General features: G+C 42.7%; 5 protein-coding genes across 8 annotated transcripts in view; all 5 read left to right on the top strand.

The window, feature by feature from the left end:
• The first annotated feature begins 1,509 nt into the window (after positions 1–1,509).
• Positions 1,510–11,095, top strand: LOC310779321. 2 transcript variants are annotated; one of them, XM_083639858.1, is made up of 8 exons: positions 1,510–1,641; positions 4,942–5,059; positions 6,907–6,946; positions 7,071–7,234; positions 7,328–7,548; positions 8,508–8,628; positions 8,705–8,811; positions 9,553–11,095. In XM_083639858.1, the coding sequence occupies exons 4-8, from the start codon at positions 7,172–7,174 to the stop codon at positions 9,770–9,772; spliced, it is 732 nt and encodes a 243-aa protein (XP_083495984.1). In that variant the 5' UTR covers positions 1,510–1,641; positions 4,942–5,059; positions 6,907–6,946; positions 7,071–7,171; the 3' UTR covers positions 9,773–11,095. The 2 variants fall into 2 exon arrangements, with proteins under 2 accessions (XP_083495984.1, XP_083495983.1); XM_083639857.1 differs by lacking the exons at positions 1,510–1,641; positions 4,942–5,059 and having other exon boundaries at positions 5,758–6,946.
• A 9,199-nt stretch (positions 11,096–20,294) lies between these two features.
• LOC310779320 (uncharacterized protein) lies at positions 20,295–26,628 on the top strand. The gene is made up of 6 exons (XM_083639856.1): positions 20,295–22,437; positions 22,561–22,724; positions 22,817–23,037; positions 23,992–24,112; positions 24,189–24,295; positions 25,078–26,628. The coding sequence occupies exons 1-6, from the start codon at positions 20,454–20,456 to the stop codon at positions 25,295–25,297; spliced, it is 2,817 nt and encodes a 938-aa protein (XP_083495982.1). The 5' UTR covers positions 20,295–20,453; the 3' UTR covers positions 25,298–26,628.
• Positions 26,629–29,509: 2,881 nt separating this feature from the next.
• Positions 29,510–35,355, top strand: LOC310779212 (serine/threonine-protein kinase/endoribonuclease IRE1-like). Its single transcript, XM_083639720.1, has 6 exons — positions 29,510–30,742; positions 30,848–31,014; positions 31,734–31,966; positions 32,892–33,012; positions 33,089–33,195; positions 33,865–35,355. The coding sequence occupies exons 1-6, from the start codon at positions 29,602–29,604 to the stop codon at positions 34,010–34,012; spliced, it is 1,917 nt and encodes a 638-aa protein (XP_083495846.1). The 5' UTR covers positions 29,510–29,601; the 3' UTR covers positions 34,013–35,355.
• Positions 35,356–37,380: 2,025 nt separating this feature from the next.
• Positions 37,381–56,040, top strand: ccdc149a (coiled-coil domain containing 149a; the record flags this gene model as incomplete). The annotated part of the gene is made up of 12 exons (XM_083640103.1): positions 37,381–37,510; positions 40,998–41,159; positions 41,598–41,636; positions 42,836–42,943; positions 43,156–43,272; positions 45,631–45,803; positions 47,066–47,138; positions 47,311–47,395; positions 48,623–48,767; positions 49,373–49,449; positions 54,103–54,207; positions 55,478–56,040. Exons 1-12 carry the CDS (start codon positions 37,448–37,450, stop codon positions 56,038–56,040), a joined length of 1,710 nt encoding a protein of 569 aa, XP_083496229.1. The 5' UTR covers positions 37,381–37,447.
• Positions 56,041–68,578: 12,538 nt separating this feature from the next.
• dhx15 (DEAH (Asp-Glu-Ala-His) box helicase 15) overlaps positions 68,579–71,812 on the top strand; it is a 38,129-nt gene continuing 34,895 nt past the window's right edge. Inside the window, exons 1-2 of one of the 3 annotated variants that reach the window (XM_083639831.1) lie at positions 68,579–68,785; positions 70,999–71,320. In XM_083639831.1, the coding sequence (XP_083495957.1) occupies positions 68,781–68,785; positions 70,999–71,320 (327 nt within the window). In that variant the 5' untranslated portion in view covers positions 68,579–68,780. Of the gene's footprint in view, positions 68,786–68,834; positions 68,974–70,998; positions 71,321–71,812 lie in introns of those variants that run through there. The other 2 variants (XM_083639832.1, XM_083639830.1) reach the window with 2 other exon arrangements.

The following is a 71,812-nucleotide window of genomic DNA, read 5'->3' as shown; positions in this document are numbered from 1 at the left end:
ACCCAATTGAGTAATTACATTATTGTTGTTGTTGTTGTTGTTGTTGTTGTTGTTGTTGTTGCTGTTGCTGCTGCTGCTGCTGTTGTTGTTGTTGCCGTTATATATTTTCACTCCCCCTCTCTCTCTCTCTCTCTCTCTCTCTCTCTCTCACACTCACTCACTCACTCACTCACTGATGGACATTTCCCATCAGGTCTAAGCCAGTAGAGCAATTGTAAAAAAAAAAAAAAAGACAACAAAACCATGTTTTACAACATTTACAATGTGTTTTTTTTAAACAGTATTTATTTAGACAGTATGCTAGTGCTTGGGCCAGTTTCACTCTCGCTGCTCTCTGTCTCTCTCTCTGTGGCCGACCACGTGTTCCCGCCCACCAATGGTGTAACTTGATCACAGAGATTCTCATCTGTAGATCTGGCGCTGCTAGTCGCGGACCAGCTAAAATATAAGGGGAATTGACCTATGGATGAATAGACTGAATGTGCAATAATAAACTAATTATCTCTGAGGAACCAACATCGTATAGGAGGAAGCCCAACTGTTTCAAGTTGGGAGGTGGCTGACCTAGCTGCCAGCAGCTGTAGTCAGAGAAAAGACACCAGGATTTGAACTCCAGAAGCTAGAGCAGTTGCTTTTCCCATAACCTGAGGCCTGTCTAGGTGGGTGGAATTTTTCTCAGGACCATGACTGGAGAAAACCACTTTTGGTTTGTTCTTTTGATTCATTAACCCACCTCTCTGTGTCTATGGTTAGTCCAATCCAGCCTCCAGTGTCCCTGGGCTGTGCCCTCATGTGCCAGCCTCATCACCTGAATGTTGAATGTCATTGTGAACCAAAATATGTTGCATATCAACATATCTAGATAGGTGTATGTCAACGCCTAGACCTGTAGTGGTTGTGTAAATAATGATAGTCTGCTAAGGAAATGGCAAAGGGTGTTGTGGTCAGGGTGACAGATGGGTGTATTGTAAGTTTTCCTTGGACACTGTGTTTGCATCCCAGTGTTTCCAAAGTCTTAATTTCAACCGTGAGTCACATTTGACACTTTTATTTAGCCCTAACCCAAACCAAGTTGTTTTAGTTGCCTAACCCAAACCAAGTTGTTTTAGTTGCCTAACCATAATAAGCAAGTTGTTTTATTTGCATGTTTTGAAATTAACTGGAAACTCGGCGACATTTTCAAATTAACCGACGTTTTCAAATTTACATTGGAAAATGTTGGTTAATTTGTAATGTTGATGTGCAACGTGTTGCAATCTTCAGATGCCTCTCCATGACTCACCATAACTCTCGCTGCCCAACCTCAACCAGTCCAACCAGTAACTTGGCAGAACAGAATCTAATGATGAGAGGGACAGACAAGCGAGGACAATATACTTTGATATGGTAAGTTTAACATAATAGAACAGGGCACACACTCGTCAGGCAAAACAGACACACCTACAATAAAAGCACATACTGTATAATACACTACTAGAGCACATAGCATACACACATCAGGCATGAGCACTTGATGGAGGTAACTGGGTGCACAGGAAACCTGCGTACACAGGGTACTGTATAGGTGTGTCCAGGAAGTGACAGGCACAGGTAGGAGCACGCAGAGCTCTCATCAGACCCACATCACACAGGCTCGCACTGGTAGGTCTTTTTCTTGCTTAACTTTATTGGTATCAATCAATTGAGGTCAGATAAAAAACAACTATTGGTCTGCATATAGGGTTTTACTTCTGCTTGTACCTTTACTTGGAAGTGGACATTTGAAAACACTTTTATCGTAGGCTACAGTATGTGAATATGTGGTAGGTAGGTCTATAAACCCAGACTACCAAACTCATCTCCAGAAGTCATCAGACAATTGGTTCAAGTGGGATCAGATGTTCAGAACGGAAAAATAAAGGAAGAGTCACAGTCCCATTCTCTTCAATAGGATTACCAACATTTTCGTGGATATAAGAAAAGTATTGTATCAGTCAATTACAGTATATATCAATAATATCAGTCAATTGTATCAGTTCCAACATATTCATAACATGTGTCCAGCCTCTTCTTAGTGAGCCTAGTGTGAAACCAAGTCACTGCCTCAGTTGTCTGCAATGCATGTATTAATCCTATATATTTTCACACCACCAGCAAAGGTCAGTAACTAACTTTTTTTTCTGAAAGATCTGATAACTTTGACTGAAGGCAGTGTTGGGCAAGTTACTTTCAAAATGTAATATACTACATATTACTAGTTACTTTCATTTGAAAGTAATAAGTTACTTTACAATATTACTTTCTATGTAGAGTAACTCCTTACTTATTTCACTACTTTTGCATTACTTTTACCAAAACAACAGCAGCAGCAGAATGACATCGCCGCCCCAGAACCATCCCGAAAAATAATTTCAACTGCCTTGAAGTCAGTGTAAACAATCCAAAATTTGAAATGTTATTATTTTCCTTTGTTATTGTCATCTATAGTGGTTATTTGCATAAAAACACACAGTTTGATTAGGAAATTATTGTATCTTTTTTAAATATGTGCTTTGATTTAATGAAACGTAACTCAATAACTTGAGTTACTTGACAAAGTAACTGGTATAATATTACTGAAATCCTATAAGTAATAAGTTATATTACTGAGTTACTGCTAAAAGTAATATATTACATGTAATATGTTACTTTTGTAATGAGTTACCACCAACACTGACTCAAGGTTATTAGACCTTTCAGAGAAAAAATGTAGGAAGTTTAATTTGAGGAAGTTGTGATTGGGCTTCCAAGTGAATGTATGAAAAATCCAGAAATGGGTTGTGGGGGAAAAGTAGCCAAGCCTAAAGGTTTTATTGAGTTTATAAGTTGTATTGAGTTTATAAGTGTTATGAGTTTATATGCTTGTATTGACTTATAAATCAAGAAAATCTAATTAGAATAGAAAATCCTCTATCCTAATCAAAGCAGGGATTGGTTTTTGTATTAACATTTAAACTGAGAAACAATAATGCTGCCTGTCAGTTCAGGGATGTGACATCCCAACCATACAGTAGCTTACAATATGAATGATGTGAAAATATATAATCAGGCCTTACAGTACCAACACATGATCATCCTCGATAGCTCACTCTCCTTCAAATCTCACATCAATAATAATCACCCGGTCTGCCTATTTCCACCTACGCAACATCAATCGTCTCCGCCCTTCCCTCACCCCCCACACCACCGCTATTCTTGTGCACAGCCTTGTCACTTCCCGCATCGACTACTGTAACTCCCTCCTCTTTGGTCTCCCTCAGAAATCCCTCCATAAGCTCCAACTGGTCCAGAACTCAGCCGCCCGCATCATCTCCAAAACCCCCTCCTTCCATCACATTACCCCTGTCCTACAGCAACTTCATTGGCTCCCAGTTAAATTCCGCATAGACTTTAAAATCCTCCTGCACACATTCAAAGCCATCCACAACCTCGCCCTCCTTATCTGTCTGACCTCCTCCACACTGCCACCTCTACCCGCTCCCTCAGATCCTCCTCCTCCATCCATCTCTCTGTCCCTTCTGCCCGGCTCTCCACCATGGGGAGCAGAGCTTTCAGCTGCTCTGCTCCCAAACTCTGGAACTCACTCCCTTCTGACATTCGTAACATTGACACCCTCCCCCTGTTCAAATCCAGCCTCAAAACTCATCTCTTCAAAGTAGCATATTCCCTGTAATTTCCATGGTGTTTTCTTTGTTTACTGTTTAGTTTCTTTGTTTTTGTTCTATCTTATTTCCCTTCCACTCTTTTATATTTTATACTGTTTGCTTACTTGTTGCTCTGCATCTGATTTTACCCTGTAAAGTGTCCTTGGGTGACCTGAAAGGCGCTTTTAAATAAAATGCATTATTATTATTTATTATTACATGATTGTATGTGCTGCCTCAGTCATAATGTTTGAGAGGAAATCAGATTGAAACATTGTGTTTGCCCAACACTCATGTACAGGTAAGTCACATGCTTTACAAGAATCTCAGAAGCACCGCTGCTGCTAAAGGAAATGGTTTGAAGAGGTACTGCAGCCCATGTCCTCACAGTAACATGGAGTGCAGGATAGAGGGTATTTTATGCTTCTGTCCCTCTTCTGTAACCCGTTTTTGTCAAGAATTGGTTTACATTTCGATGCTATGTAACCACCAAACCCACCAACACAACCACCTCCCATCCTCTCCTCTTGATAGAGACCCTGAAACAACATCTGTGACAGTTTTATACCAATATAGGCTACACAGTAGACAGTGGGCACAGATGACAGAATTATTGTTATTAGCTATATGCTGATGTTTGTGCTATTCTGCTTCTTCAGAGACAGGTCTTGAACAAATTACATTTTCTCCTGATCTGTCTGAAAAATATCATTTTATTGTCAGAATGTTCAGAAGATATGTGGCTTCAGACAATGGGCCCAATATTTACTTTGATGACTATGGGAGTCATAATCTGAGATCATGTTCACTCCTCTCATTGCCTCCAAGAGATCCAGGACCTGCCGCAAGTCTCCAAAGTGGGCGCGGCCATGGAGAACCGTGGGCAAAAGCCCAAACAAGTTAATTTCGTCTAACTTAAATCAACAGTGATTAATTATTGTTTATATGAAAAGACTAGTTTTTGTTTGTCATACCTGCAGTCTTCTTCACGTGATGTTACTGTGACGTGTCCTATGGCTGGTTTATGTAGGTTTGGCCATCCCACCTGACAACCCACGTGAGACAAATACAGGAAGTAGCTCAAAGATGGGGTGGCTCACTTTGATATCCCATTGTCTCTGGTTCAAATAGACTTTCCGTTATGCAGAGATAAACTTCAGCAGACATCATGTTGCTGTTTGATCACAGAAAATGATTAGCTGTCAGTACAGTATATAACTGAATTTAAAAAGCCACCAAATGTTACACTAACCTCATAATTAATTTTGTCGCCCCACAGTTATTCTGAACTGAAGAAATGGATTCCCCCCCACAGTTACAACAACAAGTGGCTGCTACAGTTCTCCTACAGTTACAGGCTACAACCATCCAGAGAGAAACACATCCTATAATACAGTGTATGATTGACAATAAACTCAGTAAACGCAACAAACTCATCAAGCTCAAGGAAGCTTTCAAGGACAACAATGACATCAATGGACTTTACCCATGCATAGCGGTGAATGATTACATTTCCCCTTTGATGGCTGCTGTGGTATATTACAATGAGAATATTTGTGATTTCCTGCTACAACAGGGTGCAAATCCAAACCAGACGTCTCAAAAGGGGTTTACAGCTTTGCATTATGCCTCATCTTCCCAAACTGATCGAACAGCTGGTTCTGTGAGGAAATTGCTTAAAGCAAAAGCTAATCCAAATGGAGGGGATAATCGCACCGTAGCTACACCACTACAAAATGCTGCCATCCATGACAGAGAAGATGTCATGAAAAAGCTAATATGTGCTGGTGCAAATGTAACAATCTTTTCTCCGCAACACCCTCAACATCGAGAAGCCAATAAAAGAATATGCAAAGCGGTAAATGACCTTGCATCAAAGGGTCACGAAGTATGTTCCAAAATAAAACATTTTGTTGATCTGGCCATTGCAATACCAGAGAAAAAACCTGATGATGTTTTCAAAATGTGTGACGGTCACATGCTGCAGGAGCATCCTCTGACCCATCTGACCATATATGAAGTAGTCTTTAGTATTACTGGGCCAGGTGCTGAAGAGTACCATCAGAGAAGTATTAAATTGCTGAAGGACACAGGAAATCTGAACTCCTACATTGAGGATGCAGTCAAACGCTTTCCGAACATTCCAGAAAAGTTCACATCTTTAGTTGTTCGAAGTCTACGATCAGTTTTCTGCACAATGAGCGAGATACCAAATGAGATATCGCTGGGTATGATCCCCCACCTGCTGGAAAGACTTTCCTCAAGTCACACTCCTGATGTACTGAAAGCTATTCTGGAAACAATTTACGTGATTACACAGAAAACAGAAGTCGAAAATGGCTGGGATCAGATATTCCTTGACAAATTATGCACAGCAATTGTTCCTTTTGTGCAGAAACAACATTGCTCTGATGTAAGAGTCTATGCATATGGCATACTTGCCAACATGCTTTCATTTGAACATGCAGCTGACATCTTTACAGAAAAGGGAATAACTTCAGTGCCTGAGGATATACTGACATCTGTAGACATGCAAAGTAATAACAACCTGAAGGAAATCATTAGAGGATTGCGAAATCATTTCAACAAACCAAACTCAGAATGTGAAGATTCTACACCAACCAGTAAAGTCTTACCAGGATCCAAGAAAAAGGCAAAAAAGCCAGAGGAGCCAAATGATGAAGTTTGCTCTGCTGCAACTGACCCAACAGCACTTTCAGTTTCAGATTCTGTTCAAAGTTCAAATGTTGAGCCTCTCCTCCCCAACACTGGGAAATCATTAAAGTCACAGGAATGGCTTAAAATCAGTGAAAGGTGGAGGGATACATTAGAGAAGCTTGCTAACACTGGTGACAGTAAAGTAACCAGAGTTGGAAGCATCATGTATGTGAAAGATGCAGAATTCCGCATAGCAAAGGGAAGTGATGGGACTGAAGTCTTCTTGGGGTTGAGAAGTGACGGCACTGAAGTCGCAGTTAAGAGAATGTCTAAATCCAACTATCAGGTATTGAAGAACGAGGAAGGATTTTTACGACTTCCAGAGCTTGATGATACGACCATCGTACGATATGTTGACTTTGCAGACGATGAGAACTTTGGTTACCTTATTCTTCAGCTATGTGAATACACCCTAGAAGAATATATCAGACGTGAATTTCCAGAAGACAATCTCTCTGAAATGAGGAGAGAACTTGTGCATCAGGTTCTCCATAGTTTAAGTGTGCTTCACGGTCAAAATCCTCAGATTCTCCACCGGGATCTCAAACCCCAGAATGTCTTGATTGGTAAGAAATTAGTAAACATGCAATTCACTGTCTGAAATTTAAAAAGTACGGTATACACAAATATTGGATTTTATTTTTTATCAATATATAACATAATTTACTGTCTATGCCATTTGTCCTGCAGATGTTAAGAGGAGGGCCAGATTATCTGATTTTGGCATAAGCCGACGAATACCTGAAGGACAAAAGACTTTACACACAAGAAGTGCAGGAACAAGATGCTGGATGGCCAAAGAGACATTGACAGAAGACACTGATATACCATACAAGTCAAGTACTGATATACAGGTGAGTTAGTTTTTCCCTCTGATTGAGCCATTTAATTGATGACTGGGTGAAAAATTATTCTGTAATTAATAAATTCTTGTGTCAATTCTTAAGGTGGCAGGGATGTTGATTTATTACATCCTCTCTGGAGGACACCATCCATTTGGCAAAGCCTATGAATGTGAGTACAACATTCACAAAGGGATCTCCTGTCTGGAGCATGTTCAAGATGTGGTTTCAAAGGATCTCGTTGAGGACATGATCAATGGAGATCCAAAGAAGAGACCTACTGTGGAGGAATGTTTGGCTCATCCCTTCTTCTGGCCCAATGAAAGGTGAGAGAACGGAAGGACATTTTCCATCACACCTATAGAGAGCCAAAGTGAACGTCACTTCCTGCTTCAGCACTGTGCCAGAGATTTTCATCTGCCATTTATTTTCCCATAGACATTTCGTAAAATGCTTATAAAATAGTTTTACCTGTTCAAAAGAAATGGTTCTGATATATTCAGAGTGAAATGTTCCATGGTCTCTCCCGATTATAGCTGAACCATTTGGTTTGACAAAGTAAAACTATTTTTTATAAGCATTTTACGAAATGTCTATGGGAAAATAAATGGCGGATGAAAATCTCTGGTACAGTGCTGAAGCAGGAAGTGCCACTCACTTTGCCTCTCTATTGATTCTGACAAAACCCTATAATTTGTTTCATTACTCTGCTTGCTAGCATGCATGGCTGTTCAATGCAGTTCTGTAGGGCCAATGGACAGACACTTGAAAAATAACCTCCAAAACTACCCAAAGCATGTCTGTTCAACACATTGATTGCTTGCTCTATGCAAATGAAAAATAATTCAGTCAAGCCTTTCTCATAAAATGTTGATGCTACCTTGGCTGTCGGGGGAGGAGGGTGTTCCATCCTCATAGGCGCGCTCCCCCACTTCTCCAGATAGCACTACACCTCTGCCCGAATGTCCCTGAGTGAGGGATACTGAAATGCACTGACTGAAATACAGGGGAGGGGCTGCAGCTGCAAGGGGTGGAGGGAGTGGGGTGCAACAGGGTGGGTGCTACTGACTACTTTCCTTGTAAGAGTTGGTAACACTGGGTCAGCTATATACTGTACTAGGTTTTACACCTAGTCTTGTTTTCATGTAGGACGTGTTTCCATGGCTTAATGACAATAACATTTTTGGATAATACGACATGACAATATTCCAGCGTTCTGTTTTATATTACGGTATGTTCATGCTGGGAATCATTTAGCCTAAAGTAGCCTACAACTCCTTTTCAGGAGAGTCGAATACTTGAGAAAGATTGGTAATCAGACGGAGGTGGCGAAATATGAAGACGCTGACCAGACACTAATCTGTGAACTGGACCAAAATGGATTCTTCAGTCAGTGGAAAACCAAGGTAACAGAGACATCAATATTGCAGCAATTCTATTTCCCTGGAAGCAACTTTATGAGTGATTTTGTTGGTTTTCCAGTTGCCTCCAGAGTTAGTCCAGAAGGTGGATGCCAAGAAGAAGAAGAAGAGCTACCATGACAACACACTGGGATTACTGCGCTTCATACGCAACCTCCTTGAGCACTAGTAAGTTAGATTGAGGTTAAATCTAGGAATTCAGATTGCCATGCAACTTTTAAAACCTCGCTGACTGACGTAAACTGTTGCATGTAACGGACCTTTTTCACAAGACAGTTCTGAAAGAGCAGTATTTGACAGCAGTATTTTCACACATATTTTCAACATCATAGTCATTCTAAAGACCAAAGAAGACTCTTGCACCAGAGGACCTTCTCTTTGGAGTGGTCTCCTCGAGGGGCTCAGGCAGGCAGAATTGGTGTCATCTTTTAAATACCCTGCTTAAAGGGATAGTTAATTTTTTTAAGCCTAGGAATATTTGTTACTTACTGTACATGATGATGTTGCTTGGTAGAGTTCTTTCTCAGCACAATCCATGCTGTTCCACATAGCTCTGAAAAGTTGGGCAAAAACAAATGCAAGGTCAATGGGGGTCAAGATTTCATCCACAGTGCACACAAAGTATAAATTTCATCATCATCATTTTCATCGTCATCATCATCATCATCATCATCATCATTATTATTGTTATTATTATTATTAATTGGTTTAGCAATATTTGACAGATAAATTACACCATAAACAAGAGTCAGAACAGAGATGCAGAAAATACTGTTAACTATTGCAGTAGACATGTACTTTACTTCATAATTAAAATCTGTCTCTAAATATCCAAGAAGCTCCTTTTTTCTCTTTTAGGGATTGGTGAATTGAATGTTCATTACTTGGTATTTCTGTCTCTGTTTGCAGTGCTGAGGATGCAGCCAACATTGATCTGATGTTGATATTTCCTGATCTCTTCGGATGTGTTTACACGTTTGCCAAAAAACACGACTGGAATTCAAGGCCAGCCCTGAAAAGAATGTTCAAAAAAGAAGACATCACCACTGGTGCTGTAATGAAGCCAGCAAACCCTGAGGGAAGTCTCAGTGCCCCGGTTCAAGAGTCTGGACTCAGTGACCTGAAGTGATCAGGTGAACTCGATGCACTTTAAGAAATTAGTCTGTAATTGTGTAACAATTTAATATGTCCCACTGTAAGAGTCCAATAAGTGCAGGAAAACAGGACAGGAGTCAGGACATTTTATGATATTATTGGTCCAGTTATTACATTATTGGATTTTATTACATTTTTGATCAAGTGCACATTTTATTACATTTTCAGGAAATTATTACATGATTGTGTGCTACATCACCTCCTACATGTTTTTGGACTTGTGTGTGCATGCAGCCAAAATGGTACACATGTTTTTACAGTCTATAGACCACACTCAGTCCCCTGTCCCTACTGTGGTAATGGACAAAGTATGTTGCCTTGTGCACTGGGGCACTGTGTTCTGATGGGCCTATACTACCATGCCCCCTTCTGGCAGTGATAAAGTATCACACCCCTTTGCTTTGCCCCCCGTTTTTATTTTATTTTATTTACATACAGGGAATTATAGTAGCTGGGAGCCTAGAGTGTAGTTGTTTAGTGGAATTTACTGTAGTTGTTTGAAGTAAAATATCAAGCAGTAGTTTGTTGTTTGAGGAAGTTAGATAGATATTGAAGACTGGTTATAGCTGAAACCTTCTTAGACAGAAATGTGAATGGAGACTCCTTTTTATTCCAGAGGTGAATGGTACAGTCAGGCCTTGTTCTTCCATTGAGTGGAAAAGACCTGTGTTTAGCTAACATCAGTAAACAGTAAACAGTAAAACAGTAAACAGCAGCTAGTGGAACACTGGTAATATTTTTATCATTTGTTTTCAAGCTAATACAAAAACACCCCTCTCAATAAAGAAACGGCTTCTGGTGTCTTTAAAAACCCAATAGTGCGACCTTGACTATTGGTCTGTCATTGAAACAGTTGAATTTGATGGGAGATATCATAGTGTGTCCAAACATGCAGGAAACAAAGAAGTTTATGTACATTTATCAAGCTTTTCCTTTCTTTCATACAGTTCTTTTAAAATGCTGAGTGTTGATATACAAGCTACAAAGTGTACATATAACGAGGACTGAAATGCCACTACCTGTTTGTCTATCACACAAAAATCTGAACAGATCTTTGCACTTATCTTAAATATATTACTGCAGCTTGCAAGAGCATGACATTCAAAACGGAATGTTCACCAACTTCTTTTTAGATACAACTAACAAACTGAGAAGTCTCAAGACAAATTGCTTCTACTCATACTAAATCAATGGTAGAAATCGTAGAAAAAGAAATTAATATGCAAGCTTTATCACATGCAGATTATTTTTTATGATTGTTCTAAGCATACTAAATGTTATTCTAAAAAAAATACTGTACGCTTAATCTGTTGAATATTAAAATAAATGTGTACAAATATGTGTGTTTCATTGTGAACCAGGGTTTGTTTTAGGGTTGGTACTGCATCATGAAATGAAACAATAAACACATCATCCCCCCCATATACAGATGTGACTATGCGTCTGTAACCTCGCGTCACCAGGCTCTTTCTCTGGGAGAAAGAGCCTGGTCTCCATTTACAAGGGATTTTGTCACTCGGCCTGTTTCCGGCCTAGACCCCGCCCTAGACAGGAAACAAGCAGCGGAAACAGAAGAAGAAAATCAAACAACAAAACAAAAGATGGACGTACCAAACAAAGTTTTTGAACAAGTTCGCGGGTTCACAATATCACATATTTTAAGCCAATACAGAAGCTTTTTGTTATCAGGCTCTAGCTAACGTAACCCCCCCCCCCCCCAAAAAAAATCAATTAAGGCCGGCGGTGAAGAAAAATTTGCCTTTTTTGCATGTTTGAATCTGTTTTAGCCATATTTAGTGGAATAGCTCATTTTAAACACACCAATGTTATTGACTATTGATTGAATTGCTCTCACACTCAGGCCTGGCCTGGCCTGGCATGCAAATTTCTTTTTTTTCTTTTTTTTTTTGATGGGGGCCCAATGACGAGTGGGCCCAGGGGGGGGGCGCACCCTCTGCCCCGGTGTACGCTCCGCTACTGGTGCCCAGACTAATGTGTATGCAATTATAATTTGCTGCTCACCCTCACAGTCTCGGCTCAATAAGAGAGGCGTTGATTATGCGGATGAAGAATGTATTGATTAATTCCATTCTACAACAAGATGATATAATTAAAATGAAAAAAGTTTGGTCAATAAAGTCTTTGGCGCTCAGACTCTTTGTAATGGAAGGGGACCAGCCCTGAGCAGCAGCAAGATAGATCTCCCAATGGAGTCCAGACACTGGTGATGGTGATGGCTGGTGACTCCTAAGACTGATGAAGCTGATGAATCTGTGAAGACTGAGCAGAGACGGGGGGGGGGGGGGGGGGTTGAGCAGACTAAAGTGGATAGTGATGGAGAGAAACGTTTAAAGCGAGATGATTGGCTACCAATGGGTCGCTGTACTATTGGATAGATGTGACCAGCTGATGTGACCAGCTGATATCTCAATTGACACCCTGCCCACGAAATGACCGCGAAGAAACTATGAGTGAGCAAGATGTAGATGCAGATGTGAGTAGCAGGATGGTATGAAACAACCCATTGGGTCTATTCCAAGTTTTGCCATGATACAGGGTTGCATGAGAAGTAAAACTACAGCATAAGCATGCAAAAGATAGTCTTCCAGACTGAACCTTCGCTAAGCTCCATAGAAACTGTTGTTCACACCTGCCAGCCAGCCTGTACAACACAATGCCATGTCTTTGTATATTGGGGGCCCTAAGCAGGTGGGGGCCCTAAGCAGCCACTTAGTTTGCTTATGCCTAGGGCCGGCCCTGGCGCCGAGTCAGGAAGTGACAGGCACAGGAAGAGGGAGCACCCAGAGCTCTCATCAGACCCACATCACACAGACTCGCACTGGTAGGTCTTTTTCTAGCTTAACTTTGTTGGTATTAATTACATTTGAGCTCAGATACAATGAATGGAAAACACAAAACAGCTTGGTCTGCATACATCTGCTTATAGCTCTTAAAACACTTTAATGGCAGGCTAATGTTATGTAAACATGTGGTCGGCTCAAGTGGGAGCAGAAAAGTTCAGAAGTGAACGTTGAAGGAAGAGCCATTAGTCCCATTCTGTTCTACAGTATATTGATTAGTGACATTTACATGCATGTAGGAAAAGGTAGAGGGGTTTCACTACATGTGGATGACAGGAGCCAATTGGGAAAGTGAGAGAAATATTAAATATGTGGTAAAATAAAATAAAAAAGCATTCAAAATATTATACTGAGTGTAGAAAGATGGTCTTGTAAGCTTTGGTGTAAGTCATGTTAGATGTTATGGAACAATATACTTTTCATTTCATTTGAAAACTTTGATGATGATGTCAAGTTACAGACAAGTTAAAATTTGAAAGTAAATACACAGACAATACACAGATGAGAATGAAGAAAAGTCAGTTACAACAGACATTGAGGCAGGGAGGTTTGTGATCATGGTTTTTTCCATAGGTTAGTAGAGTATTGATTTTTAGCATGTGTTGAAGATCATTCCAAGAATATGCAAATACAAGAGAAGTAGAGATGAACTAGAATATTACTTCTGCCACATTTTAATCTATCTTATATACATAAAATTTAGTCTGTTTGTTTCAAGTTCTGTGTTTGGCCACAGCTATATGCCGTTTTATGTGCGATCTGGCTGAAACTTTCAGGGTGTGTAACGGGCACCCGTGCGGGTGACCTGACAGAGCCGGATTTTTTAATTAGGCTAATTAGCTAATGATGTGATGTCATCAGTGATGATGTCAAAAGTTATGTCATAAGGTTGTGCACACACACAAGGAGGCATTGTGACAAGACTGATCAGTGATGTCACACACACACACACAAGGAGGCATTGTGACGTCAATGATGCAATGGTGCATGCTCCCTAGTCCGATACCTCACGAGTCCGACACCTCACGAGTCCGAAAAAAGAGGCATTGGACAGGGGATCATGTCTATGTTCCCCGGCTTCTATGTTCCCCGGGTTCTATATTCCCCGTTTTTCACTAACCCTAAACCTAACCTCCCCCAGACCCTAACCCAAAACCTAACCTCTCCCACCCCCACGCCTAAACCTAACCTCCCCCAGACCCTAACCCAAAACCTAACCTCTCCCACCCCCACGCCTAAACCTAACCTCCCCCAGACCCTAACCCAAAACCATGAGGTGTCGTCGGACTCGTGAGGTATCGGACTAGGGAGCAGTCCCCGATGCAATAACATTTAGTGAGCAACATACACACACACAAGCACGCCAATAGGGCAGGCGAGGCCGAGATACGGGCGAGATGCCTAGTTATGTAAATTCTTCTACACCAGCAATGTTACCAGCAATGTTATTGCAGCCAATGTATTTTAATTCTAAAGAGGTGGTAGATTAAAGTGACATGGCCGCGCCCACTTTGGAGACTTGCGGCCTGGGTCTCTTGGAGTCAATGAGAGGAGTGAACATGATCTCAGATTATGACTCCCATAGTCATCAAAGTAAATATTGGGCCCATTGTCTGAAGCCACATATCTTCTGAACATTCTGACAATAAAATTATATTTTTCAGACAGATCAGGAGAAAATGTAATTTGTTCAAGACCTGTCTCTGAAGAAGCAGAATAGCACAAACATCAGCATATAGCTAATAACAATAATTCTGTCATCTGTGCCCACTATACTGTGTAGCCTACATTGGTATAAAACTGTCTCAGATGTTGTTTCAGGGTCTCTATCAAGAGGAGAGGATGGGAGGTGGTTGTGTTGGTGGGTTTGGTGGTTACATAGCATCGAAATGTAAACCCATTCTTGACAAAAACGGGTATAAAATACCCTCTATCCTGCACTCCATGTTACTGTGAGGACATGGGCTGCAGTACCTCTTCAAGCCATTTCCTTTAGCAGCAGTGGTGCTTCTGAGATTCTTGTAAAACATGTGACTTACCAGTAAATGAGTGTTGGGCAACAATGTTTCAATCTGATTTCCTCTCAAACATTATGACTGAGGCAGCACATACAATCATGTGTTGGTACTGTAAGGCCTGATTATATATTTTCACATCATTCTTATTGTAAGCTACTGTATGGTGGTGGTGGATGTCACATCCCTGAACTGACAGGCAGCATTATTGTTTCTCAGTTTAAATGTTAATACAAAAACCAATCCCTGCTTTGGTTAGGATAGAGGATTTTCTATTCTAATTAGCTTTTGTTTTTAGTTATAAGTCAAAACAAGCATATAAACTCATAACACTTATACACTCAATAAAACGTTTAAACTCAATAAAACCTATAGGCTTGGCTACTTATGCCGCACAACCCATTTCTGGATTTTTCATACATTCACTTGGAAGCCCAATCACAACTTCCTCAAATTAAACTTCCTACATTTTTTCTCTGAAAGGTCTAATAACCTTGAGTCAAGGTTATCAGATCTTTCAGAGAAAAAAAGTTAGTTACTGACCTTTGCTGGTGGTGTGAAAATATATAGGATTAATACATGCATTGCAGACAACTGAGGCACTGGCTTGGTTTCACACTAGGCTCACTAAGAAGAGGCTGGACACATGTTATGAATATGTTGGAACTGATACAATTGACTGATATTATTGATATATAATTGACTGATACAATACTTTTCTTATATCCACAAAAATGCTGGTAATCCTATTGAAGAGAATGGGACTGTGACTCTTCCTTTATTTTTCAGTTCTGAACATATCTGATCCCACTTGAATCAATTGTCTGATGACTTCTGGAGATGAGTTTAGTAGTCTGGGTTTATAGACCTACCTACCACATATTCACATACTGTAGCCTACGATAAAAGTGTTTTTAAAATGTCCACTTCCAAGTAAAGGTACAAGCAGAAGTAAAACCCTATATGTAGACCAATAGTTGTTTTCCATTCCTTTTATCTGAGTTCAATTGATTGATACCAATAAAGTTAAGCAAGAAAAAGACCTACCAGTGCGAGCCTGTGTGATGTGGGTCTGATGAGAGCTCTGCGTGCTCCTACCTGTGCCTGTCACTTCCTGGACACACCTATACAGTACCCTGTGTACGCAGGTTTCCTGTGCACCCAGTTACCTCCATCAAGTGCTCATGCCTGATGTGTGTATGCTATGTGCTCTATTAGTGTATTATACAGTATGTGCTTTTATTGTAGGTGTGTCTGTTTTGCCTCACGAGTGTGTGCTCTAGTGTCACGGTGTGCTTTTATTGAAGGTGCCATTTTCTACTAATCTACTTTATCTAATCTAATCTACTAATCTACTTTATGTTGTGTTGTCTCTCTTGAGTCACTTGTGTAGTATATTTAATATTTGTGACACATGCATTTTATTTTATTTTAATTTGAGGCTCCCTTCTACATCTGGCTACGGACAGCAGATGGAAACTAGCCATCCAGGCTAACTCTGGCTCACTTACAGTTTTGCTTTTGATTATGTGCACTGTCCCTGAAGAATGAACTAATTATAATATATGTGTGTGTGTGTGTGTGTGTGTGTGTGTGTGTGTGTGTGTGTGTGTGTGTGTGTGTGTGTGTGTATATATATATATATATATATATATATCTCACAAATATCCTCATCATAATATATCACAGCAGCAATCAAAGGTGTAATGTCATCATACACCTCTTGGCATGGGTAAAGTCCATTGATGTCATTGTGCTTGAAAACTTCTTTGAGCTTACTGAGTTTGTTGCGTTTACTGAGTTTGTTGTCACTTATAATCTGTATTATAGGATGCGTTTCTCTCTTGATGGCTGTAGCCTTTAACTGTTGGAAGAATGTCTCAGCTATTTGTTTTTTTAACTGTGGGGGGAAATCCATTTCTTCAGGTCAGAATAACTGTGGGGTGACAAAATTAATTATGAGGTTAGTGTAACATTTGGTTAAAGGCTACAGCCATCAAGAGAGAAACGCATCCTATAATACAGATTATAATTGACAACAAACTCAGTAAACGCAACAAACTCAGTAAGCTCAAAGAAGTTTTCAAGCACAATGACATCAATGGACTTTACCCATGCCAAGAGGTGTATGATGACATTACACCTTTGATTGCTGCTGTGATATATTATGATGAGGATATTTGTGAGATATATATATATATATATATATATATATATATATATACACACACACACACACACACACACACACACACACACACACACACACACACACACACACACACACACACACACACACACACACACACACACACACACACACACACACACATATATATTATAATTAGTTCATTCTTCAGGGACAGTGCACATAATCAAAAGCAAAACTGTAAGTGAGCCAGAGTTAGCCTGGATGGCTAGTTTCCATCTGCTGTCCGTAGCCAGATGTAGAAGGGAGCCTCAAATTAAAATAAAATAAAATGCATGTGTCACAAATATTAAATATACTACACAAGTGACTCAAGAGAGACAACACAACATAAAGTAGATTAGTAGATTAGATTAGATAAAGTAGATTAGTAGAAAATGGCACCTTCAATAAAAGCACATACCGTGACACTAGAGCACACACTCGTGAGGCAAAACAGACACACCTACAATAAAAGCACATACTGTATAATACACTACTAGAGCACATAGCATACACACATCAGGCATGAGCACTTGATGGAGGTAACTGGGTGCACAGGAAACCTGCGTACACAGGGTACTGTATAGGTGTGTCCAGGAAGTGACAGGCACAGGTAGGAGCACGCAGAGCTCTCATCAGACCCACATCACACAGGCTCGCACTGGTAGGTCTTTTTCTTGCTTAACTTTATTGGTATCAATCAATTGAGCTCAGATAAAAGGAATGGAAAACAACTATTGGTCTGCATATTGGGTTTTACTTCTGCTTGTACCTTTACTTGGAAGTGGACATTTTAAAAACACTTTTATCGTAGGCTACAGTATGTGAATATGTGGTAGGTAGGTCTATAAACCCAGACTACCAAACTCATCTCCAGAAGTCATCAGACAATTGGTTCAAGTGGGATCAGATATGTTCAGAACTGAAAAATAAAGGAAGAGTCACAGTCCCATTCTCTTCAATATGATTACCAACATTTTCGTGGATATAAGAAAAGTATTGTATCAGTCAATTATATATCAATAATATCAGTCAATTGTATCAGTTCCAACATATTCATAACATGTGTCCAGCCTCTTCTTAGTGAGCCTAGTGTGAAACCAAGCCAGTGCCTCAGTTGTCTGCAATGCATGTATTAATCCTATATATTTTCACACCACCAGCAAAGGTCAGTAACTAACTTTTTTGCTCTGAAAGATCTGATAACCTTGACTCAAGGTTATTAGACCTTTCAGAGAAAAAATGTAGGAAGTTTAATTTGAGGAAGTTGTGATTGGGCTTCCAAGGGAATGTATGAAAAATCCAGAAATGGGTTGTGGGGCATAAGTAGCCAAGCCTATAGGTTTTATTGAGTTTATACGTTTTATTGAGTTTATAAGTGTTATGAGTTTATATGCTTGTATTGACTTATAACTCAAAAAAGAATAGAAAATCCTCTATCCTAACCAAAGCAGGGATTGGTTTTTGTATTAACATTTAAACTGAGAAACAATGCTGCCTGTCAGTTCAGGGATGTGACATCCACCACCATACAGTAGCTTACAATAAGAATAATGTGAAAATAATCAGGCCTTACAGTACCAACACATGATTGTATGTGCTGCCTCAGTCATAATGTTTGAGAGGAAATCAGATTGAAACATTGTGTTTGCCCAACACTCATTTACTGGTAAGTCACATGTTTTACAAGAATCTCAGACGCACCGCTGCTGCTAAAGGAAATGGTTTGAAGAGGTACTGCAGCCCATGTCCTCACAGTAACATGGAGTGCAGGATAGAGGGTATTTTATGCTTCTGTCCCTCTTCTGTAACCCGTTTTTGTCAAGAATTGGTTTACATTTGCTATGTAACCACCAAACCCACCAACACAACCACCTCCCATCCTCTCCTCTTGATAGAGACCCTGAAATAACATTTGAGACAGTTTTATACCAATATAGGCTACACAGTAGACAGTGGGCACAGATGACAGAATTATTGTTATTAGCTATATGCTGATGTTTGTGCTATTCTGCTTCCTCGAGATACAGCACCACAGGCTCCGCCAATTGTAAGAAATGGTACTAGGAGGCCCTGAAGTGTTGTGTGAGAGAGAGAGAGCCTGGTGATGCGGGGTTAGTGCTGATCATGAAATAGAGATTGTGAGTTCCCAAACTCCACACAAACCAAACATAAACACAAAGCTGCCCCTTGTTCGCTCAATATAGTTGTAAGTTAACTAAGATATTCCATTAAAAATAAAAATAAATTCCAATGACAGAAATACTGTACATCAATGAACTTCACAGGTAGCTTTAGCTAATCGCTCCCTGCTAACATGCATTCCTGTTACTAAATCTCGTGAGAGTGTGTTGCTGAGACAGAGACAGGTCTTGACTTGAACAAATTAAATTTTCTCCTGATCTGTCTGAAAAATATAATTTTAGTGTCAGAATGTTCAGAAGATATGTGGCTTCAGACAATGGGCCCAATATTTACTTTGATGACTATGGGAGTCATAATCTGAGATCACTCCTCTCATTGACTCCAAGAGACCCAGGACCTGCCGCAAGTCTCCAAAGTGGGCGCGGCCATGGAGAACCGTGGGCAAAAGTCCAAACAAGTTCATTTCGTCGAACTTAAATGAACAGTGATGAATTATTGTTCATATGAAAAGACTAGTTTTTGTTTGTCGTACCTGACAGTTTCGACTGTCTTCCTGCAGTCTTCTCTTCTTAACGTGATGTTACTGTGACGTGTCCTATGGCTGGTTTATGTAGGTTTGGCCATCCCACCTGACAACCCACGTGAGACAAATACAGGAAGTAGCTCAAAGATGGGGTGTCTCACTTTGATATCCCATTGTCTCTGGTTCAAATAGACTTTCCGTTATGCAGAGATCAACTTCAGCAGACATCATGTTGCTGTTTGATCACAGAAAATTATTAGCTGTCAGTACAGTATATAAAGGTAACTGAATTAAAAAAGGCACCAAATGTTACACTAACCTGTAGAAAATCCCCTCATTTCCTATTCCTCCAATTGCCTCCTCACTGCTTCCCTTCACTGCTCTCTGGATGGGCGGAGCCCGAGAGCTAATAAAGCCAGTCACATCACCTGTGGCAAATCCCTTCTGCTGCAAACCATGGTAGCACAAGCTGGCTGGCCTCCACTGGATTCCACACCTTCACCTTTGCTGTGTAAATGATTAGTAAGTTTTCCTTTTAGTTGACTTTGCTTTGGTAATTTATGATCATTGGTTGCACTGCTTAAGTTCCTTTAATAGTTATTTCTGTATTTGGATATTATATAATTAGTAATTGTTTGGAGTTAATTGTTATGTTGAATCACTATGGATTTATAATATGTTCTCCTTTCTTTATCACCAGCAAACCAGCATCAACAATATATGGTGTCTAAATAAATATTACTGGTGTTGGAATCCAAGCCTCTGCTGTCTTCTGTCCTGGCCGACAGGCCATTGTGTTGGGCCCTACCTGGAACCAGGCCTTAGACCTGAGCTGCACCCACCCTCACCACCATTCCATACAATTGATATTTTTCAAACCTCATAATTTTGTCACCCCACAGTTATTCTGACCTGAAGAAATGGATTTTCCCCCACAGTTACAAAAACAAGTGGCTGCTACAGTTCTCCTACAGTTACAGGCTGCAACCATCCAGAGAGAAACGCATCCTATAATACAGTGTATGATTGACAATAAACTCAGTAAACGCAACAAACTCAGTAAGCTCAAGGAAGCTTTCAAGGACAATGACATCAATGGACTTTACCCATGCATAGTGCTGAATGATTACATTTCCCCTTTGATGGCTGCTGTGGTATATTACAATGAGAATATTTGTGATTTCCTGCTACAACAGGGTGCAAATCCAAACCAGACATCTCAAAAGGGGTTTACAGCTTTGCATTATGCCTCATCTTCCCAAACTGATCGAACGGCTGCTTCTGTGAGGAAATTGCTTAAAGCAAAAGCTAATCCAAATGGAGTGGATAATTGCATCGTAACAACACCACTGCAAAATGCTGCCATCCATGACAGAGAAGATATCATGAAAAAGCTAATCTGTGCTGGTGCAAATGTAAAACTCTTTTCTGCGCAACAACCTCGAGATCGAGATGCCAATAAAAGAATATGCAAAGTGGTAAATGACCTTGCATCAAAGGGTCACGAATTATGTTCCAAAGTAAAACTTTTTGTTGAGCTGGACATTGCAGTACCAGATAAAACACCTGATGATGTTTTCAAAATGTGTGACGGTCACATGCTGCAGGAGCATCCTCAGACCCATCTGACCATATATGAAGTAGTCTTTAGTATTACTGGGCCAGGTGCTGAAGAGTACCATCAGAGAAGTATTAAATGGCTGAAGGACACAGGAAATCTGAACTCCTACATTGAGGATGCAGTCAAACGCTTTCCGAACATTGGACAAAACTGCACGTCTTCAGTTGTTCGAAGTCTACGATCAGTCTTCTGCACAATGAGCGAGATACCAAATGAGATCTCGCTGGGTATGATCCCCCACCTGCTGGAGAGACTTTCCTCAAGTCACAATCCTGATGTACAGAAAGCTATTCTGGAAACAATTTACGTGATTACACAGAAAACAGAAGTCGAAAATGGCTGGGATCACATATTCCTTGACAAATTATGCACAGCAATTGTTCCTTTTGTGCAGAAACAACATTGCTCTGATGTAAGAGTCTATGCATATGGCATACTTGCCAACATGCTTTCATTTGAGCATGCAGCTGACATCTTTACAGCAAAGGGAATAACTTCAGTTCCTGAGGATATACTGACATCTGTAAACATGCAAAGTAATGACAGCCTGAAAGAAATCATTAGAGGATTGCGAAATCATTTCAACAAACCAAACTCAGAATGTGACGATTCTACACCAACCAGTAAAGTCTTACCAGGATCCAAGAAAAAGGCAAAAAAGCCAGAGGAGCCAAATGATGAAGTTTGCTCTGCTGCAACTGACCGAACAGCAGTTTCAGTTTCAGATTCTGTTCAAAGTTCAAATGTTGAGCCACTCCTCCCCAACACTGGGAAATCATTAAAGTCACAGGAATGGCTTAAAATCAGTGAAAGGTGGAGGGATACATTAGAGAAGCTTGCTAACACTGGTGACAGTAAAGTAACCAGAGTTGGAAGCATCATGTATGTGAAAGATGCAGAATTCCGCATAGCAAAGGGAAGTGATGGGACTGAAGTCTTCTTGGGGCTGAGAAGTGACGGCACTGAAGTCGCAGTTAAGAGAATGTCTAAATCCAACTATCAGGTACTGAAGAACGAGGAAGGATTTTTACGACTTCCAGAGCTTGATGATACGACCATTGTACGATATGTTGACTTTGCAGACGATGAGAACTTTGGTTACCTTATTCTTCAGCTATGTGAATACACCCTAGAAGAATATATCAGACGTGAATTTCCAGAAGACAATCTCTCTGAAATGAGGAGAGAACTTGTGCATCAGGTTCTCCATAGTTTAAGTGTGCTTCATGGTCAAAATCCTCAGATTCTCCACCGGGATCTCAAACCCCAGAATGTCTTGATTGGTAAGAAATTAGTAAACATGCAATTCACTGTCTGAAATTTAAAAAGTACGGTATACACAAATATTGGATTTTATTTTGATCAATATATAACATAATTTACTGTCTATGCCATTTGTCCTGCAGATGTTAAGAGGAGGGCCAGATTATCTGATTTTGGCATAAGCAGACGAATACCTGAAGGACAAAAGACTTTACACACAAGAAGTGCAGGAACAAGATGCTGGATGGCCAAAGAGACATTGACAGAAGACACTGATATACCATACAAGTCAAGTACTGATATACAGGTGAGTTAGTTTTTCCTCTGATTGAGCCATTTAATTGATGACTGGGTGAAAAATTATTCTGTAATTACTAAATTGTTGTGCCAATTCTTAAGGTGGCAGGGATGTTGATCTATTACATCCTCTCTGGAGGACACCATCCATTTGGCAAAGCCTATGAATGTGAGTACAACATTCACAAAGGGATCTCCTGTCTGGAGCATGTTCAAGATGTGGTTGCAAAGGATCTCGTTGAGGACATGATCAATGGAGATCCAAAGAAGAGACCTACTGTGGAGGAATGTTTGGTTCATCCCTTCTTCTGGCCCAATGAAAGGTGAGAGAACGGAAGGACATTTTCCATCACAACTATAGAATCAAAGTGAACGTCACTTCCTGCTTCAGCACTGTACCAGAGATTTTCATCCGCCATTTATTTTCCCATAGACATTTCGTAAAATGCTTATAAAATAGTTTTACTTGTTCAAAAGAAATGGTTCCGATATATTCAGAGTGAAATGTTCCATGGTCTCTCCCGATTATAGCTGGACCATATGGTTTGACAAAGTAAAACTATTTTTACAAGCATTTTACGAAATGTCTATGGGAAAATAAATGGCGGATGCAAATCTCTGGTACAGTGCTGAAGCAGGAAGTGCCGCTCACTTTGCCTCTCTATTGATTCTGACAAAACCCTATAATTTGTTACACTACTCTGCTTGCTAGCATGCATGGCTGTTCAATGCAGTTCTGTAGGGCCAATGGACAGACACTTGAAAAATAACCCCCAAAACTACCCAAAGCATGTCTGTTCAACACATTGATTGCTTGCTCTATGCAAATAAAAAATAATTAAGTCAAGTCTTTCTCATAAAGTTTTGATGCTACCTTGGCTGTCGGGGGAGGAGGGGGTTCCAGCTCATATAGGTGCGCTCCCCCACTTCTCCAGATAGCACTACACCTCTGTCCGAATGTCCCTGAGTGAGGGATACTGAAATGCACTGACTGAAATACAGGGAAGGGGCTGCAGCTGTGAGCAAGGGGTGGAGGGAGTGGGGTGCAATGGGGTGGGTGCTACTGACTACTTTCCTTGTAAGAGTTGGTAACACTGGGTCAGCTATACTGTACTAGGTTTTACACCTAGTCTTGTTTTCATGTAGGATGTGTTTCCATGGCTTAATGACAATAACATTTTTGGATAATACGACATGACAATATTCCAGCGTTCTGTTTTATATTATGTTCATGCTGGAAATCATTTAGCCTAAAGTAGCCTACAACTCATTTTCAGGAGAGTCGAATACTTGAGAAAGATTGGTAATCAGATGGAGGTGGCGAAATATGAAGACGCTGACCAGACACTAATCTGTGAACTGGACCAAAATGGATTCTTCAGTCAGTGGAAAACCAAGGTAACAGAGACATCAATATTGCAGCAATTCTATTTCCCTGGAAGCAACTTTATCCGTGATTTTGTTGGTTTTCCAGTTGCCTCCAGAGTTAGTCCAGAAGGTGGATGCCAAGAAGAAGAAGAAGAGCTACCATGACAACACACTGGGATTACTGCGCTTCATACGCAACCTCCTTGAGCACTAGTAAGTTAGACTGAGGTTAAATCTAGGAATTCAGATTGCCATGCAACTTTTAAAACCTCGCTGACTGACATAAACTGTTGCATGTAACGGACCTTTTTCACAAGACAGTTCTGAAAGAGCAGTATTTGACAGCAGTATTTTCACACATATTTTCAACATCATAGTCATTCTAAAGACCAAAGAAGACTCTTGCACCAGAGGACCTTCTCTTTGGAGTGGTCTCCTCGAGGAGCTCAGGCAGGCAGAATTGGTGTCATCTTTTAAATACTCTGCTTAAAGGGATAGTTAATTTTTTTAAGCCTAGGCATATTTGCTACTTACATGATGTTGTTGCTTGGTAGAGTTCTTTCTCAGCACAATCCATGCTGTTCCACATAGCTCTGAAAAGTTGGGCAAAAACAAATGCAAGGTCAATGGGGGTCAAGATTTCATCCACAGTGCACACACTGTAAATGTCATCATCATCATTTTCATCATCATCATCATCATCATCATCATCATCATCATTATTATTGTTATTATTATTATTATTATTATTATTATTATTATTATTATTATTATTATTATTATTATTAATTGGTTTAGCAATATTTGACAGATAAATTACACCATAAACAAGAGTCAGAACAGAGATGCAGAAAATACCGTTAACTATTGCAGTAGACATGTACTTTACTTCATAATTAAAATCTGTCTCTAAATATCCAAGAAGCTCCTTTTTTCTCTTTTAGGGATTGGTGAATTGAATGTTCATTACTTGGTATTTCTGTCTCTGTTTGCAGTGCTGAGGATGCAGCCAACATTGATCTGATGTTGGTATTTCCTGATCTCTTCGGATGTGTTTACACGTTTGCCAAAAAACACGACTGGAATTCAAGGCCAGCCCTGAAAAGAATGTTCAAAAAAGAAGACATCACCACGGGTGCTGTAATGAAGCCAGCAAACCCTGAGGGAAGTCTCAGTGCCCCGGTTCAAGAGTCTGGACTCAGTGACCTGAAGTGAGGTGGACTCAATGCACTTTCAGAAATTAGTCTGTAATTGTGTAACAATTTAATATGTCCCACTGTAAGAGTCCAACAAGTGCAGGAAAACAGGACAGGAGTCAGGACATTTTATGATATTATTGGTCCAGTTATTACATTATTGGATTTTATTACATTTTTGATCAAGTTAAGTGCACATTTTATTACATTTTCAGGAAATTATTACATGATTGTGTGCTACATCACCTCCTACATGTTTTTGGACTTGTGTGTGCATGCAGCCAAAATGCTACACATGTTTTTACAGTCTATAGACCACACTCAGTCCCCTGTCCCTACTGTGGTAATGGACAAAGTATGTTGCCTTGTGCACTGGGGCACTGTGTTGTGATGGGCCTATACTACCATGCCCCCTTCTGGCAGTGATAAAGTATCACACCCCTTTGCTTTGCCCCCCGTTTTTATTTTATTTTATTTACATACAGGGAATTATAGTAGCTGGGAGCCTAGAGTGTAGTTGTTTAGTGGAATTTACTTGTTTGTGTTACATTGTTTGAAGTAAAATATCAAGCAGTAGTTTGTTGTTTGAGGAAGTTAGATATTGAAGACTGGTTATAGCTGAAACCTTCTTAGACAGAAATGTGAATGGAGACTCCCCCTCCCTTTTTATTCCAGAGGTGAATGGTACAGTCAGCCCTTGTTCTTCCATTGAGTGGAAAAGACCTGTGTTTAGCTAACATCAGTAAACAGTAAACAGTAAAACAGTAAACAGCAGCTAGTGGAACACTGGAAATATTTTTTATCATTTGTTTTCAAGCTAATACAAAAACACCCCTCTCAATAAAGAAACGGCTTCTGGTGTCTTTAAAAACCCAATAGTGCGACCTTGACTATTGGTCTGTCATTGAAACAGTTGAATTTGATGGAAGATATCATAGTGTGTCCAAACATGCAGGAAACAAAGACGTTTATGTAAATGTATCAAGCTTTTCCTTTCTTTCATACAGTTCTTTTAAAATGCTGAGTGTTGATATACAAGCTACAAAGTGTACATATAACGAGGACTGAAATGCCACTACCTGTTTGTCTATCACACAAAAATCTGAACAGATCTTTGCACTTATCTTAAAAATATTACTGCAGCTTGCAAGAGCATGACATTCAAAACGGAATGTTCACCAACTTCTTTTTAGATACAACTAACAAACTGAAGACAAGTCTCAAGACAAAGTGCTTCTACTCATACTAAATCAATTGTACAAATCATAGAAAAAGAAATTAATATGCAGCTTTATCACATGCAGATTATTTTTTATGATTGTTCTAAGCATACTAAATGTTATTCTAAAAAAGATACTGTACGCTTAATCTGTTGAATATTAAAATAAATGTGTACAAATATGTGTGTTTCATTGTGAACCAGGGTTTGTTTTAGGGTTGGTACTGCATCATGAAATGAAACAATAAATGAAACAATAAACACATCATTTCCCACATATACAGATGTGACTATGTGTCTGTAACCTCGCGTCACCAGGCTCTTCTCTGAGGTCTCCATTTACAAGGGATTTTGTCACTCGGCCTGTTTCCGGCCTAGACCCCGCCTAGACAGGAAACAAGCAACGGAAACAAGAAGAAAATCAAACAACAAAACAAAAGATGGACCTACCGAACGAGGTTTTTGAACAAGTTCTTGCAGAAACATCGCGGATTCACAATATCACATATTTTAAGACAATACAGAAGCTTTTTTTTATCAGGCTCTAGTTAATTTAACCTTGCCGTGTCAAGCTAACAGCAACAAAGAAGATTTCTTGGTGCACTTGTTTCCTGTTTCCTTGGTTTACACCCCCATGCCAAAAACTGTGTAAAGCGTGCCCAGACTAATGTGTATGCAATTATAATTTGCTGCAGTGAGATGATTGTCTACCAATGAGTCACTGTACTATTGGATAGATGTGACCAGCTGATGTGACCAGCTGATATCTCAATTGACACCCCGCCCCGGGAAATGACCGCAAAGAAACTATTAGTGAGTAAGGGTGCAGATGTGAGTAGCAGCATGGTATGAGACAACCCATTGGGTCTATTCCATGTTTTGCATAAGCATGCAAAAGATAGTCTTCCAGACTGAACCTTCGCTCCATAGAAACTGTTGTTCAGACCTGCCAGCCAGCCTGTACAACACAATGCCACGTTTTTGTATATTGGGGGCCCTAAGCAGGTGGGGGCCCTAAGCAGCCCCTTAGTTCACTTATGCCTAGGGCCGGCCCTGGCGCAGAGTCCAGGAAGTGACAGGCACAGGAAGAGGGAGCACCCAGAGATTTCATCAGACCCACATCTCACAGACTCGCACTGGTAGGTCTTTTTCTAGCTTAACTTTGTTGGTATTAATTACATTTGAGCTCAGATACAATGAATGGAAAACACAAAACAGCTTGGTCTGCATACATCTGCTTATAGCTCTGCTTGGAAGTGGACATTTTAAAACACATTGTAACAGACCTGTAAAATGGAGTGAGTCTGTTCAACTGTAGTTCATATGTAGTTACATGGTAACAGACCTGTAAAGTGGATTGAGTCTATTTAACTGTAGTTCATATGTAGTTACATGGCACCGGACCTGTAAAGAAGCTCTGCCCTGGGACAGAGATTGCTAAAAGGCAGTGGTGGATTCGAACCACTGAACTTCAGATTGCAAAGCAGGCAGCTTTAACCACTCAGCCACAAGGGCTTTCCAACTTTCTTTGGAGTTTGGGAGGATAACTGTATGTCAGTCAGATGTAGTCACTTCCTAGCTTTGTTATTATAAGCATAGACTTGGGGGAAAATGTTGATACTTTGTTAGTTGTAGCTTGAAAGACAGGCAATATTGATTAATGTGAATGCATTTCTGCAGTGTGACTGTGCCAGCCCCCCCCCCCCCCTTCTCCATGAGCTGTAAATGGCTCGTGGGACTATTTACACCACAATTCAGAAAATTATTAGAATGTATTTTTTTATTTAAAATCTTTAAATATAACTAAATGTTTCTAGAGCACAGTGCATACAATTTATTTAGCAAATAGGGGGGAGTTCCCCCCTTATGCGGATTAGGGGATTTATAGACTGGGGGGGGGGGCAAAATCATACCTACAACTAAATAAAGTATCAATATTTTCCCCCAAGTCTCTGTGTATAATAACAAAGCTATGAAGTGACAGCAACTACATCTGACTGACATACAGTTATCCTCTTAAACTCCACCATGAAAGTTGGAAAGGCCTCGTGGCTGAGTGGTTAAATCTGCCTGCTTTGCAATCTGAAGTTGAGTGGTTCGAATCCATGTCATGTACAGTATATAACTGAATTTAAAAAGGCACCAAATGTTACACTAACCTCATAATTAATTTTGTCACCCCACAGTTATTCTGACCTGAAGAAATGGATTTCCCCCCACAATTACAAAAACAAATAGCTGAGACATTCTTCCAACAGTTAAAGGCTACAGCCATCAAGAGAGAAACGCATCCTATAATACAGATTATAAGTGACAACAAACTCAGTAAACGCAACAAACTCAATAAGCTCAAAGAAGTTTTCAAGCACAATGACATCAATGGACTTTACCCATGCCAAGAGGTGTATGATGACATTACACCTTTGATTGCTGCTGTGATATATTATGATGAGGATATTTGTGATTTCCTGCTAGAAAAGGATGCAGACCCAAACAAGACTTCTCAAAATGGGGTTACACCTTTGCATTATGCCTCAAGTTCCAACATTGATCTAACGCCTGGTTCTGTGAGGAAATTGCTTAAAGCAAAAGCTAATCCAAATGGAGTGGATCATCCCATCCTAGGTGCACCACTGCACGCTGCTGCCCTGGGTGACAGAGAAGATATCATTGAAGAGCTAATCTGTGCTGGCACAAAGGTAACACTGTTCAATGTGATACACCCTCAACATCTTGAAAAGAACAAAAAAATATCCAAAGTGATAGATAACCTTTCATCAAAAGGTAACACATTCTGTTCCAAAAAAAAACATTTTGTTGACCTGGAAATTGCTGTACAAGAGGGGGCAAAATGCAAAGAAGTTTTCAAAATGTTTGATAGTCGCATGCTGCAGGAGGATCCTGATACCCATCTGACCATATGTGAAGTACTCTTTGGTGTTCTTGCGCCAAATGCTGCCGAATTCCGTCGGAGAAGTATAAAATGGCTGAAGGACACAGGAAATCTGAACTCCTACATTGTGGATGCAGTCAAACGCTTGCCGAACATTCCAGAGAAATATTTGGCTTCAGTTGTTCAATGTCTGCAATCAGTTTTCTGCACAATGGGAGAGAAACCAAATGAGATATCAGTGGGTATGATCCCCAAACTGCTGGAAAGACTTTCCTCAAGACAAAGTCCTAATGTACTGAAAGCTATTCTGGAAACAATTTACGTGATTACACAGAAAACACAAGTCAAAAATATCTGGAATACATTTTTCCTTGATCAATTATGCACAGCAATTGTTCCTTATGTGCAAAAAGAATACACGCCTGATGTGAGCGTCTGGACATATGGCATACTTGCCAACTTGCTTTCATTTGAACATGCAGCTGACATCTTTACATCAAAGGGAATAACTTCAGTGCCTGAGGATATACTTGGATTTGTAGCCATGCAAAATAATAACAGCCTGGAAGAAATCATTAGAGAATTGCAAAATCATTTCAACAAAGCAAACTCAGAATGTGCCGATTCTACACGACTACACCAACCAGTAGAGCCAACAAAAAGAAGAAGAAGAAGAAGAAGAAGAAGAAGGCCAAAAATGCCAAAGGAGCCAAACGATGTTCGCTCTGCTGCAACTGACCCAACAGCACTTCCTGTTCAGGAATCTGTTCAAAGTTCAAATGCTGAGCCAGTCCTCCCCAACACATCATCAACGCTACACAAATGGCATAAAATCAGTGAGAGATGGAAGGATAAATTAGAGAAGCTTGCAAACACTGATGAAAGTCAAGTAACAAGAGTTGGAAGCATCATGTATGTGGATGAAGAGGAATTCCACATAGCATGTGGAAGTGGTGCTGAAGTCTTCTTGGGGTTGAAAATAAGCGATGGCACTGAAGTCGCAGTTAAGAGAATATCTAAATACAATAAGGAATACAAGGAGGTGGTGGATAATGAGAAAGTACTTTTACGGGATCCACGGCTTGACGAGACGTCCATTGTACGATATGTTGACTTTGCAGAAGATAAGAAGCATGATTACCTTATTCTTCAGCTATGTGAAATCACCCTGGAAGAATATGTAGAGTGTGATTTTCCAGAAGACAGTGAAGACAGTAAGACAGTCTCTGAAATAAGGAGAGAACTTCCGGTTCATCAGGCTGTGCAACAGGTTCTCCAAGGTTTAAGTGTGCTTCATTCTCATGTTCCTCCGATTCTCCATCGGGATCTCAAACCCCAGAATGTCTTGATTGGTAAGATATCTGAAATAACTGAAATGTAAAAGGTATACACCAACATTGTAATTTATTTTGATCAATATATAACATAATTTACTGTCTACATCATTTGTCCTGCAGATGTTAAAATGAGGGCAAGATTAGCTGATTTTGGCATAAGCCGACAATTACCTAAAGGAAAAACAACTTTACACACAAAAGCAGGAGGAACGAGATGCTGGAAGGCCAAGGAGACTTTGGAAGGAGATGCAAAGAAGAAACCATATAAGCAAAGCACTGATATACAGGTAACTTTTTTCCCCTTTTATCACAATTTAATTGACTAGGCATCTCCCCGAGCTCGGCCTCGCCTGCCCTATTGGCGCCCGCGGGTGTGTGTGTGTTGCTCAGTAAATGTTATTGCATCAGTGATGTCACAATGCCTCCTTGTGTGTGTGTGTGTGTGTGTGTGTGTGTGTGTGTGTGTGTGTGTGTGCCCCCCTATGACATCACTGATCAGTCTTGTCACAATGCATCCTTGTGTGTGTGTGTGTGTGTGTGTGTGTGTGTGTGTGTGTGTGTGTGTGTGTGTGTGTGTGTGTGTGTGTGTGTGTGTGTGTGTGTGTGTGTGTGTGTGTGTGTGTGACATCACTGATCAGTCTTGTCACAATGCCTCCTTGTGTGTGTCTGTGTGTGTGTCAGTGTGTGTGTGTGTGAGTGCGTGCGTGTGTGCACCCTTATAACATCACTTTTGACATCATCGCTGATGACATCATCACTGATGACATCACTGATGACATCACATCATTAGCTAATTAGCCTAATTAAAAAATCCGGGCTCCGTCAAGTCACCCGCACGGGTGCCCTTTAACACCCCGAAGGTTTCAGCCCGATCGCACATAAACCGGCATAGCTATGGCCAAACACAGAACTTGAAACATCGCCCACATACTAAATTTTATAAATAGATAGATGACTGGGTGAAAAATCATTCTGTAATTACTACATTTTGCTCTTGCTTCTTAAGGTGGCAGGGATGTTGATCTATTACATCCTCTCTGGAGGACACCATCCATTTGATCCGTTTGGAGAAGGCTGCCGTGAATGTGAGAACAATATTTGTGAAGGGAAGTACAGCCTGGACCAGGTTAAAGATATGGTTGCAAAGGATCTCGTTGAGAACATGATCAATGGAGATCCAAAGAAGAGACCTACTGTGGAGGAATGTTTGGCTCATCCCTTCTTCTGGCCCAATGAAAGGTGAGAGAACGGAAGCACATTTTCCTTCACAACTATAGAGAGCCAAAGTGAACGTCACTTCCTTCTTCAGCACTGTACCAGAGATTTTCATCCGCCATTTATTTTCCCATAACCATCTCGTAAAATTCTTATAAAATAGTTTTACTTGTTCAAAGCAAATAGTTCAGATATATTTAGAAACAGGAGAGACCACATAACATTTAACTCTGACTAAAAAGAATTGCGGATTTAAAGGAAATATTTTTTCGATGTTAATGTTTTTTGTTTTGGTCCGAGTGAAATGTTCTATGGTCTCTCCAAGCATTTTACGAAATGTCTATGGGAAAATAAATGGCGGATGAAAATCTCTGGTACAGTGCTGAAGCAGGAAGTGACATTCACTTTGCCTCTCTATTGATTCTGACAAAACCCTATCATTTGTTTCACTACTCTGCTTGCTAGCATGCATGGCTGTTCAATGCCGTTGTGTAGGTCCAATGCCAATGGACACTTGAAAAATAAGCTCCAAAACTACCCAAAGCATGTCTGTTCAACACATTGATTGCTTGCTCTATGTAAATGAAAATAATTTAAAGTCAAGCCTTTCTCATAAGGTTTTGATGCTACCTTGGCTGTCCTTTCTTTATTAATTGACATTTTTATAGCTGACCCACGATAGCGATGCAGGAGGGCGGGGGGGGGGGGGGGGGCAACGGGGTGGTGGTGGTGGGTGCTACTGACTACTTTCCTTGGAAAAGAGTTGGCAACACTGGGTCAGCTATATAGTGTAGGTTTTACACCTTCTTTTCATGTAGGACATGTTTCCATGGCTTATTGACAATAAAATTTTTGGATAATGTGACATGACAATATTCCAGCATTCTGTTTTATATTATGTTCATGCTGGAAATCATTTAGCCTAAAGTAGCCTACAACTCCTTTTCAGGAGAGTCGAATACTTGAGAAAGATTGGTAATCAGACGGAGGTGGCGAAATATGAAGACGCTGACCAGACACTAATCTGTGAACTGGATCAAAATGGATTCTTCAGTCAGTGGAAAACCAAGGTAACAGAGACATCAATATTGCTGCAATTCTATTTCCCTGGAAGCAACTTTATGAGTGATTTTGTTGGTTTTCCAGTTGCCTCCAGAGTTGGTCCAGAAGGTGGATGCCAAGAAGAAGAAGAAGAGCTACCCTGACAACACACTGGGATTACTGCGCTTCATACGCAACCTCCTTGAGCACTAGTAAGTTAGACTGAGGTTAAATCTAGGAATTCAGAGTGCCATGCAATTTTTAAAACCCTGCGAACTGAAGTGTTGCATGTAACAGACCTTTTTCACAAGACAGTTCTGAAAGAGCAGTATTTGACAGCAGTATTTTCCCATATTCCCATATTTCCCATATTTTCAACATCGTAGTGAAGTCATTCTAAAAACCAAAGAAGACCAGGCCTTTTGCACCAGAGGACCTTCTCTTTGGAGTGGTGTCATGGAGGAGCTCCGGCAGGCAGAATTGGTGTCATCTTTTAAATACCCTGCTTAAAGTGATAGTTAAAAAACAACAACAGCCTAGCCGTATTTGCTACTTACATGATGATGTTGATTGGTAGAGTTCTTAGTAGCTCTGAAAAGTTGGGCAAAAACAAATGCAAGGTCAATGGGGTCAACATTTCATCCACAGTGCACACAAAGTACATTTCATCATCATCATCATCATCATCATTTTCACCATCATCATCATCAATATTTGACAGATAAATTACACCATAAACAAGAGTCAGAACAGAGATGCAGAAAATACTGTAAGACAGGAAACAAGGTAACCAATCAACCGGGATCATCCACCAAGTAGACCACTGTCAGGGATTGGTGAATTGAATGTTCATTACTTGGGATTTCTGTCTCTGTTTGCAGTGCTGAGGATGCAGCCAACATTGATCTGATGTTGGTATTTCCTGATCTCTTCGGATGTGTTTACACGGTTGCCAAAAAACGCGACTGGAATTCAAGGCCAGCCCTGGAAGAATGTTCAAAAAAGAAGACATCACCACTGGTGCTGTAATGAAGCCAGCAAACCCTGAGGGAAGTCTCAGTGCCCCAGTTAAGAGTCTGGACTCAGTGAGTTGAAGTGAGTTGGACTCAAAGCACTTTCAGAAATAGTCAAGAGTCCAGTACCCAGTCAGAGACAAATCACATGAGAACTTTTGATGGAATTGTTAACATGTCCACAGCTCCAACAACACAATGCAGGAAAACTGGATATTGGATGTTACTGTACACTGGTTGGCAGTGATTGATGCTTATCTGTAAATATTCAAATCTCATGAAGTTTTGCATATGGTGACTTATTTCATTATAACTCTAATTGTTTTGTATGGCCTGTAGCACCATCTATGGGCATGAATTAGAAATATCTCTTAACTGCTCTTAAGAAATTGCCACTGTGATGAGCATTTTAATGAATGTCCTGTAAAGAAAATGCAGTAATCAATTTTGCTCTAATTATCTGTATTATATGTTATTGTGTTTTTATCACCCTGTTGGTTTTTATACAACAGCATTTTAGTCATCTTTGTATCTGCAGGTGATTCCTTGTATATGGAGAGATGAGGAACTGTAGATCTCCCCCGGCACAGAACCCTGCCACTATTCAAAAAAAGAAAAAGAAAAAAAGTACTAGACCCCCCCCCCTCTATAGACAATACAAGGCATTAAATGTCTGTATTGTCTGTGGTTATATTGTGATGATATTGTTGCCATTTTGTGGCCCTAATCTGTGGTAATGGTACTTCCACTACACTAGTGTGTGTAGAGGAAACATGACATGTTTTGACATTTTTCAATTGGGGCCTATACTAGCCTACTATTTTCTATTACATTTTCTTTATTTTTTTATTTTGAAATTTGACAGTTTGATCATGATGCTTGATATTGTTATACTTCTTATTGTAACGTGTGTGTGTTTGTCTCAAGTGTACTGTATACATGCCCCTTAACTACCATTGAGGACACCGAGGTCATGACCTCGGTATTTTCTTTAAAAAAAAGAGAGAAAAAATATATAAAAATAGCCCCGGCCTCCAGATCTACAGTATTCATCTGTCATTGATGTTTTAAAGCCCTCATAAATGACATGGTATATGACATAGTTGATCAGAAATGCAACAATTTGCTTCCTCTGTGTGCTATATAGAAGGAAGAGACATAACTCACCACAACGTTCACATTTTGCATTGGGGCTAGACTGGGGCTAGACTTTGGGGACAGTTCTATTGAAGTGAATGGGTAAGTAACTCCGATGTAAGTGATGTTTGTGTAAATGGGCCATTGTATTTAATTGAGCAGTATTCTGCCATATGTGACCTGTAGAATATATATTATGTGGGGAGACATTTATTTTTTGTATCATTGTAAAGCAACAGCACAGTAAAGAGGATATTAATCTAATATGATGTCTGTAGTTCTTTATAGATCTAGCCTCTTAATTTTGCTCTCAAAGTGCACCAGATTGAAGCATTTTACTTTAAAATGTACAAGATTTTCTAACCGGGGGGGAATCCCCATGCCACACTAAAATGACCCCGGTATTTCTCTAACCCTGGCTACGGCCATGACTGTATATAATGTGATGTTGTGATAGAGATGACTTTTGTCACATGATCTGTAATTCATGTTGTCACATGATCTGATAATCACATGATCTGTAATTCTTAAACCTGATCCTGGTGCCAATCAAGAGAGAACCTGAAGAAGCAATGATGCTAAATGTGTTGTTTGCCGCAATATTTTATAAGTTAAATTAAATAGTTCTAACACTCCTGCTGGTGTGTGCTGGATCACTGCTTCCTGAATGCTGCAGTTCCTGCTGCACCCTGGATTAGTAGCATGGCTGTGCACAGCATCCATACTCTCATACTAAGCATTGTAGGGCTGCACGGTATGCCAAAAAAACAAACATTGCGATAATTCGGACAGATGGCAATGGTCATTTTTGTATTTGATTTTCACTAAAAACATATGTGATGTGATTTTTACTGGGGTCTGTACTGTACCAACAGGCATGTTCGCTTACATCTGGAGAATATGTAGGCCGGGACATCTCTTTAGCACTTTGCCACAATGCTTCATTTAGCCTAATGGTATGTTGTGGTTGTGACACATTTCACCTTGATCAAATAATTCAGGCTCCTGCGATTTGGATATTCCACTTGGCGATTGATTTGGATATTCCACTTGGCGATTGATTTGGATATTCCACTTGGCGATTGATTTGGATCTTCCACTTGGCGATTGCGTTTCGATTAATTGTGTAGCCCTGTAGTAGGCCATGTGAAATGTGAAAACCATGATTGATTTTTTCTTCTTCTTTATAATAATGATCCATGTGAGAATCACTTGCCAAATAACAGGACTTAAAAAATATTGTTTTTAATGGTCCATGTGATATAATGATAATATTGCTATTCAGATGTTTTTTTGCATAAAGATCATCTACACATGTTCTATCAGATTGTGGCATAGCCTACTGTTTTGAATAGGCTAATCTGTAGTAGATATAGATAAATTCAACACATATTTACTATATTATAGCATGCACAGGGCACAATTGCTCAACTTCGCATCACTGTTCGCAACTTCGCATCACCGGCTGAGGGCAGCAGATGGTCTTTTGGAATCTGTACATATTGCAACAAATGTTTATGTGTTGTATAATATTGAAGTGTGCCTTTATTACTTTTCAAACTAGTAATAATGTATTTCAATTCTGAAGTGTGCCTTTATTACTACTATCAAATTAGTAATGATGTTGTAATTTCCACTACTGCCTGATGTGAACCAAAGTGCCCTTCTGGGACATGTATTAACTGATTGATTGATTGATTGATTGATTGATTGATTGATTGATTGATTGATTGATTGATTGATTGATTGTCACTGATGATGTCACAATGCCTATATATATATATATATATATATATATATATATATATATATATATATATATATAGAACCAAAGTGAAAGTGCAGAATAGTTTTTGTAAATCAAAAGGTGTCTGGATCCTTTAAACCGCCCACACACACACAAACCACTGCATCAAGGCAGACAGAAAACGAGAATAAACCAAAGAAACAGCCAGACTGAACGTTCAGCTGGTTTGCCTTCAGAATAAAAGCGCAAAGTTTGTCACGTTTGGGAAAGAGTGTTTTTAGGTACACAGAATGATTAGGGTTCCTCTGGTTCAGGAGGGTAATTGTGATATAACAATATTTTAGACAATTTTCATGTAAGTTAACAGAAACAAAGATTATCCTTATTAATATCCCATTGTCAGAACTTTATTTTGTAGTTTGTAGCGGAAGCTCTTGTCTTGGCACTCATAGCACACTTGACACCAGTTTGTCTGAATTGAGTGACGTTGCAGGATAAACAACCGGAGGAGAGGCTGGCAGCTTGGCTCGGAGCAGACAGAGAGCCAACATCCTGACATTTTGTAACATGTCTGTGATCATGCAGTCTTCCAGGCGGAGTGAGAGTGACTGGCAGGGGCTGGTTAGCGAGGTAAGCGAGTGGCCAACATCGACACACAGTGATGTGCAGACGGGCTCTCCTGGTGCTCTCTGCTCCATATGGAACCAGCTTCTGTTGGCTTTACACGCCGAGGGACAGCCTCCTGGGAAAACCTATACTTTATGGTCTGTGTTTTAGATAGGCTACTCACTGATGGGACTGCATGCTACTGTATTCTGATAGCCTCGGTTTAGGACATTCTAAACACCTCTTCTTCTTGAGGTCTCCCACCTCTTTTAGCCTTCATGTGTGGGCCAGAGAGAGAGATAACCTAACTCACCTGTGTGACTAGTTTATCTGTTACCAGCCAAAATCCATTCATCTAAAATTAGAAAGTATGGGTATTTGAAAGCCATTGCCTGTACAATAGGCTGTATTTGTGTTGAAGCTGCCCAATAGCCTATGTTATGTTACCCATGTTCAGTGTCTTTACATTTAAGCATTCTAATGCCCCCAAAATACAAGTATTCTCCCCAAGTTGAGACACTGTTGAGAAACTCTCCATTATTTGAACCCAAACTAATGAAAATCTTCTAGGTGGGTGATTAGCAGCAGCTAAGGCAGGGTGACCCATACCCCCTTAACGTGACTGCTACTGTACTCTACTACTACTCTATATTCTCGTACAGCAGTCAGCGTCACACAGCGTTCGAATCCTCAATAGGTGGAAAACGCTGTTAAAAAAGCTCTCCTACCCGTATCCAACCTCCGATTGCAGATCCGAAGATATGATAGTAACCCTAGTGAAGCCAGTAATTTGACCGGCACTGTTAAAAATGATACTGCTGCGTGAAACAACCGTTTAGAAGCAGTCTTTCCACAGCCTGTGCTGTATTGAGGACAGGAGAAGATTCCTAGTGCCGACAGGAACCTTGGGAGTTTGAGTATTTCATGACATGCTTTGCTTCCCAGGTGCGCTGGATTTGCGTTGATCACTGACAGCCGCCATCTCCCGTGTGACTGCATGACATGTGTTGTTTGCTCGCCGCGTGCAAGCGGTGCACCATGATAGTGAGATCAAACACACCCTGCTGTAAATTCAGTGCAGGCTGTGGAAAGACTGCTTCTAAGCGGTTGTTTCACGCAGCAGTATCATTTTTAACAGCACCGGCTAAATTACTGGCTTCACTAGGGTTACTATCATATCTTCGGATCTGCAATCGGAGGTCGGATACGGGTAGGAGAGCTTTTTTAGCAGCGTTTTCCACCCATTGAGGATTCGAACGCTATGTGACGCTGACTGCTGTACGAGAATATTATCGGAGTACAGTGGCAGCGTCACGTTATGGGGCTAGGTGACCCACAACACCTATTCAATGTCAGAGGAAACACTTACTGTAAATTAAGAATTCATTCACAAATTATATTGAACAGTTAAATAAATAAAATGCAATGATTAGTTCTGCAGCCTGTGGTCAGGAAGGAGCCTCCAACCTCCTGTTGGGGATGACTGACATAACTGGCCTCTCTCTATCTGATATTTTGTGAAATGCCATATCGGCCTGTTAAACTTACTACACAGTTTATACAGCCGTTTATTAGTGAGATTTTGCATCCTGTCAATGGGCTTTTATAGAAGCACCATTGTCTTCTGGTCACAGCAGAGGGAACATATAACACAATGGCATCGCTGGGCTTGACTTTATTTCCATTTCCAGCTCTGTGATAGCAGCTAATGTGATTATGAGCTGATCTGACTGCTATTATAGGTTCACCCTGCACCTTCTGTCAGGCCCTTTCTGTACTCTTTAAACAGTCAGCTCTAGTGTTTGCTTTTCCACCTGTGGGGAACTGGTCTCGGCTGGTGTTGATTACTCAGTCAAGTCATGTAAACTACATTCCAAGAAACCCTAAAAGGGCTGCTGGTAAGAAGATATTGTATGTGTATTTTGACTATTCTCACGCCAATTTGTCTTTTAACTCATTCTCTGCCAGGGTCATTTCGGTCTGTGTGCTCCCAGTGCCAGGATTTTGAGCATATTTCCTGATCTTCCAGGACCCACAGAATATTCTGTGCTAGGAATAAAATTACACAACATATCTCACAATAAAGCAGAGACTCTCTTCTTACCCCTTGTAAAAAACTGAAACTCGACCATGTTTCCTTGTTTAGTTACAAGCAGTGGAAGTTAGCTTGTTTTCACTAAAAATGCCCTCCTTGGAACAGGAAATACTGTAGGAGAAAAAGAGGTTTTTAGTGAAGGACACCGTTTCAAGCAGAACTCTCTTTTGAGCCTTTTATTTTTTGCCTCAGTGACACATCAGACACATTATACAGTATTTGTTTTCCCAAATAAATAAATAAAAAATAAGAGAATGTATTTGAGGGAGCTGTGTCGGTCCATCCCGCCCAGTGAGCGGCTACAGAGAGAGAGAGAGAGAGAGTCTGGCCCCTGGGGTTTCTTGACAGATGAGGCTTGGCCGCAGTATTTATCAAAGTATGATAAATATGTGCACAAAATCAAATTAATAATTTACTTTTACAGTTGCCATGTGGATTTTTAGCTTAGCTTGATAAAAGCATAAACAAATGGAACGAACCCTTATGTGGTCACACTCACACACTCTCTCTCTCTCTCACACACACACACACACACACACACACACACACACACACACACACACACACACACACAGGAATAACGAGTGCTGTAACGTTACCTGCTGTCACGTTACCTCTCATAACTAACGTTAGCACAGAAGATCACACAATAGCTACGTTAGTGCTGTAAACTTTGAAATGTTTATGTGACACATGTTTCGCCTTGGTTGCTGGGGACGGGTGTGTGACGCGGTTTGACGCGTTTGACGTATCCATGTGATTCCCCCTCCCTTGAGTGTGACAGAGCTCTCCCTTGAGAGGGAGAGCTGGCAAGAGGAAACGTGAAGCGAGTCATGCCGGCGGCATAAGTTATAAACAATGCGTGACAATTATACTCGAATGTTGTGTGTGTGATCATTTCATCTCAAACGCGATACAAAAAATAGGCTACTTTTTACCATCGTCATCGCTCTCTCCAAGTGGCACCCATTTCTCCTCCTCCGATTCATCTGTGTCAGACGGATCAGAACGCTGTGAAGGGGAGCCTTCGTAGCAACAACAAAAACGCCGGCATCTTCCTCGCCATCGTCGCCATATCCGAGAACTCTGGGTCGGACTCTGTTTCGACCACAGGCTCCACCCATAAATACTAAACTTAGTAAACTAGCGGGTTCCTTTTATCAGTTTGACCTGAAACAATGTCACAGGCTGGGAAAGTGTCTGATGTAATGTAAACAGCCAAAACATGAAAGTACGTCCGAGTACGTCTTTGGCACAGAACGCCATTGTTAAAAGTACGTCCGGGTACGTCTTTGGCAGAGAATGAGTTAATGTCGAAACAGGCCTACTTCCTCAGTCCTGCAATGAACACGTAGCCTAGCACAAGATAAGCTATCTGCTGCAGGCGATAATACCTCTGCTCTCTCCCGGCGGTAGTTCTTGGTGTGTAAGCGGAAGCTGGAGAGCAAGAAGGAGGCTCTGCTCATCCTGTCCAAGGAGCTGGATACCTGTCAGCAGGAAAGAGACCAGTACAAGCTGATGGCCAACCAGCTGAGGGAGCGCCACCAGGGACTCAAGAAGAAGTACACAGAGCTCATTGTGAGTGGCTCACGCACTCAAGATGTTGTGGTGTTTCTGTGTGGACAGTGTGTGAATTACCCAACAGAAGAATCAGCTGTCCAGACTAGGTATTACTCCCCAGGTAAAGGGTAAAGGCATAGAAGGTCTTCATTTAAAATCAGCGGGAAGATGTTTGATCTGCTCTCAGCTGTATTTGAATAGTAATAGTAGATAATAATTATAATAAGAATAATAGAATAGCTGCCTAATTGAACATCATTTGCAAAACTACAGGTACGGTATGTAAATGTCTGACTATGTTTTTCCATACATTATCTCAGTTGAGCTTACTATAAGGTAGATCCTTGGATGTCTATCAGGATTCATAGTCAATTCTTGCAATTTCACGTGGACTAAATGAATACGATGGCAAATAATATTTAGTATGTATTAATGCCATTCTTTATACTTTTTCAGGACGGTGACCCTTCTTTGCCACCTGAGAAACGCAATCAGGTAAGTTAGTTAGTTGTTGCATTTTGAACACATTATGTTCCACTAATGCTAACATGATGACAGGGTTTACCACCATTATGTTATAGGGCACTATAGTGCAGTTGAAACAAACTCTGTGTTTGCTCTCTCAGTTCAGTCCAGACCAAAGTCATGGCCTTCCAAGTAAAAACTGTAGTATAGTGAGAATACAGTTTGACCAAAGACAGGAAAATTGACAGGCAAAGAATGGGAAACAATTTGTTGATATTCCAGCCATACAGTACATCTCTCAATAGCCAAATAACTCCATAATACTAAACAAATCGCATTTCAAATCACATGTACAATCAATGACAGTGAATTGGACAATGTTTTTGCAAGGCTGTAAAGGCCAAGATGGATGCAGCTTGCACACATTTAATTGTTAGGAATCAAATTATTGTCCACGAATCAGATGCCCTCATAACTTTGATTATAAGTAATGGGTCTATTGTCAATGGAAAAACATATAGGTGAGAAACCAACCATGCTCAAGACTTTCTTAATTCAATGTGACGACACTGTACCCACAACTGTACGTTTTAGCATATCCTGACGCTTGATCTCTACACATCCCGAAAATCAACGGTTTACTTTTGATACACACTGTGGTAGAAATTGCAATGCTATTGTGTCTAATTAGATGAGAGATGATCATCAGAGAGTCCAAAAAAATCCATGACTGTCTTTTGGAGTATTTATTGTCAGCATTTGAGGCAAATTCACAGGCATCCTCACGTTCTCCTTAGACGAAGGAGGAGACAAGTCTGATACAACATGTTGCAAATCATCTTTTATACAGACATAGCAAAACATGGCATTTCTGCAGTGGGCAGATAAGTCTGGGACCCTCTCGTTTTCATGGTTTGGCAGGGCGTTTCCCCGCTGCTCTGACATACTGCACCAGAGAACTTGAACTCAACATAGGACCCAAAGTGACAAACGACACATTATAAAGCCTAAATGAGAAAATAATAAAATATAGGGATATTATGACAAAATTTCCCACAACCCATGCAGAAGCAGAGAATAATAATAACTCATCATTGTTTCTGTGTGCTGACATTGTGTGCTTTGAACTTAGGATTTAAAAAGTGGTAGCCTAATTGCAAGCGTGCAGAGCGTGAATTGCTATTGACCGGTGCTTTGGATTCCTCTCTTCTTCTCCATCTTCTCCTCAGGTGAACCTGGCTCAGCTGTTGAGAGACTCGAGGGACCGAGGGAAACGGCTTGCCGAGGAGGTGAAGGAGCTCAATCAGAGACTGTCTGAGGCCCAGGGGGATAACAAGGTGACGACACACAACAACGCAACACACTCTCTCACACACACACACACACACACACACACACACACACTCCCCTGACGCCACTCTCTTTATATACCGGTCCTTTGAACTGAGGCGCCATTCAAAACACTGCACAGTTGACGACCGCCTGTGCGACCGTGTGTTTCATAGCAGCAGTGAACGTTAACCTGCCTTCTCCACTTCGTTCGCCACAGCTCCTGAGGATGACCATCACCCGACAGAGGCTGGGGGATGAGGAGGTGGGGGCGCGCCACTTCCCCGCCCATGAACGGGAGGTTCTGGTTCGCCAGCTGGAGAGGGCGGGGCTACAGGTAGGTGCTTATGGTCTTAAAGGATCTTATTGAAATGACAGGGCAAAGATGATCCTAAGACAACGGTTATTTTATTGCAATGCAGCCATAAGACATGTTTTGAGTTTTGACTGGAAAATGTCATACTCTCTATTGCCGTCACTATTGCTGTCTCTATCTGCTCATATAATCTACAGCTGAGTGCAACAAGTTCAGGCCCATTTTCTGGGAGTTATCGAAAGGCATTCTGGGAAATGTAGGAAATCACTACCGTAAATTCCGGACTATAAGCCGCGGCTTTTTTCCCGTTTTTTGGCCTTTTTTGGCCCCTGCGGCTTATATAACGGTGCGGCTTATCTATGGATTTTTTCCAAAAAAAAAATATATATATCTCTTTTTTAGCACTCTTTCTAACTATAAATCCACTTCTGTTTTAATTTCCTCTCTTGCCCTCTTTTAACAACATAACATAACATAACATAACACAACACAGGTAAGCAGAAAGAAAAAGACGAAGCAATCATCGCCATGAATGAGGAAATGACTCACCTGCTGGAGGCTGGAGATACACGGCTTGGGCTAAACTTTTACTCCGTGAAACACTATCGATTAAGTCCGACATCGCTCAGAGGTTTGAGCAGCTTGAAAACAAGTTTGAAAACGTGCAGAAGTCCATCCACTCACTCACTAAAGAAAATAATGCAACCGTGAAGAGTTTCTAATGCGGAAAAGCGCATCAGCGCACTGGAGGACAAAAACAACACAGTGAGTCCGAAAGTGGATAAAATGCAAAAACATCGAAACGCTGCACACGCAGGTTGATGACTTAATCAGCAGGAGTAAAAGAAATAACATTCGCCTGATCAATGTAAAAGAGGGAGCTGAGATTGGTGACATGGACGCTTTCGTGGCAAAATCCTGTGTTACATCCTGGACCTGAAGGAAGGCGAGAAACCACCAGAGGTGGACAGGGCACACCGGGCGCCTCGGCCACGTCCAGACCCCGGCCTGCCACCGAGGGCCATCTTCATCTGCCTACTCCGCTGGCCCGACCGTCAACTCATCCTCCAGGCTGCGGGGAAGAAGCCCCTCACCTGGGAGGGTACGCGCTTTTTCGTCCGGCAGGACCTCTCCGCGTTGGTGCAACAGAAACGCGCAACATACAACAGCATCATCGAAAAGGTTAAAGTCAATGGATATCGCTTTGGCGTACTGTACCCAGCGAGACTCGTCATAACCATTGATGGACAGCGGCGGAACAAGAGCTCAAAGTGAAACTGCCGAATATCTTTTGAGTTGGACTGGTCAATAGTACTGTGAGTAACTAAAATAAAAAAATAAAAAACGGAATTCTCTCTTCTTTAGCACTCTTTCTAACTATAAATCCACTTCTGTTTTAATTTCCTCTCTTGCCCTCTTTTCACCACACCGCGGACACTGTGTGCACTGTAAAAAAAACAAAAAATACCATTAAAACACCCGCGGCTTATAGTCCGGTGCGGCTTATATAAGAAAAAAATAGTCACCTTTGAAGGTGCGGCTTATAGACCGGTGCGCCTTATAGTCCGGAATTTACGGTAATTGAAGTAGCAGTAGACGAGGCAGGTTTAGAGAAAGTGGGTCGACCAAAAGCTGTGCTTTTTGGCTTCTCTAGTTATTTACTCCCCTTTTCCACATTCAACTTTACATTTTCGCAGGTGGTGAAAATCTATATGCATACAACAAGGAAAAAGGGAAAATCACATAGCATACCTGGGTAAACAAAGATTGAAACTATCTCTGGCACTTAAACCTTTCTCCCAAACACTTTTTATTTGTATTTATTTATAGATTGATTGATTGATTCAGATTTCCCCCCCATTTTCTCCCCAATTGTACTTGGGCAAAATCCCCCCTGCTATCCTGGTCGTTGCTCCACCCCCTCTGCCAATCTGGGGAGAGCTGTAGACTAGCACATGCTTCCTCCGATACATGTGCAGTCGCCAGCCGCTTCTTTTCACCTGTGAGGAGTTCCACTGGCAGGGACCATGATGGAAATAAGTGTTTGCACTTTTTCACGTCATCCCTTGGATTTTGTCATTCCTTATCCAAAATAAAAATCAATCAATCAAAGACGTAGAATCACACTATTCCCCCCAATTCCCCCGAACAGACGCCCCGACCGACCAGAGGAGGCACTAGTTTAGCGACCAGGACTCCTACCCCACCAGCTTCCCACCCCCAGCCACGGCCAACTGTGTCTGTCGGAACATCTGACCAAGCCAGAAGTACTGATAGCGGGAATTGAACTCGGGTCTCCGCTGTGGCCAGTGCTTTTACCGCTACACTACCCAGATGCCCCCCAAACACTTTACTGAGTGTGGTTGCCTTTTTCCCTAGATGGAGGAGATGGAGCATAACATGAAGGCTCTGACGGACGAGCTGCAGGACGTGAGGGCGGAGCAGGGCGCCTTCCGGGAGAAGGCGGACCGGCTCAACGTGGAGCTCAACTACATCCTCGGCGGCCATGACGCGCGCATCATCGACGTGGATGCCCTCTGCATGGAGAACAGGTGAGCGGGAGACAGAGGTAGATACTGCACAGGTATAAGGGTTACATTGTTTTTCAAGCTAATTTGTGTAAAAACCCCTTCAAACCTTGGTTATAACTGACGTAGCATGTGGGAGGATCGCGCTATCCCCACCAGTTCCCTTTCCGCCCCCGAACAGGCGCCCCGGCCGACCAGAGGAGGCGCTAGTGCAGCGACCAGGACACATACCCTTAATCCGGCTTCCCACCCGCAGGCAGAGCTAATCGTGCCTGTATGGATGCCCGACCAAGCCAGAGGTAACACGGGGGCGCGAACCTGCGACCCTCGTGTTGGTAGGCAGGGAATCTCACAGCCAATGATCTTAGATGGTGTGCGTGTGCATAAAACTCTTTCTAATAACTGTCCTCTCTCAAGGGCGGTTCTGTTGCCACACTGTGACTGAGAAGGGGTGAGAACACTCTCCCCAGTAGCTCTGCACGTGTGCAACATTGTCTCCCCGGTCACGCCAAACTTTTGATGCTGCCGCAGAAAGTGAAGCCTCTGGTGGGCCTCGTTAATTATGTGGCTGGTGTTGACATCCGACATCCCCCTCCAGAGCCTGGCATATGGTGGTGCCAAGGAAATTAAAAGTGTCAACCCTCTCCGCTATGTGGTCATTGATGACCAATGGAGGGAGGACCACCTCCCCCACCCCACCCCACCCCACCCCCGGGAAGCCAATTATCATTTATTTTTCTGTTAGCGATGTTTAAAACCAGGGTCCAGTTGCACAAAGCACCTTAGGTTAAGATTTCCCTTAGAGTCAGAGTTAAGGTGTCTTGTGTTTGTTTTCCTTAAAATGTTTAACCTTATGGAGAAGATTTAAGGGTGTTTTGTGCAGCCGATTCTATTTTATGGCCACCTTAACTCTGACTCTAAGGGAAATCTTAACCTAAGGTGCTTTGTGCAACTGGGCCAAGGTTGTTACATCTGTGTTTCCAAAGCGTATTTGAAAGGAAACTAATGGGCAAATAAGGATACTCAAGAATACTCAATTTACTCTTCCAAGTATATGAAACAGATAAGTAGTAACTTGGCATATGGTACGGTATGCTTGTTCATGTTTCATAATTAGAATGAAGTTGGCCCAGTGTTTCTTCATTGATCTCCGAGCTTTGACTTTAAAACCTCAACCTACATTAGCATCTCGTGATTTGCATGGAACCCGCACTTCATGAACTGTCATTGTTGGTGTTCTCTCTGTTTTGGCTCTTATCTGATTGTCATTTTTTGACCATTGTTAGGTATTTGCATGAACGTTTCAACCAAGTGCAAGAGGAGGTGAACCTGCTGAAGGCGAACATCATGAAGTACAAGGTAGAGATGAGATGCCCTCATATCAATCCTTCAAAACAAAGCTGATTTGAGGCCCAACGAATCATAACAAAATGTGCATTGAAAAAAGAGCTTCTGAAGTGAGCTTCTATTTAATATGGTCATTAAAAGTTGCACTATGAGTTTTAATCTCAAAGTATTTTCCTCCACACAGATGGCTCTTGAGAAGAGGAAAAACTCCGGCACGTATGGAAAGTCAAACAGCAGTTCACTCACTGGTGTCCTCTCAGCCAAACAAGGTAAAAACCAGACAGACAAGAAGTCATGAGCAGCTGATCAGGAGACTGTCAGCAGCCAATCAAATGCTGCCCTCTGCCTCTCATTTCATAGCATCTAAATTAGTTTTTGATTAGATGAATTCAACATCTAATCATCTTTCTTCGGCATACCAAGTCCATTTCCAAAAACGGCTTTGTTTCTAGTGGTGTCGCTTTACATGACTAGCAGAACCCCCGGGCGCTTCACTGCAGCTGCCCACTTCTCCTGGCTCAGCCGGTGGAGGAGGACGAGCCAGGATGGGAAAAATGCAGAGGACAAATTTCATCCCGCATAATGCGTGTGTGCATGCATTGTGACAAATAGAGACGACAGTTTGTCCGTCATTTACCCTTAACATTAATACCCGTGATCTATCGTCCCTCTGATACCCGTTGGAGGACACAATCACTGGCCATCATTTAGCCGGGCCTCACTCACAGAGTTGGCATGCAGCTTCTCCTCCTCTCCTCCCCAGAGGGTTTTTGTATTCCACCTCAAACTCCGCCCAGGCGTGCCCTCCACTCAGGTGAGCTCCATCAGTAGCTAATGAATGGAGTTGTCCATGGTGCTGAACCTGTGTTGACTCATTTTGGCCACTAATTAGCTATTTGTGCCCATTTACTCTGCCTTAATTACCTAATTCAAATATCCGGCTCTGTTTGGTCACCCGCAGGGGTGCTGTTTACACTTCCTGAACGATTCAGCGCGTTCACACGTAAAATGGCATAGCTTTGGCCGAACACAATTTCTGCTCGCTCACTCACTCACTCACTCACTCTCTCACACACACACACACACACACGCACACGCACACACACACACACACACACACACACACACACACACTACACACACACAGAGAGAGAGAGAGACCATGTTCTTCTGTTTTCCTGTCTGTTGTTATATAACGGCTTGTTTCTCCCCTTCTCCATTTTTTCCTATTTTTCAAGTTTTGTGCAAATATTATTGCTGCATTATCGGCAGACTATATGCTAGCACCAACATATCTGTGTGAGGTCTTGTTAATATCAATGCTTCAACACATCTGCCTTGAAATAGACTATAGAAATCGCTTTCCCAGTTTTTCTCACAGCTTTTTAAAAATGTTCTTTCCTTTTTTCCCCTTTTCCCCTGTCCCCCACACCGTTTCCTTCCTTGCTTCCCTCTTACCCCACTCTCCCCTGCCCTCCCCCCACGCTCCCTTTCAGTCCAGGAGCTGCTGCTGGAGGAGCGGGGATGCAGCCTGCCGGCCACGCCGCAGTCCATCTCCGACCTCAAGTCCCTGGCCACAGCCCTGCTGGAGACCATCCACGAGAAGAACCTGGTCATCCAGCACCAGAGGCACACCAACAGGTAAGGTATCTGTAACAATGTCACAAGATTTGGTTGGATACACATCATACACTACCAATCAAAACTTTGGATACACGCATTTCTCTTTATTTTTACTAAATTATTTTCCACATTTTAGAATAATAATAAAGACATCAAAACTATGAAATAACAGTGATCAAAACATCTTATATTTAAGAATCTTTAAAGTAGCCACCCTTTGCCTTGATGGAAAGCCATGTACTTGCAATTTCATGTTTTGTTGTAACCCATTGAAGTATGTTGGTCACAAGTCCCCCCCCCCCCCCCTCCCCCCATCCAAATAAATAAATAAAAAATCTGATTGCAAAAAACAACAACACTTGTTTCGCAACGGTCATCTTTTGACCGGCACTTCATAATGTTTATCTACCTGTTCTGAGAATCCTCCTCCACCTCCAAGTCAAACACACGCCCGCCCGCCCGCCCACACACACACACACACACACACACACACGCACACACACGCACACACACACACACGCACACACACACACACACACACACACACACACACACACACACACACACACACACACACACACACACACTGCAGCAACCTGACCTATCACATTGGTTCTCCAAAGGATTCTGGGAAACCGAGTTGCAGAGCTGGAGAGGAAGTTGAAGACCTTGGAGGTGTCAGGACTGTGGAGCCTTCCAGGTGGGTCTCAAGACCAAGCATTACTGCTTCCACCAGAATAAAACAGTAAAGAGAGAAAGAAATCTTTTTTTCTTTCTCTTTTTTTTACTTGACATCTTAGAATTATCCAATTAATCAATCAACCACAATCAAACACAATCCAGTACCAAGTAGTTATAGTAATTTCTTAAATACAAAAAAGGTATTTCATTCCAATTTATTTATCATATTTAAATAGCCTTCATCGACACCATATATAGCGATGGATAACAATTAATTCAGGCTGTGTCAAATAAAATGAAAATGTTTGTGCATCATCTTACAATTACAATTCAAATGCTTTTTTCCTTCAGGTATTTTTCTTAGGAATCCAACTACAGCTATTTTTGAGAATATGTAAATTTGATTACAGTTAGTGATAAAATATTTATCTTTTGTAATTAAATGGCCGCACAACCGTTTACGTGTAATCAATGACTTCCCCCTCCCTGACTGAAACATCGTCAGTCTCACTCTTTTAGCTAACATGCTGTGGCCTGCTTTGTACTTTACATAACACTGCACAGAACCTGTAACCATGCCCCACCATTAGCAAACACAGCACGTGTGTGTGTGTGTGTGTGCGCGCGCGTGTGCGTGCATGCACACGTTGTGTGTGCACACTGATCTTCATTCAATTTTTGTGCAAGATAAACAGCCCCAACTACCGGTACTTGGTTTTACAATTTCTATTATACATTTCCTAAGATTATGCTTGTTATAGATTTCTGTGTTATCTTCTACCTGCAATACCTCATTTATGTCTTCACGGATAAAGCTAATGCCCAGGCGTTTACCAAATGCTTTCAGCTAACCAACCGCTTCAAATGAGTATTACTGTGTATTCATTATTTTTTCCCTGCGTACCCTTCTGAAGTGGCACGTTCCTAACGTTGTGTGTGTGTGTGTGTCTCTCTCTCTCTCTCCTCTCTGGCTGCGTCTCAGGCCTGACCTACCGCGTGTCCGTGGGAATTGGGAGTATGTGTTCCTTCTGCCCCACTTAGTCCATGCCCTCCGCCATGTCATGCCAAGCTAAAAAATCTGGACAGACGCCCAGAAAGCGTGCCACCTCATGTCCACCGCTGCCATGTGTCGACCCCATTGACCACCCGCTCGTGTGTCTCTTCACGAGACCGTTTACCCTTATAGGCTGCCTGTGTGTCACACACTGACCCCTTTGGTTGAGTGGATCTGTCTGCCTTTGAGTTTTCACGCTGAAGCAGAGAGATCATTCATTTTGACTGTGATTTTGGGTGGGGCCTCTTTCGAGAGGCAGCACCCTGGTGTTTGCTGTGTCCATATCCAAATGAGTTCAGAGTCTCACTGTTCAGCGCGACATGTCTGGCCAAGACTGGAGGCTGTTATCCTATAGGTTTCCAATGTAGACTGGTGTGAGCAGAAAGAAATACCCATTTTTCATCTGTCACTAACAACTGCAATATGTTATTTTTTTAATCTATGGTTTAGTGTCTAAACAATACAGGAATTTTGTGTGTGTGAAATGAAGAATTGGAAGTGGAAAATTAATGACATGCACAATATTGGTTTTCTTGTCATTACTGTATGTGGCATGCATTAGAGATGTCCTTGGGAAATGCGTCTCAAATTTGAGCCTCAAAGATTAATTGCAAAAATTGAGTTATTTAATCACGCCCCTTTCAAGCCCCCCATAACACAATTACATATACCAGACTTATTTTTATCAGTGCGTTAATGGTGGACTACATGCCAGAACTGATATACCTGTGTGAAGAAAACACTATCCTATCAAATCAACACTTTGACACATCTATGTATCGGAGCCTGCTAGGAATAAGTGTAGCTCTCTCACACACTCCAGAGAGACAAGGTGGTCAGTCAACCGTTCCTCTCCTTCAGACAAGCTCCCATGCCTCAGAAATGGAATAGAACCGTTAATTAAACTACCAAACTGTACCAAAAACCCACCTGCACAGTCTGAAACGAGTTTCCAAACAAACAAAGTGGTTCCCCATCTCCGCCACTGGAGGGGGATGTCGTGCCGCGTACGAAACCCGGGCCCGAGAGGCGGCGGCGGGGCTGCGGCTGGATGGAGGTGCCCTGTCACGAGACCGTCATTCTCGCCGCCATAAAAACTGACAAGCATCCATTACTGAAAATGATTGCCCACATTACAAACACATTTAGGGGAATGTGGCGTTATTAGGGAATTTGTAGACGAGGGCGCCCAAAGTGCCTCGTCGCGACCACGCCGTCCACCACAGTTGGGGAGATAAAGAGAGATGTGAGTATCTGTGGCCTTGATGAGATATGAACTTGGGCCTGATGGATATTAAAAGCAAACCGGGCAGGATGGAGGGCCTGGGCTGGTTAACGGCGGGGGCCCGGAGAGCAGCAGAGGTGACTGTGTTGTGTCTGGATTGAGAGAGAGAGAGTGCAAAAGACAATAACAATGACAGCAAGGCACTGACTGCGATAGAGTTGTGATTGACTGGCCTCCCAGCACCACCGCACCCCCATTTCCCTGGATGCTATCCCGCTGCTGAACGAGCGCGTGCTGAAATATAACACCGCAACTGTCAGAGTGCATCCGCTATAGCTTGGCGGCAACGGTGGGACGCGCCCGTATAGTTGCAGTGTGTTATCGATCCGGTGAGAGAATCCGCCTCACCCCCCATTTTTAGAGGGTACACACGCCAGGCGTTTTCCTCTCCTCCACCCTACTGCTCGACAGCACTGCATCCGAGTGTTAGTTTGCGAATGTGCGCCTGCTAGTATTTGACAGATGTGCAGACCTCTCTGCTCTTCTTTTTGTGTCCTTGGCTTTGTGATAAAGACTTTATGAGCTGGTAACTTGGGAGATGGCGTCATGCAGGGACGCCTTTTCTCCCTTCTGGAGGTGTGTCTGTGTCTATATTTGTGTGTGTGTGTGTGTGTGTGTGTGTGTGTGTGTGTGTGTGTGTGTGTGTGTGTGAGTGAGAGAGAGAGAGAGAGAGAGAGAGTGATGGCTTCTGGACGGGCAGCTGCCAGGAGTGTTTAAAGCGAGTGGCTGCTGCCTCCTGTCTGGCTCCTGCAGACAGACTGCTGTGCTCAGTCTGGGCCTCGCTCTGCATACAGACTGCTGTGCTCAGTCTGGGCCCTGCTCTGCAGACAGACTGCTGTGCTCAGTCTGGGCCTCGCTCTGCAGACAGACTGCTGTGCTCAGTCTGGGCCCTGCTCTGCAGACAGACTGCTGTGCTCAGTCTGGGCCTCGCTCTGCAGACAGACTGCTGTGCTCAGTCTGGGCCTCGCTCTGCATACAGACTGCTGTGCTCAGTCTGGGCCCTGCTCTGCATACCGAAGCGCCGCCATATTTATTGGCTTTAAAAGGCAGTCTGCACAACTCCACAAACGCCCCTCGCAAAACTAAAAGAGCGAGACTGCGCCCCCTGGAGGCAGGGTCGCACTCTTACAGGCCAGCTCTCTGAGTCTCTTGACTGTCTGGCAGCATTTCCCCAATAGACTCGAGTGTCTTTGAGACAAACTGGAGGGAGGTCTGCTGACTTGTCTGTCTGCTGTGTGCAGTATGAAGGCACAAAATCCAGATATCAGTCGTTTTAATCAAATTAAGTTGAACAGTTGTGACAAGAGGTGAGATATCTGAAACCGTGGCTAGCACTGTTTTGGAATTGGCACTTATGAATAGGCCTAGAGGCAACCTACATGAGTGACCGTCTGCAAAGGTAATTTATTGTATAAGTAAGGGGGTCTTAATGAATCATCTTTATCTAGATGTGCAGGAAAGACGACAATGCATACATCTCAGGAAATCGGAACTGAAATAAGAATAATGTCAGCTGAGCATGGATTAAAAATATTCAATGAAATCGACAACCGGCAGCCATGTCCGTTCCCTTGACACCCCCAGACAGTTGCTGTAGCCATCGGGGGGCCCCACCTCCCCACCCTCTCCCCCTCACTGCCCCCATCTCCCATGTCAGTGTAAACACTGAGCATCCACAACAATATGGACTGCATTCATAACAATCTGCTCCCCCCGTTCACCATTCATGAGTCTCACGCATCGTGTCACCCAGCCATCCATGTTGCCGTTCTTCTGTTTGTTTTTCTGACTGTCTCACACTCGAATGGACAGAAACAGTCTGGGCTTTTGCCTATTCACGGGGTTTCTGTGAAGGCAACGTCTTGACGGACACACTTGCAGGCTTGGGTGTGTGTGTGTGTGTGTGTGTGTCTATGCGGGAGGCTGGTTGTGCATACAATTGTGTGTGTGTTTGTGATGTGTGGTATATAGTGCACAGTCCCCTGTGAGTAGCATATGGTGTCAGCCTAGGAGGCGTGTAGCCATCACTAATGAAGACAGATGACAGGGAAATGCCGCCACTTCCTGTGAGCACTGCTGTGCGTATGTATGCGCGTGTGCATGCGTGTGCCGCACATGCCTGTTTTATGTGCTTGGATAGGTTGGACTTTTTCCAATATTCTAAAGCTCCATCCAATCCCATTAACATATGCAAACCTGTGAAAACCATCCTCATGCCACTCTTCCTCTGTCTTTTGTTTGTGTACATAGTAAACAATAATAAACAATCATAATGAACATGGGCCTGAGAGTTAACGGGCGGGGTTTTGTTCCTCTGCGGGGGGGGCTTACAGGGGTACGAGACAACATCACTCTGAAGGAAAGCCTGCAGCCAGAGCTCCATCCAGCACGTGCCACGCTTCAGCCAAACGCCCAGCCCACCGCGCAGCCACCCAGAGGTGAGTGTGTAATTGTGTGTAACTGGCGGTCGCCATCCATTGATAACGGCACCCGCGGCTAGCGGCGTAAACACTGTAATTAGCCGACGCGCGCTAAACGCTCCCCGCCGTCCTCCATGTTTGACCCGGGCCCCCCGTTCCTTCCCGCCTCCACGCCTCTCAGCCTCTCATTGGTGCAAGCTGCCCAAATGCCATGGCATTTTGGAAATGTGAAGCAAATTCACGCCCGCTGACATTCAGAAACTTCTTCTCTTTTAAGGGGGGGCGGGGGGAGGGGGGGTGGTGGAGGGGGTAGAAATACAGATGCCAATGCACTGTTATTTGGTCTGTGTGTGTGTGTGGGGAAAGACAGGGGCGGGGCTGGGATATCTATGTGTGGTATATCTATGTGCAGTCTTTAACCTTTTTGGCTGCACATCCACAGATATGGGTCAGTAATGCCCAAAATGAGAGTGTGTTTTGGCGAAGAGGCATAACTAAGCTGTTGCTGTTGCAGCCGGGATGCGGGGCGTCGCACTTGCGTCCCCTTGTCTGGGGCACTGCTGCTATATTTAGCCTGTTGCCATGGAAGCACTTCAGTCACATAAGTAATTGAAATAACTTTCTCCGTTAGCACAGTGGTGCAACTCCAAAAGAGGGAAGTTTGTCTTATGCGTTAGATGTTCATTTCCTCGCTACTGAAATGTGCCTTTGATAATGGCCTTCCAGAGACAGGCTGGATGATAAAGGGATGGACTGGTATGTTATTACAGTCTTAACAGCACACCAGTGTGTTGGCTGCTTCACGTATCCCTTTCCACACAAGCTGTTTATGCAGCCCCACATGCAAAACTCCTCCAACTACTCACACATTAACTTTTTAACATAACATACCCTTCATATACATAGGAGAAACTATACAAAGTTTGCTTTCTGTAAAAATGGTTAGCCATAATTATGATTATGATTATTGACTATTATTGTAATGTTTTGATGATCTGCAAAGTGCTTCGAAAACTTTGAGAAGCTGCTGGACAAATAACATTTATTTTCATTATTAATATTTTAATATTGTTATTATTATTATTAATAATGTAAATAAAGTTGGAAATGCATCCCTATTCCTAAAGGCGATGTCACCAATCAGTCACATAGATCAGCGTCCATCTTAGTGCGCAACAACTTTCGATGAAAAATGCCTCGTCTGTCCGAGGGGCAGAGTAGAGAGACAAAAGTACTGAGAATAAACGACCCTTTCAAATGACCTGTCCTCTCGTCTGCCTTCTCCCAGTTGTGGCAGATGACAGAACGGGAAGCTCGCACGCATCATCGTGGGAACGCCACAGCGCTGGCGGCAACCTTGGCGCAGATGGCGTCGGCAGAGAAGACGCACCTGCACCGCTCGACAGCCCGCCACCTCCAGAGGGGGCGAAGACGAACGGGATTGACAGCCGAGGGGCCGACATGGTGACCCTGACCGACGACCTGGAGGAGGGGCGGAGTCCGGTGGAAGAGGCGGGGCATGAGGTGGAGGGCGTGGAAGACGAAGACCTGGCTTCCGCGGTGGAGGAAGGGGAAGAGGCGGCCCTGGCGCTGGACGCCCCGCCCGCCGAGTCAGATCTTGCCTGGCTTCCGCTCGCGGCCGTTCAAGCCCCTGTTGAGCCCGTGCTGCGGGAGGTGGCTCATGTGCCCCACCAATCCCTGGAGGCGGTGTCTAACGGCGTACCTGCACCCTCGGACCCCTCAGACTCTGTCCTGGCATGCCAGGCCCCAGACTTGTCCAGCACAGAGAGATGGGACATTCATTGTCGATCGGGACAGAGTGACACCTGCCACAGTGACAACTTGGCGTAGTCGGACATGCTGGAAGCTTATTTAAATCCCTGTCGGAGTCCTTTTTATTGACGATTGCATTAATCCTTCCTGGATGCATTCTCACAACGTAGACACCGCTCACTCTCTCACTCTCTCGCTCTCTCACTCTGGGCAGTTCTGTTTTAGTCAATATAACAGAGAGAAAAGGCTTTTTCAGCCACCGCTGACGGAGCCGGAGGTGCGCTTTGCATCTAGACGGGTTTGTTGCTGCGCAAGAACAGACAATCTTGAAATCAATCCAGTTGCAAACCTGATGCCCTACAGGAGGAATTTAGCAAAGAAAATATCAAATATGGCAGCCTCGACTCCTCTGCCCCATATTCCGTTCTCCCTCTCCGCTGCGATAAGATAATCCCAATTGTTTGCTTTCCTCCTCTTCCTAAGGGTTGCCAAGAAACAGAGTTCTGTATTTTGTGATTAGCGTCACATGGGGTCCAAACTGGTCTACCTAAACTTGTTATGAATGTGTTGCCCATAAGTGTAGATAGATACCGTGAATAATGTTACCATCTCTAATATCTAAGTAGATATTAGACCCAGAGATTGTATTTAAATCTATTTATTTGTATGGATGATTCTTACAGTCACTGACTGACCAGTTATTTTCTCATTCTTCATGTTTCCATGAGACTTCATGTGCCTTATTTGTGGAAATATTTACTCCTAGTATTTATAAATCTTTGAATGATGCAAATGCATAAACCCACAGTGTTGTCGGCTGTTATTTTTGCTGTTAGACATGTGACCTGGATCCTTGGACCATCCCCACCAGTCTGTCACACCCTGCCACTTTGCACTGTGGGATATCCAAGTCTTCTTTCCACATGCGTATCTTCTGCTCGTTTCTGCGTTATAGTCAGAAGAATGCTTTTGTCAGCAGGTGTTCAAAAAGATGTGTGTGGCCACCACTAACTGAAGTATGACCACTAAATCCAGCAATCTTAGAGGGTTTGAGTCCCACGATGTAGATCCAGAAACGCACCGTGTTGTCAGCTGTTATTTTTCTTCCCAGTAATTGCACAGATGCAGATTTTCTTTCTGGCCAGAAACATGTCAGATGTCACGGAAGATCTAAGCAAGCAAGTACACACATTTCAATCAGATTTTTTTTTTTTAAATGAACAGATTATTAGATAAGACGAAAATCTTAACATGCAGACTGCAGCTACTCTTGCTGTAGGCTATGTTCACATCAAAGCTGCCCCTCCCGCAACAATACATGTTAGCCTTATGGCTTTGAAAGGTTCAATTGATATTTGCAAACATGATCTATTCCCCTGTGAGTTCCGATAAAGTCAAAATCTGAGACTGCACCTCAGACGTGCAGGCTGACTTAGTGAGTATTTGTTTGAGCTTTCACACACAAATGATCTTTGTTTGATAGTAATGTTCTGAACCAGAAAACGAGCCCATATCCGCAGAAAATTACCCCGACTAATGTCACAGTGTTCACAAGTTTGGTGTCGCGTTAACTGTCAATGCAGCAGCTCCAGTCTTTTGATCGCTTTACAGATTACAGTCACTCGACTCGCTTCTCTCCAGCATTGGAGGAGAGTTGTTCATGTATCCCAGATTCACACTGAACTGTCCAAAATCATAGGTATAACATGTGAATTCTGATTGAATTTGATTTAGCCAACATTAGGGCTGGGCGATGATTGAAATCAGTATCATGATGATGACAATATGGATTTTTCTTGATCGCAGTATTTATCACAATATGGTTCATGTATGCAAAATCATGTTAATGTTCTCTCAGCTCATTGATCCGAACGGTAATGTCAACTGTGACGTCAATCGAAACTGAAATTTTCAAATATCCCTACCATCCCTCATTTTATCACAGTTTTTAAGTCAAATGTGCTTGTCATCAATTTAGACAGCAAAAATGTGTCTCGCAATATTACAATATCTTCATATCACAAAACGATTACACTGAAAGACAATTATCGTCCAGCCCTAGTCAACATTTTAGATTTTTTTTTTCTCAACAGGAGCCTGTTTTTAAGTTTGTTTGTGTACTGTTGAGTGTCTTTTGTCGATCTCCAAAGAAACTTTCTCTATATACAAGCTGGCACGCACACTAAGCATCCCAGCATAAATGCATAACTTATTAAGCAAAGTTACCAGACAGACACCAAAAGTTTTCTAGCTGTGTAAAATAGATGCACAGACAAACAGTTTTGTCTTGCAGCCAAAGTCCGCAGCCCACTGTGTATTGAGAATCAGTGGCGGGGCCTCCTCTCCCTCGCATGCAGGTGACAGCTGGCCTCGCCAGGCAAACACAGCGTCAAAGCCAGAATCCATGAACTGCTTATTCTGCAGAAGGCCCCTTGCTATTTTTAATCTTTGACACAAAATAGAGGCAAGGAGAGGCTGGAAGAAAATCTGGGAAGCCACGGTTTGTACCCGGCATCGGCCCGATGCCAGGCAGCTGATTTGGCACACTGAAGCGGGCTTCTTCTTCTTCTTTTCATTTCTTTTTTTTTCCTAAGGAATTTGTTAAGTTTATAAAGCAGATGGAATCTGAGCTAATGCAATTGCAAGACGATGCCAGTGTGCCTTTGGGCTCCTCATAAAGTTGGCCCGTTTTTTAGCCTTTTCATGAGTGGGAATGCCTTCAACAAATTAGTACGCTTTGCATCTCTGTTAGAAAAGTAAGAATATGCCAGTGAGATGTGTCTGACAGAGGGTACACACAAGGTGTCCCTGAAGGGATATGGCTGCCACAACAGCAGGCTGATACTTAGGAAGGCCTGGGCGTGGAGGAAGGGAATGGCATAGAGCTCAACAGTGACGTTTCCAGCCCCGGAAGTGAGTTTCCCATTCATTTTCTCCATAGACAGACTTATATAACGAGTTTTAAGGCTGGAACTAAGCCAACCTGTAACCTACTGAATCGTGAGTGACCATAAAACATTTCAGTTGGAGCAAAAACTAAAAATAACGTAGGCCTATGTGCGTGGGGGGGAAGGGGGGGGTCACATTTTTGAATTTTTTTTATTTTTTGTTTTATTTATTTTTCTCCCATTTTCTCCCCAATTGTATTTGGCCAATTCCCCCTGCTGTCTCAATTCTTCCTCCACCCCTTCAGGCGATCTTGGGAGAGCCATAGGCTACATTCCTCCGACACATGTGCAGTCGCCTTTTCACCTGACAGCGAGAGTTTCACCGGCAGGACGTAGCGCGTGGGAGGATCACACTATTCCCCCAAACCCCCCCCCCCCCTCCACAAGCAGGTGCCCCGAATGACCAGAGGAGGCACTAGTGCAGCGACCAGGACGCATACATACCGGCCAATGGGCCTTTTTCACCAGCAGCCATTTTGTGTCTAAGAGGCAGGGAGTAACAGATGCAAGGCTTGCTTAATGAGGGTTTCCAACTTCCAATCCATTTGGGTGTTCCAGTGCCGGGGCCCTCTTTAATATTTTGCTTGCACCTGTTACTTCCTGCCTTTTAGACACAAAATGGCTGAGGTGAAAAGGGCGGATTGCGTCTGTAGGAACGTCTGACCAAGCTGGAATATTCCATGCCGAGTTTTGCACCCCCGCTGCCAAATGCATCCCCACCTCACAGGAGCATATTGTAATGATTTATACGGAAACTTAACTGTTTACAAATGATATAGCCTAATTGTCTGGGTAGATGTGACTTCCATGCTTGGGGCTCTCTTCTGGCTCATGGAGGTCGACTTTTGTGCTTAAAATCCGGCTACAGGTGACCTCGAGGCCTGGGGGGGGGGTCTTTCCTAGCTTTATGGAGGGGATGCAAGTCTCTGCGGGGGTGCCGAACTCCGCATAACACCTGGAATTGGTAGTGGTACCCAGATGCCTCAAGATTTTAGATTGAGTCCCATTTTAGGCCTTTGGAGGACAGAGGCAAAACATTAGGTGCAAGTAGAGCAGGGAGTAGGGTATAAAAGAGAAAGGAAGAGTTGAGTTCCAGACTTCCACGTAATTCCTCGCAGTCTGACCGTTACCTTCATCGGCCAGTGTTTGGTCTTGTCCGACAGCTGAAAGAGTCAGACTGCCTCCCAGACCCCCAGAGAGCAGAAGAGGAGAGTCCAGAGCTGCTGCAGCCAATTATCACCACTACGGATAAAAACATGTGCCTCCGGTCACAGCAGCCGGGCCCGGCCGGGCCCATGCCGAAGCTAATCTTAGCCTGTTATCTGTGGCAATGACACCCCCTCCCCACCAGAGGGCAAGTAATGATGTGCATTGTGAAGTGCTCCGGTGGGCCCCACACAGCTCCAACCACTCAGGTGTGTGTTACCATGCCTCGCTGTATTTGTGTTTGAAAGAGAAGATCAAGGGTGAAATCATTTGTATGCGTGTGCGAGAGTGCGCCCTGTGATTTTTGTAGCTGTGTCTGTGTGTACCTGCTGATGTACTCTGCTCCCCTTTCATGTTTTAGATGTTGGAATGGGTTGTCTATCCACTCATCTAATCTGAGAATCAGCGTGCTTTGTTTTGATCCCCAGCCCCCCCCACTCATCCTGCCCTGGAGCCCGGGTAGTGGAGCGGCCCGGGCGGTTCACAACAACGCTCGCCAGCTCTAATAAGTGTGATCAGAGAGCCGGGGGCGGGGGCTGCTCTGCTGGGACTGGGACAGGTTTGACACGCCATCATCTCTGGGTCCTCCAAAGAGTTGAGGGATGGGGGTGGACAGGGGCACTTGAAGCCAGCCGTTTCCAGGCCAACCACTCGGCAGGGTTAATTACTATAGCAACCAGACGGCCCTGCCAGTGATGGTCAATGCCCTTGTGACCCGCACTTCATTCGCTCACCTCGCTTGTTACGCTCACCAGAGTTTTTATCCCTCGGTGCGTCTGAGACACTCGAGTTCACGGAGCCCTGCAGGTCTGCTCCCCGGTGCCGTGATTTCGAAGAGTGTAACTTTCCACTCCGTTGCTGACATGGCTGTTATTATCTCAGCTAATGGAGGAAGAGGCGGGAGGGGGGGACACGTGTCAGTCATATCTTGTTCTCTGCTTGTTCCTCGTGGAGGTAATAATAATTATAATGTATCATAAGATGCTCAATGTGCAATTGCATCATTTGTTTGGTGTGCACACAGGCATATGGGTTCAGTGTCTCTGCAATTACTCTGTGCATTTTCCCATCACTTCATGAGTCAAATATAGGCCTACAGACATTTACATGCAGTTGCAGACAGGTAAATTGTGTTAGCTTTAGCCTAAAGCTCTACTGCACTGAATGAAAGCTCAAAGCAAAATCCAGCTGGCAGGTTATGAGCATAGGCACAAACTACATAGAATAAGTACATTGTGACTGTCAACCCGCTGGATGTTATTACCAGTGTTGGGGGTAACTCATTACAAAAGTAACATACATGTAATATATTACTTTTAGCAGTAACTCAGTAATATAACTTATTACTTATAGGATTTCAGTAATATTATACCAGTTACAAGTTACAAATTGAGTTTTTTTTTTAAATCAAAGCACATATTTAAAAAAGATACAATCATTTTCTAATCAAACTGTGTGTTTTTATGCAAATAACTACAACTATAGATGACAATAACAAAGGAAAAGAATAACATTTAGAATTTTGGATTGTTTACACGGACTTCAAGGTGGTTGAAATTATTTTTCGGGATGGTTCCGGGGCGGCGATGTCATTCTGCTGCTACTGTTGTTTTGGTCAAAGTAATGCAAAAGTAGTGTAATAAGTAACGAGTTAATCTACACAGACAGTAATATTGTAAAGTAACTTATTACTTTCAAATGAAAGTAACTAGTAATATGTAGTATTATATTTTGAAAGTAACTTGCCCAACACTGGTTATTACAGTACACTGCCTGCACTGCTGCCTATGGTTGTTTGTCACCGTGTTACCTACAGTACCTGGAGCTTCCAAATTTCCCCCCGAGGCAAAACTGAAACTGACAACACGGCTCCCAAGGCCCTGCTGGGAAGCAAGGCCGGCAAAGTCGCAGGGCTATGGGCAGTGTTGGGCAAGTTACTTTCAAAATGTAATATACTACATATTACTAGTTACTTTCATTTGAAAGTAATAAGTTACTTTACAATATTACTGTCTGTGTAGAGTAACTTGTTACTTATTACACTACTTTTGCATTACTTTCACTGTAATAACAGTAGCAGAATGACCTCGCCGCCCCGGAACCATCCCGAAAAATAATTCCAACAGTGTAAACAATCCAAAATTCTAAATGTTATCCTTTTCCTTTGTTATCGTCATCTATAGTGGTTATTTGCATAAACACACAGTTTGATTAGGAAACAATTTAAATATGTGCTTTGATAAATAAATAAAAAGCTCAATTTGTAACTTGAGTTACTTGACAAAGTAACTGGTGTATTACTGAAATCCTATAAGTAATAAGTTGTATTACTGAGTTACTGCTAAAAGTAATATATTACATATTACGTTAGTTTTGTAATGAGTTACCCCCAACACTGGCTATGGGGGAGCAAGAGCTATGGGGGCCGATAAGCAGAAAGGCTGCGCCGGGGGTCACTGCGCAGCCACGGCGTACACAGTCAGATCTCTATTAAGATGGGAGATGGTGGGCCGGCCTGATAAGAGCCAACAGGACCTGCTGATATCAGTGATGGGGCAGCGGCAGCTGATGCCGTCCTCAACCAGCAGCAGCAGGGGAGTCAGGGTTGGACTGATGAGGTGGTCGTTAATTATCCCGGTTCAGATTTCACAGTATTTTGCCAGAGATTTCATATTTAGATTCCATTTTAAAGATGTTCTAAATGCTTTGATACAAAACTTGACCTCATGCCAAATTTCAGGCGCCTTGGGTGAGAACTGTGGCCGCCAAAAAACCACCACAATGTATTACCCCACTGAAAAGTGAATATGTAAAAGTTTAAACCAATTGAGTCATATGGAAACCATGGATAAGGTTCCATAAGGACTGACCTTTTACCAACTCAAAATGCAGCAAACTTCGTCATTAACCCGCCGGGCTGCCGACACAGATATTACAAACTACTGCAATTCATCATAGTACAAAGGGTTCCGTTTTACATTTGTCCTGGGTTACATTTTACTTTGTTTGAAAGGATAAGTTTCCTTACATTATCAAAACCGGAATCTCCCTCAGTATGTACAGTAATACAACCATTTCCAGACAAAGATCAGCACAAGAGTAGATTTTAATGAATACATTTATTCAGGAAAGTTAAGCCACTTTGGTATTTCATCAAAGTTCAAGAGTCTCACAGCATCAGCTCATTGCAGCTTAACATTTTCTCTCAAAATGACGACTGCACTTCTCTCTACTCAGTGAATTGTTAGCCATCTGATTTGTAGATAATCAAACAAGCCACACTGAAGTTGGGCGAGCAGTGCTCTTCTTGACTAGAACCCTTAATTTGCAGAATCTTCCCACAAGCTGGAGCTGGTCAGTCCGATGACGCAGCAGGCAAGTCTCTGGCCCGCGTTCCCAGTCCTGAGGCTCTCGTCATTCCCCCCTTTGCCCAGATCATCCTCCTTCTCATGGACGACGACCGAACGCCCCAGCACCGACTGAGGCCCAAACAACGTGGCGTTGGCTGAGCCCGACGCGTGGACCTTACGGTAGCGGCAAGCGAAGTTGCCCAGGTCTCCTGGGTGGTGGCCATGCTGTTGCCGTAAGGGGTTCAAGTGGGGACCAGCGGCACTGCACCCTTTACTCAAGTCCCCAAACTGGTGGATGTGTATACCGCGGTCACTTTGCCTGGCGGGGAAGCCCCTGAGGTTGACTCTGATTTGCAGTGGGCCAGCCGGGTAGACCTGTTTGAAGAGAACCTGTCCGTAGATCTGTGGTTCACGCAGAGGCAACGTGGTGCTGGGCTTCATCTGGCAGGTAGCGTACATGCAGTCATTGTACTCATGCAGCTCAAAAGGGGCATCTAATGGTGCCAGTCCACCGTGTGCTGCAGAGGCTCCCTTTAAGTGAAGCACAGCCAGAGCAAACAGATAGCTGAGGATAAACATGTTGAGCCCAGTTAGTCCTGTAAGAAATAAAAAAAGACAGGGTATGAATGAGGATAAAACAAATTAGTTTATCATCAATGACCAAAGAGAAAGGACATTTGTAGCCTATGCTCATGTAAACTATCATGTATGGCATGGTGAGTTTGGGAAACCTAGTTTCCCAAACGGGGTGTCTAATTATCAGAACGGATGATTTATGCAATGAAATTCATTCAGCTGCGAATTTGTGGTTGAGAACGCATCAAAAGGTTTGGTCAAGTACATCAGTCTCCACTCTAAGCACATTTGAATCCCTTTTGTCCAAAATGCTTCACCTTTGGTAGCCAATAGAGTCAGACCCTATGGTTAAAACTATGTACTTGGTAATATTAGCACATTTTGTCAGCCTACACATTGAAATGAAAGCCCACACATTGAAAGGAAGCACAAAGCTCCACACATGGTCGACGTGGATTCCATACAACAATGCTACAGAATGGTTGCACAAGCACACGAAAATACAAAACGGACACTGCATAGTCTTTTTATGCCATATCATGGGTTACTTTTAACCTGACGGATCTCGCGAGGTTATCCATCTTGCAAGCAAGGTTAGGTTACTTTTGCTCATCAAGCACTTGCCCATGTGATTTCCACTATTGCATGAAATGAATGATATTGACAATGTGAAAAGGTTTCTCCCCTGCATTTTGATGTTTCCTCAACATGACCACAGTCTATCATGTCAACTTACCTGTGCACCATGTAATGTCTGCTCATTGGGAAGAGTGAAATGGAGAGTACGTGGCTGCATTCCTGTATATATACTCAACAAGCACATTATTAGGCACACCTGCTACTCATGCAATTATCCAGTCAACCAATCATGTGGCAGCAGTGCAATGCATAAGCTCATGCAGGTCAGCAGGTCAGTTCATGTTCACATCAAACATCAGAATGGGGAAAGATGTTTTCTCAGTGACTTTGACTGTTACATGATTGACCGTGACATGGTTGTTTGCCAGACGGGCTGGTTTGAGTCATTTCTGAAACTGCTGATCTCCTTGGATTAATAATAATAATAATAAAAGGTAATAGGGCCGACTAAATGGGCAAAAAGGGCAAATTAGTGACCAAAATGAGTGGACACGGGTTCAGCACCATGGAGAGCTCCATTCATTAGCTACTGATGGAAGACACCTGAGCGGAGGTGCACACCTGAGCAGAGTTGGAATCAGCCAGGCAAGTGTACTATAGACCCCCTCTGGGGAGAGAGAGGAGAGGCTGAGGCTGCATGCCAACTCTGTGAGCGAGGCCCGACTAAATGGCCAGTGATTGTTCAGTTTAGTTTATTAGGATCCCCATTAGCCGCAGCAGGATGCTACGGCTATTCTTCCTGGGGTCCGATTGTGTGCTCCAACTAACAGGTGTCAAACAAGGATGGGTGTTCCGCTCGTGGTGTGAGGGGAAAGAACATCCAGGTCAGAGGAGAATGGCCAGCCTGGTGGGAGCTAGCTGACAGAAAGGCTACATTAACTCGCCTATTTCAAACTGGGGTGCATGAGCAGAAAAGCATCTCGGAATGCACAACACGTCCAACCTGGAGGCGGACTTTGCTAGCTTGTATAACTGAGCACTTTATTAGGAACACCATGCCCCTAATAAAGTGCCCGGTGAGTGTATATGGAGTGGCTACCGACAGTCAGTAATGCAAAAACACACAACAACAAAACACCCCTTCTGGTCACAGTTGTGTTCTATTATGTCATTGTCATATTGTAGCCTTTTAACTTGCTTAGGGTCCAGTTGTGTAAATCTGGAAATCGGAGGTTCACTTCAGCTCATATGTGCAATAATCGAACTGAAGTGGCTCTCAACATGCGGTCCTTGAGGTGGTTCAAGGGGGGCCCTAGCAAATTTAACACAATCTAAGAGAATATAGTAGAATGACTGTTTGGTCATAGTTTCACTGTTACTTCTCTACCTACAATACAGATACCCATGGGATCTGGGCAAAATCATATCCAACAATAAAATATTCTCAGATTTGGGTCCATTACCCTAATGTGGCCTACATTAGGGGTCCTTGATGTGAAAAAGGTTGAGAATCACTGATCTAACTGATGCCTCCCCAGTATTGTCCGTTCTCTTCCAGTCAGTGCTGCAGCTCTGTTTGGCAGAGCTATTTCACACACAATTGGATTGTTATTTAATAGCCTGTGAAAGAGAGACAGACAGGAAGGGGGGGGGAGCTAGTATTTTAAATTAGCCTTGAATATTATAGCATTAATATGGCTTTGTTGTAACGTTGACTTCTCCTTAACCATCACCATCAATCCCCCAGTTATAAGCAATGAGCCATTTACCATTACGCAGCTTGTTAGCAATGTCCAGGCTGTGTAATTACCTGTGTCAATGGCAATGATTGTCTTCGGTGACAGATAGATTATTCATCACTTTATAATTGTAGAGGTTGAAAGACGGGTTTTAAGCCCTTCAAAAGAGAAGTACATTTTGCATGCCCATCTGCTCTCTCCGGTCTGTGTGTTGGTACCACTACCTTCCACATTGCTCAGGTGTTTGTCCGTCAGAGCCCCACGATCTAAATGACTGTTGTGATCAATAACTTCAAGTACTATAATTTTAAATATGCATTCAAGTTATAGTGAAGTGCATCAAATGTCTTTGTTGCTCTTGTGCATGTAGGAAAACACTACATTTGTGTTATGGTTCCAGATGGGACATTGCATTTCACAGGTAAGATGCACTTTCTCTGTAAAGCTTCTGTGAAATGATTCTCCTTCATTTAGGCTTCTGCAATCGATTAATATCATTTTCTCATTTTCTGATACTTGTGTTTATCTAAAGGTCGAAGCCACTCGCCAGCAGAATTCACATAGACTTTACTACCCAGGACAGTCCAATCAATAGGACTTTGTGAGCAAATCAACATGATTTGATTTACATTCTACAAGATAATGTAGAAGAATGACTTGATCCTATTTACACTGTTTTTCTCTAGCCTACACAAATGAGTCATGGAATTCTGGACAAAATCATAACAATAATCATATAATCAGATTTGAGTTTTAAGAGATAATCTCAGAGTGATCCATGGGTCAATGTGGACTATAAATCAGGGGTCCTTGACATGAAATTTGAAAACGGTTGAGAATCACCTAAACTGTGTCTTATATGTGTCAGTGAGTATGACACATGCATGATGTGACAGCCAGGGCCGTAGCTAGCTATGAGGACGGGGAGGTCCGGACCTCCCCTAATATTTCAGCCTGCCAAAAAAAAAAAAAAAAAAAAAAAAAAATTTTTTTTTTTTTTTTTTTGCAGGCCAGGCCAGGCCACTCACTGAACAGCAGGCCAGGCGCCGCCTACTGGTTTACTAGTGGTTTTATTACTTTATTCAGGTTTAAAGTGGGTGCATCTCATTGTAAAATTGGACTTGGCCCAAATTGGGCTTCAAACGGCCCAAATCAGGCTTCAAACGGCCCAAATCTGGCATTAAACGACCCAAATAGGGCTTCAAACGGCTCAAATCTGGCTTCAAACGGCCCAAATTGGGCTTCAAACGGCCCAAATTGAGCTTCAAACGCCCCAAATTTTTTCACGCACGTCGGCCCGTATCGGCCTGGCCTGCTTGGTATCTAATGCCCGGCCTGAATTATGATCCCAGTCCGCCCCTGGTGGTGAGTGATGACTGTCTGTCTGCCTGGCGAGATAATTGAAGGTGAGCGAGCTGCGAGACAGTGAGCGAGTGAACGACAGACAGTGAGTGACACTGACAGATTTTTTAGCAACAACCAAGAAAGTAAGTGTCTAGTCTGTCTCTTAAGTAATGTTACCTGTGTGACACGTTGGGATGCTACTGGCTAATCATGCATGATGCCAATTGCCAAGCTCCCGAAGTCAGGTATGCAGGTGGCTATATGCATGGTTTCAGTTTCATGACCCAATAAGTAACAAAAAGAGGTGGTGTAAAGGTAAAAACAACATAATATATTTTATTTTATTTTTCAATCGTTCCTATCAGGAATAAATAAATGTCCCTCTGTATGTTTTTTTTATTATCGATGATGACTTTGTGTGTTGTGTACGGCTTGGGTTGTGTACCTGTGTTTGTAGGTGTCATTTTGATATGAATTTGGCTAAAACAGTTTGTGTTTGTTAGTTACAATTATGTTGACAGGAGAGCTGAGCAGGTGGTGACATGAAAGAGAATATACTGAATAATGACATCACAACAGTATAATCCTAATGTTGATTTAAAATGATATATTACTCTAAATATGGCTTAAAAAGGAAAAAAAAAAAACTCAATTTTTTTTCGGCGGCGCCCTAACGGGCGCCGCCGAATCCGCCTCCCCTTGCTGGACCTCCCCTATTTCGGAACCCTGGCTACGGCCCTGGTGACAGCGCACTGAGCTGCCAGGCTGGCCGCTGCAGTGTGAAGTGGGACTAGCCTGGAAAGGGGGCGAGGCAACAGAACAGCAGCGCCTGGCTGCGTGTTGTTTTGGCGGGCACATCATCCCGAGTCGACCCGACCAAGAGAGGCAGCGGACCTCCTGCATCTTCACCCGCATCCCACCCACCGGCACCGCAGCTACTGCACACGCGGTGCGGTGCGCTGCCACTGACAACACGATGTGGTGAGCGCGGCGCGGTTGGGACGGTCTTCATGCAAAGTGCTCGTCGGGTCTCAGAGTAAAATCGCGGCTTTCGAGTCATTTTGTCAAGGATAACGATGAGGTAAGAAGAGCTTCCGGTCGCCATTTTGCCGCCGGTGCTTAGCGGTTTTGAGGAGAAGCTGCATGGCATAAACTGGCCTATTAATTTTCACTGTATTGGACGCATTCCGGTGGCAAGATGTCTAAACGACATCGTTTAGATTTGGGTGACGATCGTTCGTCGAGTAAAAAGAGATCGTCCTCTGATGGGTATGTAGCTGAAGAAGCGTCCAGCTGGTGTCCAGTGTTGTTTCCCCAACACTGCAGTGCGCCCTGTGCTGTGAGCTGTTTGTTGTTGTCCCGCTGCTAGCTGCTCATGCTAACTCTGAGCTAACCAGTCTCCAGTGTCAAGTCTTGTCACACACTGGGTTCCTCAATTCATTGCGACTCAGGACCGTTGTTAGCAGTTAAACTTACACCATAACCTTCTAGCAAATATTTAGCGTTAGTAACTTGGCTAACCTTAGTCCGTTAACGTTGAATCAAATCTGGCTGGCCTGCACGTGGCTAACATGTTAGCCGCGGCTTAGCGCAGAGCCTTGGATCAGAGGTAACAATTATACTAACGCTATACCACACCAAGTCAAAATAACAAGCCACAATGAGCTAAGGCTACTACCAAATCCCGTTGTTGGTAAACAAAAGCCAAGCCACTGCACTGTCTGTGTTGATGTCGGCCATGGGATGACGGCCCGTCACGCTGGCCTGGACTGCCACTGGCTTGGGCCGCTCAGCTGTCAAACTTCAAACTGTCAAGTCCCGTTAGGTAAACACTGTGGGCGTATCAGTGCCACTTAGCTTTTGCTGTTACATCAAATCTCGCCATTCAAGTCAAGGATACTCGTGCGTTTAATGGCCCAAAACCAGTCATGGGGCTGTATGGTTGCCTAACGTTAGTCGATCATAGAAAATGGCCAATATAGTGATTTATATATAAGACGAGACGTTTTTCTATGTGGATTGTGCACTGATATGACTATGCAAAGGTATGCAGAAGGCTGCTTGTGCAACGCTTGTTAGATAATAACCTGTCAAGAGTTTTGTTGAGAGCTGGAGGTGGCAGGAAACGGAGGTTTCTCTATGCAGGAAAAAGCCTGATGATGCTGGTAAAATATCCAAGTGGCTGGTAGATTTGCTTCACTCACATGCAAAACACAACAACAAAACAAACAAAGACAATGCTAATCTATTGAGTGGCTGGGAAAATTTGAACATTCACTAGCCATTTGACCATTTTGGACCCTGGTTATGTACAATCTATTACATGCTAGATATGAATTCAGACATTTTAATGTAAAAAGCACAGAGCCCATGTCTCTGGTATCTCTAACACTGATGCGCAAAACTGCAAGTTCCCCCAACAGGCGAGTAGATGGAGACTTTTAACAGCCAGATAAGCTGTTGGGTGTGTCAATCCCTTCCAAACTTGGAAATGTAGCCTGAGGTTCTAATTACCACAGTCACCCTTAATGCCAAGTTAATCAGCAGTTAATTTCTGTGGCTGTGGTTGTTGTCACACGTTTGGGACAGAATCTTCTCTAGTCACTGGCCATAGAAGACAGTAGTACATGTTAACTAATGCAAAATGATCATAGGATGAGTGCTACATTTCAACGTGCCAGGTAATATTTACTTTTTTAGCCTTTATTTATATGGTTTGCTGACCATGCATGTTTTTTCAGCGGCGCCTTGTCAAAACAACAACTCTTCTACATTTGGCCACTGAGCAGCTTGACTACAACACTTGTAGGTTCAGTGTGCCTTGCTCAGGGGTAGCCTACCTTAAAGTCAACGGTCTGCTCAGTTGTCCAGCCCAGGTTTTCTCAGCTGTTGTGGGGATTTGAACAGTTCACTTTATGGCCGCCGTGGCATATAGCTTGTTACAATAGGAAAGATTTGCATTGTGGCATATTAGTTTCTTCATGACCTTTGCATGCTACACTTGATTAGGCTATGTCTTTCGCCACTTTGAATGAGAATGTGCAGTAACCTTTTCACGTGCTTTGAAGAAAATAACTTGTCACGATGGCTCAACATTTGTGCTCTGAAGTTGTGCCTTTTTATAGTATAGTATTGTTAACTCCAGTTCTGGTTTCACTTTGACCGTTTCTAGGTCAGCTTGTTTTGATGTGGTCAGTTCCAAAAATGTCTGCGTGTGTTATCTGAAGTTAAAAATGGTTGGTTTGTGTAACAAGAAAGACCCTGTCTAATCTTCACCTTTCACCCATCCTGCAGGCGTGACCGCGACAGGGACCGCGATGAGCGGTCAAGGGACCGTGACAGGGACCGTGACAGAGACCGCGACAAGGACAGAGAGAGGGACGTGAAGCCCCCCGCGGTCTCCCTCACGCCCACCGCAGGCTTCCTGAAGCAAGCCGCCATGCACCAGCAGATCAACCCCTTCACCAACCTGCCCCACACGCCACGCTTCCACCAGATCCTCAAGAAGCGGCTGCAGCTGCCCGTCTGGGAGTACAGGGAGAGCTTCAGCGACATCCTGGCGCGCAACCAGAGCTTCGTGCTGGTGGGAGAGACAGGCTCTGGGAAGACCACGCAGGTAGAGGAAGGCAGAGCTTTTAGCCAATATGAGCACATACATGATGCAGTCATGCACACAAAGCAAGAGGGCAGTCAGATGTCGCTTAATTCTTTTTACATTTGACTGTGAACTGACGGAGTCAAATTGGACTGAAATTCAAATACAGTATGACTGATGACATTTACACGATATTGACACATGAAAGCAGGACATAGTCAATAGAAAGTGCATTCTAATCAGATGGCGATCCTCTGTGGGGTTGATTCACAACACGTGCCGTCTTGGTAAGATTTATATCAGCTATTAAGATTTTTTGTTATGCCATTTTGCCTTTATTGATAGGACAGTAGGCAGACAGGAGAGGTGGGGAGAGAGAGGGGATGACATGTGGCAATGCCATTTTGCCTTTATTGATAGGACAGTAGGCAGACAGGAGAGGTGGGGAGAGAGAGGGGATGACATGTGGCAAAAGACCACGGGGTCGGATTCGAACCCGGGTCGGCCGCGCAA

Source organism: Poromitra crassiceps (assembly GCF_964638095.1).
Source record: "Poromitra crassiceps genome assembly, chromosome: 7".
Taxonomy (NCBI): Eukaryota; Metazoa; Chordata; class Actinopteri; order Beryciformes; family Melamphaidae; genus Poromitra; species Poromitra crassiceps.
Note: the sequence above shows the minus strand (reverse complement) of the source record. Positions and strands in the feature narration are given on the sequence as shown.

Coding starts and splice junctions, on each gene's coding strand:
- LOC310779212 (XM_083639720.1), top strand. CDS start 29,602: ATGGGAGAGAAACCAAATGAGATATCAGTGGGTATGATCCCCAAACTG. Junction 33,013..33,088: donor TCAGTCAGTGGAAAACCAAG/GTAACAGAGACA, acceptor TTGGTTTTCCAG/TTGCCTCCAGAGTTGGTCCA. Junction 33,196..33,864: donor CGCAACCTCCTTGAGCACTA/GTAAGTTAGACT, acceptor CTCTGTTTGCAG/TGCTGAGGATGCAGCCAACA.
- LOC310779321 (XM_083639857.1), top strand. CDS start 5,860: ATGAGCGAGATACCAAATGAGATATCGCTGGGTATGATCCCCCACCTG. Junction 7,549..8,507: donor TTCTTCTGGCCCAATGAAAG/GTGAGAGAACGG, acceptor ACTCCTTTTCAG/GAGAGTCGAATACTTGAGAA. Junction 8,812..9,552: donor CGCAACCTCCTTGAGCACTA/GTAAGTTAGATT, acceptor CTCTGTTTGCAG/TGCTGAGGATGCAGCCAACA.
- LOC310779320 (XM_083639856.1), top strand. CDS start 20,454: ATGGATTTTCCCCCACAGTTACAAAAACAAGTGGCTGCTACAGTTCTC. Junction 23,038..23,991: donor TTCTTCTGGCCCAATGAAAG/GTGAGAGAACGG, acceptor ACTCATTTTCAG/GAGAGTCGAATACTTGAGAA. Junction 24,113..24,188: donor TCAGTCAGTGGAAAACCAAG/GTAACAGAGACA, acceptor TTGGTTTTCCAG/TTGCCTCCAGAGTTAGTCCA.